Below are 51,085 nucleotides of genomic sequence, written 5' to 3'. Positions count from 1 at the left end.
CTGAACAGGAAAGGCTTGACAGATAAACTAGAGGTTCAGGAGAGGAAGATTCTGAGAAAAATTCTGGGACCGGTCCAAACAGATGGTGAGTGTAGATGACAATCAAACCAGGAGCTGTACAGTCATACTGAGAAAATCACAGATGTAGCCAGGAAGACACGTCTCGCTGTCTACGGACGTATCACAAGGATGGACCAAACAATACTAACTAACCGACTTCTCCACGACTGAGAGAGCAGAAAGACCGTGGCTGATAGAAGTCAAGAAAGACATCCGAGAACTGATCGTAACTGAAAGGGACATTAGAAACCGAGCACTTTTGGGAAGGATAGTAAAAGAAAAGAGGTTTTAGGACAGATCACCCTGTAAAAAGACCGGCGCCCTTTGGACAAGGGAGAGAAAGGAGAAACATAGCCATAGAATGCGGGATTACTGGGCAAAGTCCCTCTCAAGGCTGAAAAGATGAATATCGTGGTCCTTAGCTTACCCATTCGAAAGAAGAAGAAGAAATGAGGAAGTAGTAAATAAAACTGGTTAAAAAAGAGCTCATGGCACGACTTGGCTCAAACAGAGGATTGCTTGATAAGACGCATCGTGAGGCATCGAGGAATAGTCGACGTGATACTGGAAGGAAGTATGAGGGGCAGGGTGGGAGGAGAGGTGGCGAAAGCTGTAGAGGAAGAAGAGGCTTGAACAAATCAAGCAGGTTCAAATGGATGGTGTTGGCAGTTGTTATATGAGACCTGGACAGACTAGCCTAGTGCAGAAAGCTGCATCAGACCAGTATTGAGACTGTAGACCTCAACCACAGCAATCAACGGAAAGTCTGTGAGGACTCTAAGATATAAGAGAAGATTGAAAAGGTAACGTGGTGGTCTCTTGGGTGTTACAGCGCGTTTTCGGGTCCTCAGGTCTTCCCTTACAGATACAGCAGGTGGCCATGCCAACCACCGGCGTCGACGTCAGCAATGGCAGTGACGAGGTGTGTAGGTGCCAGGCGCTTGTGTCCAGCCAACTTAGTAATATAGGTCAGGTGGATGTGGAGTCGTGATAAGTTGGCAGTGCCTCTGACCCCACCGTGAATGAAGATGTCTACGCTGGTGTCAAAAATTAAAGCAACAAATCACTATTTCCCCGTCCTGTGTCTAATTCACAGTACAAAAAAAAAGTGGCTCTGAGCACTATGGGACTTAACATCTGTGGTCATCAGTCCCCTAGAACTTAGAACTACTTAAACCTAACTAACTTAAGGACATCACACACATCCATGCCCGAGGCAGGATTCGAACATGCGACCGTAGCAGTCGCGCGGTTCCGGACTGAGCGCCTAGAACCGCGAGACCACCGCGGCCGGCAATTCACGGTACAATCCTCATACAAACTGTCAACAGATCTCCATACAATCGTGTTCTGCACAGAACATGGCATTCCGATCAACAGACAGCCGCGCCAGCAGTGATGTTAGGGTTGTCGCAAATCCAAAATCGAGTGTGTACACAGTCATAGACTGTACTGTATGGCACAATGAAGAAGCCTTCCAGACTCTCTCCAGTGGAGGGACGTAGGAAGAAGAATGGAAGCAGAACAGTCGCAGATTGTTGTGGTCGAATGGCTTGCTCGTGGTCTCGCGGTAGCGTTCTCGCTTCCCGAGCACGGGGTCCCGGGTTCGATTCCCGGCGGGGTCAGGGATTTTCACCTGCCTCGAGATGACTGGGTGTTTGTGTTGTCCTCATCATTTCATCATCATCCAGGAAAGTGGCGAAATTGGACTGAGCAAAGATTGGGTAATTGTACGGGCGCTGATAACCACACAGTTGAGCGCCCCAGAAACCAAACATCATCATCACATCATCATCATCATCGAATGGCTTAATGTGAGACGTTTTGTTGTTTCTGATGAGGCGACATTTCATAGAGACTGTATCCTGAAGACGAGAGCAGGGCCGACCGAGAGAGAACCGCTATTTGGCTGTAAGGGCACCACAGTACTGCCTTAGCACCGGATGGCAACTGGAATCTGAGCTCGTAGCGTCCTCTGGACGTGCTGTATCGAGGAAAACGGTGTACAGAACGCTTCCGCAGAGTGGCCTTCATTGTCAGGGAAGGGAATGTCTAGAGCGGAGTCGTCAACATGCCACCTGGACGGTCGAACAGTGAGCCAATGTTCTTTTCACAGTTGAGTCGTGATTTGATCTGGAGAGTGATTCTCGACGGATTCGCATCTGGAGGGAACGTGGAGCACCATTTCTGGATCGAAACATTACAGAAAAAGACCAATATCTAGGACGCTTCCTAATGGTGTGAGCAGGGATTATGTTGACTACTTGAACACCTCCTCATCAACTTGTACAGTTCAATAGGCAAGGTTCAACAGTTTCCAGGTATTGTGAAGAGATATTGGGATCTCGTGTGGAGTTGCTGCAAGGTGCTCTGGGCCAAGACTTGGTACTGATGGAGGATAATGCTCGACCTTACAGAGCATGGCTGGTTAATATTTTCTTGTAAATGGAAGAATTCGCACTCATGGCGTGGTCTGCCCACTCTTCCGATTTGAGCCCGACAGAGCATGTCTGGGATGTGATTGATAGGGAGATGGGTTGCATCACGTCAGTATCCACCAATCACTCTCCGAAACTTGCGAGCAGCTCTGCAGGGAGAATGGTCATTATTGTCTCAACATGAGATTGGTGATAACATTTACAGCATGTCCCATCGTTGTCAGGCCTGTACTGTTACCATAGGTGGTTTTAAATACTTAAACTGGCGACGTTTTCCTTACTTGAACAGCGTGCAATCATTCGTTTTCTGAATTTGCGCGGTGTGAAACCAATTGAAATTTGTCGACAGTCGAAGGAGACATGTGGTGATGGAGTTATGGATGTGTCGAAAGTGCGTTGGAGGGTGTGACAGTTTAATGACAGCAGAACATCGTGTGACAACAAACCGAAACAACCTCGGGCTCGCACAAGCCGGTCTGACGACACGATCAAGAAAGTGGAGAGAATTGTTTTGGGGGATCGCCGAACGACTGTTGAACAGATCGCCTCCAGAGTTGGCATTTCTGTGGGTTCTGTGCACACAATCCAGCATGACGACCTGGAAATGCGAAAAGTGTCATCCAGGTGGGTGCCACAAATGCTGACGGACGACCACACGGCTGCCCGTGTGGCACGTTGCCGAGCAATGTTGACGTGCAATGACAGCACGAATGGGACTTTCTTTTCGTCGGTTGTGAGAATGGATGAGACGTGGATGCCATTTTACAATCCATAAACAAAGCGCCCGTCAGCTCAATGAAAGCTTTGGGCGCTAATGACCATAGATGTTTTGCGCCCTAAAACCACAAACAAAAAAATAAAAAAAAAAAGCTCAATGAAAGCACACAGATTCGCCGCCACCAAAAAAATTTCGGGTAACCGCCAGTGCTGAAAAAATGATGGTGTCCATGTTCTGGGACAGCGAGGGCGTAATTCTTACCCATTGCGTTTCAAAGGGCACTACGGTAACAGGTGCATCCTACTAAAATGTTTTGAAGAACAAATTCCTTCCTGCACTGCAACAAAAACGTCCGGGAAGGGCTGCGCGTGTGCTGTTTCACCGAGACAACGCACCCGCACATCGAGCTAACGTTACGTAACAGTTTCTTCGTGATAACAACTTTGAAGTGATTCCTCATGCTCCCTACTCGCCTGACCTGGTTCCTAGTGACTTTTGGCTTTTTCCAACAATGAAAGACACTCTCCGTGGCCGCACATTCACCAGCCGTGCTGCTATGGCCTCAGCGATTTTCCAGTGGTCAAAACAGACTCCTAAAGTAGCCTTCGCCGCTGCCATGGAATCATGGCGTCAGCGTTGTGAAAAATGTGTACGTCTGCAGGGCGATTACGTCGAGAAGTAACGCCAGTTTCATAGATTTCGGGTTAGTAGTTAATTAGAAAAAAAAATCGGTGACCTTAGAACTTGAATGCACCTCGTACGGCCGGGAGGGCGGTGTACTGACCACGTGCCCCTCCTTATCATCCTCCAGCGACGTCTGTGGTATGAGGATAACAAGGCGGCCGGTCGATACCGTTGGGCCTTCGTGGCCTGTTCGGGAGGAGTTCAGTTTTAGTGTATCTCAAGGGAAGGGACAGGAAGGACACCCGCGGTGGGCCAGTACGGGACCGCCATGGAATCTGACGGGCAGAGGCAGCGAGCTGAGAATGAGCAGGAGCGCGATCGTTATGGTTATCACGGGCCTGTGGCGTGAGGCGCTGCGCGGTGATACTTTGGACGCCAGATGTGTGCAGAGGTTATCGTTGCTGGCGTGGAGCAGAGGTGACTGGCTTAGGAGGAAAGGCAGCATTCGCGACCGCCACTGTGCTGCCTGCTACGGCGCGGAGCGGAACTTGGCGTCTTCGGTAAGTCTCTGCGTATTTCTTCCACCACCGAGCGGTGGCTAGTGCCCCTACTGTTGCTGCGGGTTGTTGTACGAGGTGCATTCAAGTTCTAAGGCCTCCCATTTATTTTCTGATTAACTACTCACCCGAAATCGATGAAACTGGCGTTACTTCTCGACGTAATCGCCCTGCAGACGTACACATTTTTTCACAACGCCGACGCCATGATTCCATGGCAGCGGCGGGGGCTTCTTTAGGAGTCTGTTTTGACCACTCACTGGAAAATCGCTGAGGCAATAGCAGCACGGCTGGTGAATGTGCGGCCACGGAGAGTGTCTTTCATTGTTGGAAAAAGCCAAAAGTCACTAGGAGCCAGGTCAGGTGAGTAGGGAGCACGAGGAATCACTTCAAAGTTGTTATCACGAAGAAACTGTTACGTAACGTTAGCTCGATGTGTGGGTGCGTTGTCTTGGTGAAACAGCACACGTGCAGCCTTCCCGGACGTTTTTGTTGCAGTGCAGAAAGGAATTTGTTCTTCAAAACATTTTCGTAGGATGCACCTGTTACCGTAGTGCCCTTTGAAACGCAATGGGTAAGGATTACGCCCTCGCTGTGCTAGAACATGGACACCGTCATTTTTTCAGTACTGGCGGTTACCCGAAATTTTTTTGGTGGCGGTGAATCCGTGTGCTTCCATTGAGCTGACTGGCGCTTTGTTTCTGGATTGAAAAATGGCATCCACGTCGCATCCATTGTCACAACCGACGAAAAGAAAGTCCCATTCGTGCTGTCGTTGCACGTCAACATTGCTCGGCAATGTGCCACACGGGCAGCCGTGTGGTCGTCCGTCACCATTCGTGGCACCCACCTGGATAACACTTTTCGCATTTTCAAGTCGTCATGCTGGATTGTGTGCACAGAACCCACAGAAATGCCAACTCTGGAGGCGATCTGTTCAACAGTCGTTCGGCGATCCCCCAAAACAATTCTCTCCACTTTCTCGATCGTGTCGTCAGACCGGCTTGTGCTAGCCCAAGGTTGTTTTAGTTTGTTGTCACATGATGTTCTGCCTTCATTAAACTGTCGCACCCACTAACGCACTGTCGAGACATCCATAACTCCAACACCACACGGCTCCTACAACTGTCGATGAATTTCAATTGGTTTCACACCGCGCAAATTCAGAAAACGAATGATTGCACGCTGTTCAAGTAAGGAAAACGTCGCCCTTTTAAGTATTTTAAACAGTTCTCATTCTCGCCGCTGGCGGTAAAATTCCATCTGCCGTACGGTGCTGCCATCTCTGGGACATATTGACAATGAACGCGGCCTCATTTTAAAACAATGCACATGTTTCTATCTCTTTGCAGTCCGGAGAAAAAAAATCGGAGGCCTTAGAACATGAATGCACCTCATAGTTTTCGGCAAGAGGACTGGTTGATGCAGCTCCCTACACTGCTCTGTCCTGTGCCGGCTTCCTCGTTTGCAGATAACTACTGCAATCTACACCCTTTTGAACCTGCTTACAGTGTTCATCCCTTAGTCTCTGTCTACAGTTCATACCCCCCCACCCCCCCCCCCCACCCCACCTTCTACTTCCCTCCAATACTAATACAATGCCCCAAAGTACGAGTGTTGATAAAGTATCGATATTTCGATATGTTGATATTCTTCCCGGAAATATACATGTATATCATGTAAAGTACCTGCAACAAATAAGAGCTATGTTCGTCTGTGAAAATGGACTCGACAAGCATTTTGAGGTATCACCACTCGGAATCTAACCTGCATAACACTGTGTGCGTGTAGTATGAGTGTCACTTTCACTGTCATTTAAGCCCTCAACATATCGTTACATGACAAACTTAAAAGTAACATTTGAATAAGCTATGTGACTGCATATTCGAATATGAATTTGCAACTGGTACAGAATCTCCCTTGTGGAACGGAATTTACTGGATTAGAGTACATAACATGTAGTGGTGTGTCAGTGTCTCTGATGTGGCCCTAACTGTTGCACTCACCTCTTTAGATGGCTGCCTTTTTCCGAGTGGTTTACAGAAATTCGCAGCAGCAGCAGCGGTTGAAGCTCATTGTTATTAAGAATGAACCTAATAAAAAGGAGTTTGCTTTGGTTTTGTCAACTACTAAATAACTTGTAAGAAATGATTTCATAAATTAAGTCTACTTAAAAGCTTCAGAAATCTTCATGACCAGTACTAGTTTAACAAGTATTAGTAATGGTGAAATGTCTGACAGTCACCTTGTAAGTATCAATAATGGCTGAGTGCCAGGTTAACAAATTATTTCAATTTCGAAGTTACGTTAACATTTAATAACCACAGCATATTTATGAATTAGATGCAGCACTCACTCCGTCCAAAAATGGTGCAAATGTCTCTGAGCACTATGGGACTTAACATCTATGGTCATCAGTCCTCTAGAACTTAGAACTACTTAAACCTAACTAACCTAAGGACATCATACAACACCCAGTCATCACGAGGCAGGGAAAATTCCTGACCCCGCCGGGAATCGAACCCGGGAACCCGGGCGCGGGAAGCGAGAACGCTACCGCACGACCACGAGCTGCGGACACTCACTCCGTCTTCAGGCCACGAGTGGCCTACCGGGACCATCCGACCGCCGTGTCATCCTCAGTGGAAGATGTGAATAGGAGGGGTGTGACGTCAGCACACCGCTCTCCCGGTCGTTATGTTGGTATTCTCGACCGAAGCCGCTACTATTCGGTCGAGTAGCTCCTCAATTGGCATCACGAGGCTGAGTGCATCCCGAAAAATTGCAACAGCGCATGGCAGACAGGATGGTCACCCATCCAAGTGCCGACTACGCCCGACAGCGCTTAACTTCGGTGATCTCACGGGAACCGGTGTATCCACTGCGGCAAGGCCGTTGCCGAATTAGATGTAGAGAATGATTATTATTATTTGAAGGATAAGGAGGCCTCTTTAACTGACAAGCAAAACATGGGATTGTTGCGGACTAACAATCACGAGCTTAACCCTGCAATTCCTTTTGCGCTATGCTTGCGGCTTTTACCTTGAATTACATTCTCAAGCGTAGTTAAGCCACGTAAATCTCTCCTGGCCATATAAATGAAATCAGGCCTTGAGTGTGATAAAATCTTCCATCACCGACGTGAGGGCAGCGTGACACGTCTTTTGTCTCCGAGCTCTCGACCAACACTACTGAAATTTTACTCTCGCAGACAGACCTCGTCTCACAACAATGCTTAGAATCGCGCTCCCATGTTTCGCCATCAGATTGTTACTATCGGCCGGCCGCGGTGGTGTAGCGGTTCTAGGCGCGCAGTCCGGAACCGGGCGACTGCTACGGTCGCAGGTCCGAATGCTGCCTCGGGCATGGATGTGTGTGATGTCCTTAGGTTAGTTAGGTTTAAATAGTTCTGAGTTCTAGGGGACTGATGACCTCAGATGTTAAGTCGCATAGTGCTCAGAGCCATTTGAACCATTTTTGTTACTATCGATATCTGAGTGCTTATTTATTTCCACAGAGAATCGCAGAATCTTACACAATGCAAAGAATAGCCTCAAGTTGGCTGTATTATTTTCGATACTCAGTGCAATATTTAATCAGTGTAATGGAGAGTTCTGACACACTCCTTACAATCAGCAATATTTTATTCCACGACATATCGATGTCGAAATGGAATATCGGGTACCGATATTTTTCGCAATTTTCAATAAATATTTGAAATTTTTCTTTAAAAATTGTAGTGAAATGTATGTTTACTCTCACTCTGTCTCACTAGTTTTTGAGCTTCCATCACTCCAGGCTTTCTCTCTGATTGTGTGAAGCAAGCTTACGTGGCAAAGAAGGAGGGGGGGAGTGGGGGTGGCGATTGAAAAGAGAGTAATAAGATTTCTGGGATTAAACAATATTTTTTTTATTTAATAAAATTGCAGCCAAATAGCCATATACAGTTACTTTGCTTAACATTTTACATTTACATTTCACACTTTTGCATATTCATTTATCGATTTCACTCTTTTACTGCACAGTTCTATGTGATATCGTTCACAGGCTTCGTTACACAGTTCACATACACAAGTTGCGATTGGATTGTGATGAGTTGTGTTCTTCCAGATTAGATGATGAAAGCCGTGAATAGAAAGTCTAGTTACGACATGTCGCTGTTAGAAGTTTGGTGCTGTCCATGAGCGGTTCGTCATTGCTTCCGTGCCATAAAACTGCAGCCATATTTTTTTCTCGTTTGTCCTCCATCATCTTCAGTTGCTTTCTGGAAGCCCTGGTGTGTGGCATCATATATCGAAGTCTGATGCCTTCAATTAGGAATGTCTCTCTCGCTAGCAGGTACACTAGTCTAGATCTTGTTGTCTTTGAGAGACGTAGTGCTCTTTTTAGATATGTCGATTTTACCTTTTCTAGTGTTTCTAGAATTTTTTCTGTCAGGTAGTCCCATATAACCTCCATCCCATAGGCCAGGATTGGCAAAAACAATAACACACTAGTTGCGTTAAAAAACCATTTATAAAGCAACTAATGTGCTGTTTCTTCATACCGGCATTCGTTAAACACAGCTGCTGAAAATTATGACCAAGAAAATGACAAGACTGGTCGTTGCGGTGGACAGAGACGTGTACGAGGAAATGCTGACGTAATCGGCGCCCGGCGCTGCCAACGAAAACTGCAACGTTTAACTCCACGACACAGTTTCGACTCTTCGATTGCCAGTTCGCTGGCGTTTAAGGAGATGAAAGAAACTGGGAAGTCGACCTGAATGGAACTTGTGTTTTTGAATTTCGTATTTTTTGCCACATCAGTGTGCTTCATTTCTACACTCCTCGAAATTGAAATAAGAACACCGTGAATTCATTGTCCCAGGAAGGGGAAACTTTATTGACACATTCCTGGGGTCAGATACATCGCATGATCACACTGACAGTACCACAGGCACATAGACACAGGCAACAGAGCATGCACAATGTCGGCACTAGTACAGTGTATATCCACCTTTCGCAGCAATGCAGGCTGCTATTCTCCCATGGAGACGATCGTAGAGATGCTGGATGTAGTCCTGTGGAACGGCTTGCCATGCCATTTCCAGCTGGCGTCTCAGTTGGACCAGCGTTCGTGCTGGACGTGCAGACCGCGTGAGACGACGCTGCATCCAGTCCCAAACATGCTCAATGGGGGACAGATCCGGAGATCTTGCTGGCCAGGGTAGTTGACTTACACCTTCTAGAGCACGTTGGGTGGCACGGGATATATGCGGACGTGCATTGTCCTGTTGGAACAGCAAGTTCCCTTGCCGGTCTAGGAATGGTAGAACGATGGGTTCGATGACGGTTTGGATGTACCGTGCACTATTCAGTGTCCCCTCGACGATCACCAGTGGTGTACGGCCAGTGTAGGAGATCGCTCCCCACACCATGATGCCGGGTGTTGGCCCTGTGTGCCTCGGTCGTATGCAGTCCTGATTGTGGCGCTCACCTGCACGGCGCCAAACACGCATACGACCATCATTGGCACCAAGGCAGAAGCGACTCTCATCGCTGAAGACGACACGTCTCCATTCGTCCCTCCATTCACGCCTGTCGCGACACCACTGGAGGCGGGCTGCACGATGTTGGGGCGTGAGCGGAAGACGGCCTAACGGTGTGCGGGACCGTAGCCCAGCTTCATGGAGACGGTTGCGAATGGTCCTCGCCGATACTCCAGGAGCAACAGTGTCCCTAATTTGCTGGGAAGTGGCGGTGCGGTCCCCTACGGCACTGCGTACGATCCTACGGTCTTGGCGTGCATCCGTGCGTCGCTGCGGTCCGGTCCCAGGTCGACGGGCACGTGCACCTTCCGCCGACCACTGGCGACAACATCGATGTACTGTGGAGACCTCACGCCCCACGTGTTGAGCAATTCGGCGGTACGTCCACCCGGCCTCCCGCATGCCCACTATACGCCCTCGCTCAAAGTCCGTCAACTGCACATACGGTTCACGTCCACGCTGTCGCGGCATGCTACCAGTGTTAAAGACTGCGATGGAGCTCCGTATGCCACGGCAAACTGGCTGACACTGACGGCGGCGGTGCACAAATGCTGCGCAGCTAGCGCCATTCGACGGCCAACACCGCGTTTCCTGGTGTGTCCGCTGTGCCGTGCGTGTGATCATTGCTTGTACAGCCCTCTCGCAGTGTCCGGAGCAAGTATGGTGGGTCTGACCCACCGGTGTCAATGTGTTCTTTTTTCCATTTCCAGGAGTGTATTTTTAGTGGTTTGTTGAGGAGCTACACATACCGCAACACTTATTTTGTTCAGATAGGCCTATCAGACTCGTCACTTGTTATGCTTTTAAGTCGGCGTAGCATGAATATTCGTCCACAGTTTTCATACACACTTTTCATTTTTGTTTTTTGGCTTATTGTTCTCAGTTTCCCTACGTCGAAATTTACGGTATCTTATTCTTACAGTACTACTTTTTATGTAATACGTGACGCTCAGGGCAACTCATTTCAAATTTTTATTCAAATAATCTTCCGAAGCGGCATTCCACTCGACATTTTTGTCTGTATTCATCTACAAACTTAAGCGCGCTTCCTTTGGAGTCAGCAAGCATTACTGCTCATAAATGGCCCTACACCATAACCTCAACACACTACACAAGCAAAGAAACACATATGGGCAACGGCTACCCGTCGTCTCCCAAAAAGCGCAAAGGTTCCCACCGAAGGCCGATAGCAAAGCGCTTGCATACTTGCGCTACCGGAAACTGATGCGCATGCGCAACCTTGAAGACAAAAAAGACATCCTGTGGAAGCAGGCAGGCTGCTGGATCGTTGATGTACAGAATTTTTAGTAATAAATCAATAATAATTATTATTTTTATTGCTAACCGATTTTCGGCTTACAAGGCCATCTTCAGGCATTCTACTAAGAACCGACGGTAGATTCTGTTAATATAATAAAGCAATACTTAAATGAACAACTCTAAAGCCGGCAACATTATTTACAATATGGAGGTGATATTTTAATAGACCGGCGCGTCGTTAATTTTTCCGTTGATATATCGATACATTTCTTTGATAAATCTAAGACCGATATTTTCGTTCTTTTTAAACATCGTATCCCCGATGTTTTAAAAAATATCAATTACATTCCCCAAAGTCAGGTTCTACTAGTTTTTCAATTCTTGTGTAACCGATTCGTTTTAGTAGTTCGCGAACATTACTTATTAAACAGATAGCTCGGTAATATTGACACCTGTCAGCCCCTAATTGGAATTATTATATTCTTCTTCAACAATGAGGAAACTTCTACTGTCTCACACATCTTGCACACCAGATAGAACATCTGTAGTTCTGTCGGAACATCGTCTACTCCAGGGGCCTAAATTCGATTTACCTCTTTCAGTGCTCATTCAAATTCATCTCGTAGTATCAAATCGCCCACCTCATTTTCGTCCGCCGCCTTTTCCCTTTATATAATACTGCATTTAAGTTCATTATGCATGTATAGAGCCTCTATACGTTCTTGGCGCCTTGTAGCTTTCCATTCTTTGCTCAGTACTGGTTTTCTGTGTGAGCTCTCGGTATTTATACAGCTCCTTTTCTTTTCTCTAAAGATCTCTTCAGTTTTCCTATAGCCGTATCCTTCTCTCATCTAGGGTTATAGATGCTTCCATATTCTTACGTTTGTCCTCTAACCTTCCCTGCTTGGCCATTGACATTTTCTTTCAATCTCGCCTTCATCATTTGTTGGTTTTTATATTTTCTCCTTTCATCAATTAAATTCAATATCTCCTGTCATAGTCCAGGATTTGTACTGGTCTTTTTACCGATCTGCTCCTTACTGCCTTCGCTAGTTCAGCTCTCAAAGCTACCTATTTGTCTTCTACCGTATTCCTTTCCCCTGTTTCAATCAATGCTCCATTTGACAGCCTCAACAACTTATGATTATTTCAACTTATCCAGCTCTCATCTCCTTAATTTCCTGCCTTTTTTGCTATGCCTTCCGTTTTATTCATAAACAATAAATTGTGGTCATAGTCCAGCTCTGACCTTGGAAGTATCTTACAGCTTAATATGTTGTTGCGAAATCTCTGTCTGACCATTACATAATGAATCCAAAACCTTCCGGTATCTCAAGGTCTCTTCCACGTACACAACCTCCTTTCATAATTCTTCAAAAACTGGTCAGCAGTGAGTAAATTTTGCTCTGAGCAAATTTCTACCACGCGGCTTCCTCTTTCATTCCTTTGCCTCAGTCCACATTCCTCTACTACATTCCCTTCATTTCCTTTCCTACTAATGAATTCCAGTCCCCCATCACAATTAAATTTTTCTTCTCTTATCTGAATGATTTATTTTATCTCATCATATATTTTTTGCAGTTTCTTCGTCATCTGCGGAGCTAGTTGGCATATAAACTAAACTTGTGGTGGAGTGATAAGTGTTGGCTTTACTCCGATCTTGGATGCAATAATGCGTTCACTATGCTGTTCGTAGTAACTTACCTATATATTTTATTTTCATTTTCATTATTAGACCTAATTCTGGATTGCCTCTACACTGGTATCATTGTCTATTTATAACCAAGTACTCACCTGGCGAGAAGTGCTGTTCATTCTGCCATAGAGCTTCACCAATCCCTCGCATATCTTACCTCAAACTATCCACTCCACATTTCACATTTTCTAACCCTCTGGCTCGCTTAAGTGATCTAACATTCTAGACACATAGACTGTGAGATCGGTTTTTCCTAATGACAACGTCCTCCTGAGTAGTCCCCGCCCGGAGATCGGAATGGGAAACTGTTTTTTCCTAGGAATATTTTACCCGACAAGATGCTATCGTCGTTTAACCATACTGCAGAGCTGCATGCCGTCGTGAAAAGTAACGGCTGCCGTTTCTCCACGATTTCAGCTGTTCGTAGTACCATCGCAGCACGGTCATATTCGTTGACGGTACAAAGTCAGAGGAGGCAATCACAGTGTAAGTAGGCTGTTTATGTTTCCTTATTGGCAACGTTACGCAGCGCTCTGTATGAAAATCACTGGCTGTGCTGTGTGCAGTCTGTGGCTAGTTATCATTGTTGTCTGCCATTGTAGTGTTGGGCAGCGGGATGTTAACAGCGCGTAGCGTTGGGCAGTTGGAGGTGAGCCGCCAGCAGTGGTGGATGTGAGGAGAGAAATGGCGCAGATTTGAAATTTGTAAGACTGGATGGCATTAACTGCTATATATATTATGATTATTAAGGTAAATACATTGTTTGTTCTCTATTAAAATCTTTCATTTGCTAACTATGCCTATCAGTAGTTAGTGCCTTCAGTAGTTTGAATCTTTTATTCAGCTGGCAGTAGTGGCGCTCGCTGTATTGCAGTAGTTCGAGTAACGAAGATTTTTGGTGAGGTAAGTGATTTGTGAAAGGTATAGGTTAATGTCAGTCAGGGCCATTCTTTTTTTAGGGATTTTTGAAAGTCAGATTGCGTTGCGCTAAAAAAAAAAAAATATTGTGTGTCAGTTTAAGCACAGTCTTGTATAATTGTTCTAAGGGGACGTTTCAACAGTTACTCATTATTTAAAGCGGTGGATGTAGAAATGAGGGAAAGTGAGGAAAAACCAAGTTTTTTTTCTCTTGGTGATCAAATGTTTGAGTGAAACGAAAACATAACTTCATATCAGTTACACAATGGATATTTGTGCGAATTTTCATAGCGAAACGAAGAGGAAGAAGTATACAAATGGGTTATCAAATCGACCAGCTGTTAATCTAGTGCGGCAAACAAATACTGGGTCTCCATACATTACCTTTACAACTTAAGACTTTAATTGCTTTGTAATAATCATATATATTAACAAATTGTTTTGAACGTGCGAAGCCGGCCGGAGTGGCCGAGCGGTTAAAGGCGCTACAGTCTGGAACCGCACGACCGCTACGGTCGCAGGTTCGAATCCTGCCTCGGGCATGGATGTGTGTGATGTCCTTAGGTTAGTTAGGTTTAAGTAGTTCTAAGTTCTAGGGGACTTATGACCACAGCAGTTGAGTCCCATAGTGCTCAGAGCCATTTGAACCATTTGAACGTGCGATGAGATAAACTCATGACGTTTTGTTTCGTCACTCCTACATAGGAGTCAGTGCATCGTTAATGGTACAGATAGTGTCTGGTCGTAATTCCATTTCTCTGCAGGTAGGACTGAAGACCTCCATGGTGACGTGTTAAAAAGCATTGAGAATGCGTGGCTTCAAGTCCTGTAGGTCTGTAACCAGGATTCTTGCACACCAGATCGCTTACAAAACCCCCACGGGAAGAAATCCTGCGGTGTGGGGGACAGGCGAACGACGTCTGCGTGAAGCAGGCCGCGCGCCGAGCGAGCTCCTGTGGCGTCCACATTTTATCAGATTTTCAGTTTCAGTTTTGAGTCAAAACTGCGTCACCTGGAAGCTAAAGAAAACTTTCTAAGTTATATTGTCACATGTTGAAAACCATTTGGTAATACCTAGTGTAGTTTTAAAGTATTTAAAGTCTTTAAACTCTTTAGTTATAAAGACAGTTTGTGGACACCTTGTCACTGATTTACTTGAAAATAATCACGATAATCGACAAAATCGTAATTAGTGATTCCTTCTCAGTCTGCTTAGTGTATTCATCTCTCGGTCTCCCTCTACGATTTTTACCCTCCACGCCGCCCTCAAATGCTAAATTGGTGACACCTTGATGCCTCAGAACATGTTCTACCAACCGATCCCTTCTTCTAGCCAAGTTGCGCCACAAATTCCTCCTCTCCGCAATTCTGTTCAGTACCTCCTCATTAGTTACGTGTTCTACCCATCTAATCTTCAGCATTCTTCTCTAGCACAACATTTCGAAAGCTTCTATTCTCTTCTTCTCTAAAGTATTTCTCGTCCATGTTTCACTTCCATACATGGCTACACTCCATACAAATACTTTCAAAAAAGACTTCCTGACACTTAAATCTATACTCAATGTTAACAAATTTCTCTTCTTCAGAAACCCTTTCCTTGCCATTGCCAGTCTAGATTTTATATCCTCTCTACTTCGACCATCATCAGTTATCTTGCTTCCTAAATAGCAAAACTCATCCACTACTTTAAGTGTCTCAATTCGTAATCTAATTCTCTCAGCGTCACCTGATTTAATTCGAGTACATTCCATTATAATCGTTTTGCTTTTGTTGATGTGCATCTTATATCCTCCTTTCAAGACAGTGCCCATTTCATTAAACTGCTCTTCCAGGTCCTTTGCTGTTTCTGACAGAATTACAATGTCATCGGCAAACCTCAAAGTTTTTATTTTTCTCAATGGACTTTAATTCCCGCTCCAAATTTTTCTTTTGTTTCCTGTACTGCTTGACAATATAGAGATTGAGAAACCCTCTCTCTCCCTTCTTAACCACTTCTTTCGTGCCGCTCGACTCTTATAACTGACATCTGCTTTCTGTACAAATTGTAAATAGTCTTTCGCTTCCTGTGTTTGACCCCTGCCACCTTCATAATTTGAAATATTCCATTTAACATTGTGGAAAGCTTTCTCTAAGTCTATAAATGCTAGAAACGTAGGTTTACCTCTCATTAATCTATCTTCTAAGATAAGTCGTAGGGTCATGTTCCAACATTTCTATAGAATCCAAACTGATCTTCCCCGACGTCGGCTTCCACCATTTTTTTTCATTCACCTGTAAAGAATTCGTGCAAGTATTCTGCAGCCGTGACTTATTAAACTGATAATTCGATAATTGTCACACCTGTAAAGACCTGCTTTCTTTGGGATTGGAATTATTATATTCTTCTTCAAGTCTGAGGGGATTTTCCCTGTCTCATGCATCTTGCTCACCAGATGGTAGAGTTTTGTCAGGGCTGGCTCTCCCGAGGCTGTCAGTAGTTCTAATGGAACGTTGTCTACTCCCGAGGCATTGTTTCGACTTAGGTCTATTATTATATTCTTCTTGAAGTCTGAGGGGATTTAACCCGTCTCACACATCTTGCTCACCAGATGGTAGTTTTGTCAGTTATGAACTGTTACAATGTGTTTGCCTCGCCGCCATGATTTTTATACTGACTTAGGTTTCATTGTAAAGTGTTTAGGAGATAGCAACAGCAGTATTAGAGTCAGCACTCGATAGTCCCCGTTATATTCCTAAGACCGTGGTTTCTGCCACTGCCCTTCAGGGAAGCTCCCCCTGGTCTGTTCTCGTCTACCTAAGGCTCGTTTAGCCGACAAATGCCGCTGCTGTAGGCTGGACACCAGCTCGTAATGTTACATTTTTGTTGCAGTTCCACGTGAGAAAGCAAAGCTTGTACCGATTTCACTGCAGATGATATGGGTATGACAAAAGACTATACACAGTTTGGAGAGGCCTTTCTCAAAATTAAAGTGATGGAAACGGAATCAAAATTTTTTGAAACGATTTTGGAAATAATAGAGGGAAATAGAGTAGCTGATCGGCCAGTATGGGTACTAGGTAGAACTCTTATAAAATGATGTAATCGAAGTTAAATTCGAAGATTAATTTACGGTAATTAATTTTCTGTAGATCTTGATGAAAGAAAGTTACCATTGCAACTATATTTATTCATAAAATTACAGGTTGTTCAACAGAGGTCAAATCTGACGAAGATATTTTGAGGGAACCGTTCTTTACTTGGCCCGACACATTTGTCCTTCATTATGTTCTGCAGAAGCATCACCTGGTTCACCTGTGTTTTTATGGCAGTAGTCATAGCTTCTCACAACAATGACACAGGTTTCATTACAGGTAAGCCTTTTTCTTTTTCCAGTTGACGTAAGTCTCGTTATAACAATAACAATTTTTCAATAAGTAATGAAATATACGTTCAGTTTTTTCATTGAGATTTGTATGAATTTCTTTTTCAGGATTCGATCCTGAAGTCACAGTTGATCAGTTAAGAACCAACAGTCCAGGTATGTATTTTTTCCCATTATTCCTAAAGACGTTTACTATCTTAATAAATTCTTTTGGTGCTAAATTATTATATTTTGGTAGTCTCAATACGAAATTTAATAGTGATAGTGCAATCATGTGACTATTATGAACGAACATTGTAACATCATGGCGTTTCCATGTATCATTGCATCTGGAACTGTTGATTATAGTAGTTGGAATGTTATTTATTTATCTGTCGCGCGTATGTTCCACAAATCATTAGACCGACAGTCATACCCTGACTTTGGAATGTGTCAGTAGCATTTTCCCAAAGATTTACTTGTACAATGTACATCACTTAAATACATGAACAAAGAACAGTTAAACAAGCTACTAATTATAAGAACACAGTAGCTGTGAGATTCCACAAAATTAGTAGGGTCTACTAATCAAATATGCAATGTATCACCTCTCCCAGAAGACTGATGGAGTGAGTTGCAAAAAAAAAAAAAAAAAAAAAAAAAAAAAACCCTTGTTTCTAAAACAAGTTGTTCCCCCTGTCATGATCTACCTGCCCTACATCTTTGTCTCCAAGACTTTGAAATGCCCTGTATAACCTACACAAGTACGAAGCTGATGAAGGCAATCTTTTTGTTTTTCTCATGTGTACTGTGGAGCTATCAAACAGAAACGGTAATGGTTGCACTGAGGAAAAAGGTTCTCTATTTCTTATGTATTAAGTTCAGTAGGCAGTGGATCCAAACTTATTAAACCATTGTTCATTCCTTTCATCAATGGAAGATATTTTTGATCTGCAGCTGATGCCACTATTATTTCATGCGAGTACTTGATGTCATATGCAGTTGACTTTCTTAAAAAAATCCCTATGAATTGTGAAGTAGTGACAAGTGTTCGCAACTGACTAGACAATTTGCAGCTAGAGGTTCCTGGACTTATTTTATGAATGTTCTAATTACTCTTTTCTGGATAATGAGGAGTTTTTGAGAAAGAAAAATATTCGCTTAATAGTTCTTATATAGCATATAATGGAAGGTGTGCAGGCAAATTAGGCGACATTATGACTCCATGGTGAATAACAGTAGAAAATAAAAACTGGTGAAGTTTCCTCTTAGTAACGTGTAGTATGGCACCTTTCCAGGTTATTTCGTAATCTGAATGAAGACCCTTGAATGTTGTGCTATCTAATTCTTGTATCAGTTCATTATTCTACATAGCTATAACTTCTAAATTTTTATTGCTAGAGCTGAATGCAGTTTATCTTACATGGGTATGTGGAAATGGAGTTTATGGTAAACAGGATGGCAAACAAGAAAAGGAAGTTATTTGTGTGTGTGTGTGAATGATAGATTTTTGTCATCCTGTTGGTGTCGTCTGTAAGCACCGATTTAATTCTCGTTGATCTAATGTTGCCGTGCAGGCTGTTACACTAAACTGGGAAGAAAAGGGGACACAGGACGGAACAGAGGTTGGAACACGGTGAGACAGGGTTTCAGCATGTCAGTAATAGTCACTAACCCTGTAGAGTTGATCAACACAAAGGCTCCAGACAAATCAAATAATGTACTTAATACCAAGTACATTTTGTTTGGGCGCTCTACGGTATCATTCAAAAATATAAAGTCCGAAAAATTTTTCTGAGAGCCCATTTAGCTTTGTTCATAAGTACATAGTCTTAAAGATATTTGCTTCTCCTTATACCAATTAATTATTCTAATAATTTTGAAAAGATAGGTAGAAATTAAACAAGTCAGTAATTTTAACATTTTTTATACCCAATTGGAGTCCCTCATGGTTGTGTATGGGTTGCCTATTATAGAACAGGTCATACAATGGCGCATTCTGTTGGAAAATATATGTTTATACTTTAAAGTAAATAATTGAAATATTAAGTTCAATTTGCTTAAGAAAATAGTACATAGTAACAATCAAAGCAAAATTACTTTCATGCAAGTTCAATTTTTGTGGCTTTCTCATTACCTGTGAAATAGCTAATTTAAGTAGCAACATTTGTACACTTTGGCACTGAACTTTGACACATTTAATGCAGAAACAAATCAACTCAGTCTCCTGCACGTTTAGGATGGGGCCCCGCATTGGTTTCATGATCAGGACAATTTTAAGGTTAACACACATGTTTATGTCACTGGAATTATTATTGAAAACCACTCACACAAACATACGGGTCCGTACTATGATACATATCTGAGTTCCTGAAGCAGGTGGGGCAGAGGCACAATAGTGATGGCAAGCACGTGGCGGCTATCTGGTCTCTCACTCTTGCTGTTGAATGCTCTTTATAAATTCTTCTTGGCGACGAATTATCCTTGTTCTAGAGCCATTCCATAATAACAAGAACACCATAAGACAGCCAAAACCACATCCGAGGCAACTTCAATAAAAAATTAGGCACCCTCAATGTAAACGGTGCAACGGTTAGCCACCGACTGCAGAACGTGCTCACCCAGTATCCGCCCAGATAGACCACCAAAACCACCTTTCAGCACGCGCCAGGCCACTTCCGTAGCAGAGGGGCTTCCCTTCACCTTCTATACAATACAAATTTCGTAAGCATGAACCAGCATTCAAAGTTCAATTTCTCTTTCTGAACTTACATATTTTATAAATAATACACATATTACAAACTTCAACTTTCTCTCTGGCGATACAATGACTTTCATTAGTAAAGAGCCGGCCGGGGTGAACGAGCGGTTCTAGGCGCTACACTCTGGAACCGCGCGACCGCTACGGTGGCAGGTTCGAATCCTGCCTCGGGCATTGATGTGTGTGATGTCCTTAGGTTAGTTAGGTTTAAGTAGTTCTAAGTTCTAGGGGACTGATGACCTCAGAAGTTAAGTCCCATAGTGCTCAGAGGCATTTGAACCATTAGTAAAGACCAAACACTTCATAGTCACATACACATAATTGTACAGTATAAATTACTTACAATCGATATTGGTGTTACAACCTGTGGAAGCATTTTGACAGAGCAGGAATATGTGTTTGCGAATCATGCACAATGGACGACATTTCTCATCAGTTACTTGGTACAGATATACCTGAGACTCATATAAGCACAAAGGTGCTGCGTAAAGGCAAAGGGCTGCTCAGCGACGCTGTGTTTCAGAGTTGTCTACAACAACAGAACGAGCTCAGGAGGTTGAGGGGAGCACAGCTGCGGACCTGGCCACCCTGCTCGACGCCGGTGATGGAGCCGTGGTGACGCTGGTGGCGGGTGACACGAGGCTGGTGGCGCACCGGGCCGTGCTGGCTGCCAGAAGTCCCGTGTTCCAGGAAATGTTCCAGCACGACACGCTGGAGGCCAGCGGCGGCCGGGTCGTCATCCCAGACGTGGAGGGCCCAGTGCTGCGCCACCTGCTGTCCTACATGTACACCCTGCAGGCCCCCCAGCTGCCCAGCGTGGCCCCCCAGGTGCTGGCGGCAGCTGACAGCTACGGCTTGCCCCACCTGAAGGCCGCGTTCGAGCAGCAGGTGGCCGCACAGCTGTCGGTGGAGAACGCGGTTGCCACGGCTCTGCTCGCGCTGAGGCACTCCTGCCCCGTCCTGAAGCAGGCCGCCGTCACCTTCATTAAGGCCCACACTCTCCAGGTGGTGATGACGCAGGGCTGGGCAGACGCTACAGTCAGCCACCCACACTATGTTGTAGAGTTAACTCGACTGATTGCAGAGCCACCTGCACAAACCAGGTATGCACATGTAAAGTGTTCACCTGTTCTCCCAGATCTGTGTATGTTTCTGCCTCTGAACCAGTAATCATCGTTACATCTTAATGTCCTGGCCACTAAATTACCTTTGTGGTGCCTGTGCTGAGAAACGTACCTTACTGGCAACTAAAAAAGCTGTATCACATATCTCTCAGTGCTTTGTGCACCTTCTCATATCAGGTTCATTAAAACCTCAAAACCGTGTTTACTAGCTGAGAAAGCAGCCAAAAATAAGTCGTGGTATGCCAACGTTTTTCACAATTTTACAAATTCACTCAAGCAGTGTTCCCTTATTTGTAATGATTAACTGTATTAAAGTGCTTGTGGACAAAAAATTGTTATTTAGCTTTTTGCACCAATTTCCTGAACAAAGGGCTCATTGACTGTAAGCAACATGAGACACTTTTGCTTTGGACTGAAATATGTGGTGCTGAAGGCAGTCAGATGCAGTGATGTTTGTAGGATGCACCCAGGGCTGTTGAGAGATTGGTCCTTGTTCTGTCCAATGTGCTAGAACTTCTAAAGCCGTTCACATACAGTAGAATTTCAAGTAGGTTGTGTCTCAGCTGATGTCTATGGGGAGACACCTATAAATGCCGTCATGCTGCATAAATACAAGGTGAAGATTACGAGCAAATATGTCGCTCAGGAAGACGGTAACATGCAGCAGTGCAGTTCCAGGACAACAAGGTATATACAATTTTCCGTTTTTCTATGTTCCCATGCGGTAAATATTGGTATGTACCAACTTTGTAACTGTAGTAAGCTTTGTGTCTTACATATATTTGTTTCACTCTGTCCACATGCTAAGCTGGGTGGTAATGTACTCGCCTCCTGTGCAAGTGGGCACGGGTGCGATTCCAGGCCCGGTTGGAGATTTTTCCGCTCGTGGACTGGGTGCTGTGTTGTCATTATCATCATTTCATCCTCATCACCGACATGGAAGTCGCCCAGTGTGGCGTCGACTGAAATAAGAGCCGGCCTAACTTCCCCATATGGGGGTCTGCTCGCCAACAATACCATATTCACTCTCTTGGTACATGTATGCAACACCACTGCAGTTCCCATAACTAAATTCTTTCAGTCTGCTGGCCACTGTGGCCGAGCGGTTCTAGGCGCTTCAGTCTGGAACTGCGCTGCTGCTACGGTTGCAGGTTCATGGATGTGTGTGATGTCCTTTGGTTAGTTAGGTTTAAGTAGTTCTCGGTCTAGGGGACTGATGACTTCAGATGTTAAGTCTTATAGTGCTCAGAGCCATTTGAACTACACTCCTGGAAATGGAAAAAAGAACACATTGACACCGGTGTGTCAGACCCACCATACTTGCTCCGGACACTGCGAGAGGGCTGTACAAGCAATGATCACACGCACGGCACAGCGGACACACCAGGAACCGCGGTGTTGGCCGTCGAATGGCGCTAGCTGCGCAGCATTTGTGCACCGCCGCCGTCAGTGTCAGCCAGTTTGCCGTGGCATACGGAGCTCTATCGCAGTCTTTAACACTGGTAGCATGCCACGACAGCGTGGACGTGAACCGTATGTGCAGTTGACGGACTTTGAGCGAGGGCGTATAGTGGGCATGCGGGAGGCCGGGTGGACGTACCGCGGAATTGCTCAACACGTGGGGCGTGAGGTCTCCACAGTACATCGATGTTGTCGCCAGTGGTCGGCGGAAGGTGCACGTGCCCGTCGACCTGGGACCGGACCGCAGCGACGCACGGATGCACGCCAAGACCGTAGGATCCTACGCAGTGCCGTAGGGGACCGCACCGCCACTTCCCAGAAAATTAGGGACACTGTTGCTCCTGGGGTATCGGCGAGGACCATTCGCAACCGTCTCCATGAAGCTGGGCTACGGTCCCGCACACCGTTAGGCCGTCTTCCGCTCACGCTCCAACATCGTGCAGCCCGCCTCCAGTGGTGTCGCGACAGGCGTGAATGGAGGGACGAATGGAGACGTGTCGTCTTCAGCGATGAGAGTCGCTTCTGCCTTGGTGCCAATGATGGTCGTATGCGTGTTTGGCGCCGTGCAGGTGAGCGCCACAATCAGGACTGCATACGACCGAGGCACACAGGGCCAACACCCGGCATCATGGTGTGGGGAGCGATCTCCTACACTGGCCGTACACCACTGGTGATCGTCGAGGGGACACTGAATAGTGCACGGTACATCCAAACCGTCATCGAACCCATCGTTCTACCATTCCTAGACCGGCAAGGGAACTTGCTGTTCCAACAGGACAATGCACGTCCGCATGTATCCCGTGCCACCCAACGTGCTCTAGAAGGTGTAAGTCAACTACCCTGGCCAGCAAGATCTCCGGATCTGTCCCCCATTGAGCATGTTTGGGACTGGATGAAGCGTCGTCTCACGCGGTCTGCACGTCCAGCACGAACGCTGGTCCAACTGAGGCGCCAGGTGGAAATGGCATGGCAAGCCTTTCCACAGGACTACATCCAGCATCTCTACGATCGTCTCCATGGGAGAATAGCAGCCTGCATTGCTGCGAAAGGTGGATATACACTGTACTAGTGCCGACATTGTGCATGCTCTGTTGCCTGTGTCTATGTGCCTGTGGTTTTGTCAGTGTGATCATGTGATGTATCTGACCCCAGGAATGTGTCAATAAAGTTTCCCCTTCCTGGGACAATGAATTCACGGTGTTCTTATTTCAATTTCCAGGAGTGTATTTGAATCTTTCAGTCTCTTGGATACCACAGGAATAAGGTATAACTTGTAAGAAATATATCTGTAGACATTCCATAACTGGTGGTGTAAGTAAATGCTAGTCCCCTGGCCCCCACATGTATACACCTGCCCATGCAGTGCCTCTCTGCGCAGTACCGCAGCCACTACAGAGAGCGGGTCAGCACCCATCACTCGCCCCCACGGCGACGATGGCCAGGCTGCTGTCACAGCCCCACCACACGTGTCAACCTGTCACACCCCTCCACCTGACGATGCCACTGTACGTCGGATGCGGTGAGTTGCGTCACTACATGTGCAGTACTTCTACAGTTGTAGTACTAACTATTGCGGCAATAACCAAGTTTCACACTAAAATAACTGAATTTTTTGATGAAGTAGGGGTTACAGCTGGACTCGAAGTTTTTGAGTTATTATATGATGAAATACTAAATGTCTTTTTCCAAAGTTGTTTCACAGAGGAAGATTGCACTGTAGTTCCTTCTCTAGATTGTCGCACAGATGACAAAATGGTAGATATCGAAATAGACGACAGAGGGATAGAGAAACAATTAAAATCGCTCAAAAGAGGAAAGGCCTCTGGACCTGATGGGATACCAGTTCAATTTTACACAGAGTACGCGAAGGAACTTGCCCCCCTTCTTGCAGCGGTGTACCGTAGGTCTCTAGAAGAGCGTAGCGTTCCAAAGGATTGGAAAAGGGCACAGGTCATCCCCGTTTTCAAGAAGGGACGTCGAACAGATGTGCAGAACTATAGACCTATATCTCTAACGTCGATCAGTTGCAGAATTTTGGAACACGTATTGTGTTCGAGTATAATGAGTTTTCTGGAGACTAGAAATCTACTCTGTAGGAATCAGCATGGGTTTCGAAAAAGACGGTCATGTGAAACCCAGCTCGCGCTATTCGTCCACGAGACTGAGAGGGCCATAGACACGGGTTCACAGGTAGATGCCGTGTTTCTTGACTTCCGCAAGGCGTTCGATACAGTTCCCCACAGTCGTTTATTGAACAAAGTAAGAGCATATGGACTATCAGACCAATTGTGTGATTGGATTGAGGAGTTCCTAGGTAACAGGACGCAGCATGTTATTCTCAATGGAGAGAAGTCTTCCGAAGTAAGAGTAATTTCAGGTGTGCCGCAGGGGACTGTCATAGGACCGTTGCTATTCACAATATACATAAATGACCTGGTGGATGACATCGGAAGTTCACTGAGGCTTTTTGCAGATGATGCTGTGGTGTATCGAGAGGTTGTAACAATGGAAAATTGTACTGAAATGCAGGAGGATCTGCAGCGAATTGACGCATGGTGCAGGGAATGGCAATTGAATCTCAATGTAGACAAGTGTAATGTGCTGCGAATACACAGAAAGATAGATCCTTTATCATTTAGCTACAAAATAGCAGGTCAGCAACTGGAAGCAGTTAATACCATAAATTATCTGGGAGTACGCATTAGGAGTGATTTAAAAAGGGAATGATCATATAATGTTGATTGTCGGTAAAGCAGATGCCAGACTGAGATTCATTGGAAGAATCCTAAGGAAATGCAATCCGAAAACAAAAGAAGTAGGTTACAGTACGCTTGTTCGCCCACTGCTTGAATACTGCTCAGCAGTGTGGGATCCGTACCAGATAGGGTTGATAGAAGAGATAGAGAAGATCCAACGGAGAGCAGCGCGCTTCGTTACAGGATCATTTAGTAATCGCGAAAGCGTTACGGAGATGATAGATAAACTCCAGTGGAAGACTCTGCAGGAGAGACGCTCAGTAGCTCGGTACGGGCTTTTATTGAAGTTTCGAGAACATACCTTCACCGAAGAGTCAAGCAGTATATTGCTCCCTCCTACGTATATCTCGCGAAGAGACCATGAGGATAAAATCAGAGAGATTAGAGTCCACACAGAGGCATACCGACAATCCTTCTTTCCACGAACAATACGAGACTGGAATAGAAGGGAGAACCGATAGAGGTACTGAAGGTACCCTCCGCCACACACCGTCAGGTGGCTTGCGGAGTATGGATGTAGATGTAGATGTAGATGAAATTTGAAGTTTGACTGGATGTGTGTAAGACAGATGTACATCGTTCTCAGGATTTATAGTGTTTATGTTCAGTTAAGAACCACTCTAATGCAATTGCATGGAAAATGTGCCATACAAACCACATCCTGTCTGTTAGTGCGTTTGATGCAGCTTCTGCATTCAGTGATTATGGATCTTACATATTAGTCCTAAAGGAAATGTACGTGTGTGTGGAAGCAGGGTTTTAGCGCATGCCATTCCACAAAACCTAGATTTTGTGCTTATGAATAACTGTAGATATAAATGTAAACAGGTTCCCTGAAAGAAATGATGAAGGAATAGTAATCAGACATGAAAGTAGGAGGGAAAAATGAATATTCAGTAGACTTGTTTTGAGTTTGTGTTTGAATAGAATTAGTATTTTCTTTAAATGACTTCTTTAGGCACCTATGTATCTAGTGATCTAAATATGGACATGAACAGTCACAACCGCAATAGGCTTTTCTTAATCTATTATGTTACTGGTTTCAGTCTGTTATACCATCTACAGAACCACACCACGATGGTAGGTGGTGACTGAAGAGAGCAGGTACTACGCGTCCACGAACGCTAACTGCGTAACACGTGCTCCATTCACAGCCAGCATCTACCATCATGGTGTGGTTCCGGAAGTGGTGTAAAACATACCCAAACCAGTAACTTTATACATTAAGGAAAAGCTTATTGTGGTTGTGACTGTTCATGTTGATATTTCAATAATATATAAACCGCTGTACTTTAGAGAGACATGTTCTCAAAAATTACTGAATGTCTAATGATTATTCAAAATTTGTGTCATACTGATACTTGAATTGGGATTTCCTGCTTACTTTAAGCATACTTTCAGACCTGACTCAAAATTTCATTGTCACTCCCGTTACCATTTTGGATTTCCAAACACTGGTATCAGAGTGTCTCCCATGGGATATGTGAGAATAGCAACACTGGGAGAACAGAGTTGATGAAGGACTGTCATGTCGCTTATCTTACTACAAAAGATGCGTATGAGAACCTCTGGTGGTAGTGTTTGCGAGTCACGGATGAAAACAACAGCTGCAACGGAAGTCGGAGTCTGGTCGGCAGGTGTCCTCAGGTGACCTACTTGCGACGAGTAGACAATCTTTCAGTTCTGTTGTGGGCGTGGGCGTGTGGAGATGTGTGTGACACTGTTACTGCCAGTTGTAAACAACCCTCTGCAGGTGAAACAGTTTTGCAGGTAATACGAGTACAATTCTGATTCATCTTGGAGCAGTTTTTGCGTAATTCCGTCCTAATGTTCACTTTTATTCAACGATCGTTGGTAGTGGATATAGACAGTTGACTTTATAGAAGTAACACGACTTCATTGCCAATACAATTAATTCAGAAGGCAAAAACACTAGAGTTTGCCTCTGAATAATTCTTAAACAGGCCTAACAACAGTGAGACTATTCAACATCCATTTTGAAATTAACGAAACAGAATGCAACAAGCTAGTCGTCTCTTAACTACCCAACGGGAAACATGAGAACCAAGCAAGTATTTTAATGTGATAACACTTAAGAAACGTATAAATAGACTTAAGGAAACACATTCCTTCCCATAGAGTGACTGAAGAACTTTATAGTTTGATTACCTATGATGGTCATGATGAGACACATGTGATCTTTATATCCACAGTACATTTCGAAGCTTCATGCAGCACAGGTTGTTGTTGTCATGGTCTTCAGTCCTGAGACTGGTTTGATGCTGCTCTCCATGTTACTCTATCCTGTGCAAGCTTCTTCATCTCCCAGTACCTCCTGCAACCTACATCCTTCTGAATCTGCTTGGTGTATTCATCTCTTGGTCTCCCTCTACGATTTTTACCCTCCACGCTGCCCTCCAATACTAAATTGGTGATCCCTTGATGCCTCAGAACATGCCCTACCAACCGATCCCTTCTTCTAGTCAAGTTGTGCCACAAACTTCTCTTCTCCCCAATCCTATTCAATACCTCCTCATTAGTTGTGTGATCTACCCATCTAATCTTCTATTCTCTTCTTGTCTAAACTATTTATCGTCCATGTTTCACTCCATACATGGCTACACTCCATACAAATACTATCAGAAACGACTTCCTGACATTTAAATCTATACTAGATGTTAACAAATTTCTCTTCTTCAGAAACGCTTTCCTTGCCATTGCCAGTCTACATTTATTTCCTCTCTGCTTCGACCATCATCAGTTGTTTTGCTCCTCAAATAGCAAAACTCATTTACTACTATAGGTGTCTCATTTCCTAATCTAATTCCCTCAGCATCACCCGACTTAATTCGACTACATTCCATTATCGTTGTTTTGCTTTTGTTGATGTTCATCTTATATCCTCCCTTCAAGACACTATCCATTCCGTGCAACTGCTCTTCCAAGTCCTTTGCTGTCTCTGACAGAATTACAATGTCATTGGCAGACCTCAAAGTTTTTATTTTTTATCCATGGATTTTAATTCCGTACAGGTAGAGAACGGAATTACACTCGTCTTGACTGACAATCATGGAAGACATGCTGAAATTTTATCATGAACCAACAGAAATTTGGCACATAGAGATAACATGAATCATTTCACACGACAAATGGTACATTCTAATAACCAATGAGAAGATAGTATCACGAAGAAGATTAAAGGAAGAACACAATGAGAATCATTTTGTGCGAAAAAAACAGAAACCTCTCAATGTGAAATTTTAAAGCAACAAGCATACTCAAAGCACAATGAGTAGTGCTAAACCATTTGCACATAGTGTTCAGGATAACACAATTAATTATCTAACACATACTAATATTGAAATAGGCAAGGCCTCTGTAAGCATCCAGGGTAATTGTTTGAAGCACAGTCAGAAGACGAGGAGGCGACAGACTGTTCGACGTCCACACCTCATCACAGAATTTGCTGGTCAGAGGCTTGCGTGCTCCACAAAGCAGGATAGGTTTCATTCAGTCTGTGGCAGATGTGAGGAGAGAGTACTGTTCTGGGGTAGACACTGGTGTTTCAGAGCACACAGTTCAGAGCAAGCCATTGAACGTGAGGTCCACCAGAAGACGAGTGTGATGCTGACTCCACAAAATCTTCAGTTACAACTGCAGCGGGCGCTGGATCACGGCGGCTGCACTACATGTCGACATACATGTGTCGTCTGGTCGAATGTAGGAAATCTTTGGGCACCATTTTTGGGGCTACAAGCCACCGACCCGTTCTTTCTGGGAATTCCACGGCCGTTGCATACATCTACACAGGAAATGTCGAACCCATGCCACACAGAATCGTAATTGCAACTGCTGTACTGCAAAGACTGACCAACAAGCAAGTATGCAGGTTTTCAAATCTATTTGCTAGTATATATATATATATATATATATATATATATATATATATATATATATATATATATATATATATATATATATATATGTGTGTGTGTGTGTGTGTGTGTGTGTGTGTGTGTGTGTGTGTGTGTGTGTGTGTGTAAGAGAGAGAGAGACAGAGAGAGAGAGAGAGAGAGAGAGAGAGAGAAAGGGAGACCGAGAGAGGCAAAGAGAGAGAGAATATAAATCAATGCAGATGAGTTACATGTTTAGCAGAGATGTGAGTGGTATGGGGAGGAGTACAAAATCATTATACAGAAAGAAACTGGGAGGAGATAGTGAATGGAAACTTCATAGATGAAAGTCAAAAGTGTGAAAAATGCTATTTAATTGCAATAAGATTAAGTTTGAGGAACTAATAATAGTTGATTATAATAGCTACTGTGGAAGATGACCATGCAGTGAAACTTATTATGTGGATTATGAATTATGGGATTCCAAGTAAACAAGAAACTAAAACTGCTGCTGTAACAGAAGCTAAGCCCTTGCCAAACAGTTCAGCTACAGTTATGAGCATGTCTGACTAACAGACATACAAAGATATTTTTTATCTCACGAATAAATCAAAGCTAGCAGTCAATTTGTGGAATTTGGCAATGTCTGTTTTTATTTCACCTGTAAAAAGGTGGTAAATATGATGTACAACAGTATAATGGATAACATCTCCACAATAAAAGCCAACTGACAGTAACAATTCTATTATCAATAAAAACCCCAATTCTATAGAGACTGCCACAGTGTGCCACGTTGTGCACAAGTGATGGAGAACGAATCTCGAAACATTACGAGGGCAACAGGTTTCAAGGATGAAAATGATGTGCTAGGAATATACACATGAAATCAGTTTGTATATTAACAGGAAAGAAGATTTGTGGAAAACCATACAAATTTTAATAATATATGTCAAAACGCCCCCCCCCCCCATGAACCATGGACCTTACTGTTGGTGGGGAGGCTTGTGTGCCTCAGCGATACAGATAGCCGTACCGTAGGTACAACCACAACGGAGGGGTATCTGTTGAGAGGCCAGACAAACGTGTGGTTCCTGAAGAGGGGCAGCAGCCTTTTCAGTAGTTGCAAGGGCAACAGTCTGGATGATTGACTGATCTGGCCTTGTAACAATAACCAAAACGGCCTTGCTGTGCTGGTACTGCGAACGGCTGAAAGCAAGGGGAAACTACGGCCGTAATTTTTCCCGAGGGCATGCAGCTTTACTGTATGATTAAATGATGATGGCGTCCTCTTGGGTAAAATATTCCGGAGGTAAAATAGTCCCCCATTCGGATCTCCGGGCGGGGACTACTCAAGAGGATGTCGTTATCAGGAGAAAGAAAACTGGCGTTCTACGAATCGGAGCGTGGAATGTCAGATCCCTTAATCGGGCAGGTAGGTTAGAAAATTTAAAAAGGGAAATGGATAGGTTAAAGTTAGATATAGTGGGAATTAGTGAAGTTCGGTGGCAGGAGGAACAAGACTTCTGGTCAAGTGACTACAGGGTTATAAACACAAAGTCAAATAGGGGTAATGCAGGAGTAGGTTTAATAATGAATAGGAAAATAGGAATGCGGGTAAGCTACTACAAACAGCATAGTGAACGCATTATTGTGGCCAAGATAGACATGAAGCCCACACCTACTACAGTAGTACAAGTTTATATGCCAACTAGCTCTGCAGATGACGAAGAAGTTGAAGAAATGTATGATGAAGTAAAAGAAATTATTCAGATAGTGGGTGACTGGAATTCGAGTGTAGGAAAAGGGAGAGAAGGAAGCGTAGTAGGTGAATATGGATTGGGGCTAAGAAATGAAAGAGGAAGCCGCCTGGTAGAATTTTGCACAGAGCACAACTTAATCATAGCTAACACTTGGTTTAAGAATCATGATAGAAGGTTGTATACATGGAAGAACCCTGGAGATACTAAAAGGTATCAGATAGATTATATAATGGTAAGACAGAGATTTAGGAACCAGGTTTTAAATTGTAAGACATTTCCAGGGGCAGATGTGGACTCTGACCACAATTTATTGGTTATGACCTGTAGATTAAAACTGAAGAAACTGCAAAAAGGTGGGAATTTAAGGAGATGGGACCTGGATAAACTGAAAGAACCAGAGGTTGTAGAGAGTTTCAGAGAGAGCATAAGGGAACAATTGACAGGAATGGGGGAAAGAAATACAGTAGAAGAAGAATGGGTAGCTTTGAGGGATGAAGTAGTGAAGGCAGCAGAGGATCAAGTAGGTAAAAAGAAGAGGGCTAGTAGAAATCCTTGGGTAACAGAAGAAATCTTGAATTTAATTGATGAAAGGAGAAAATATAAAACTGCAGTAAATGAAGCAGGCAAAAAGGAATACAAACGTCTCAAAAATGAGATCGACAGGAAGTGCAAAATGGCTAAGCAGGCATGGCTAGAGGACAAATGTAAGGATGTGGAGGCTTATCTCACTAGGGGTAAGATAGATACTGCCTACAGGAAAATTAAAGAGACCTTTGGAGATAAGAGAACCACTTGTATGAACATCAAGAGCTCAGATGGAAACCCAATTTTAAGCAAAGAAGGGAAAGCAGAAAGGTGGAAGGAGTATATAGAGGGTCTATACAAGGGCGATGCACTTGAGGACAATATTATGGAAATGGAAGAGGATGTAGATGAAGATGAAATGGGAGATACGATACTGCGTGAAGAGTTTGACAGAGCACTGAAAGACCTGAGTCGAAACAAGGCCCCCGGAGTAGACAACATTCCATTGGAACTACTGACGGCCTTGGGAGAGCCAGTCCTGACAAAACTCTACCATCTGGTGAGCAAGATGTATGAAACAGGCGAAATACCCTCAGACTTCAAGAAGAATATAATAATTCCAATCCCAAAGAAAGCAGGTGTGGACAGATGTGAAAATTACCGAACAATCAGTTTAATAAGTCACAGCTGCAAAATACTAACACAAATTCTTTACAGACGAATGGAAAAACTAGTAGAAGCCGACCTCGGGGAAGACCAGTTTGGATTCCGTAGAAATACTGGAACACGTGAGGCAATACTGACCTTACGACTTATCTTAGAAGAAAGATTAAGGAAAGGCAAACCTACGTTCCTAGCATTTGTAGACTTAGAGAAAGCTTTTGACAATGTTGACTGGAATACTCTCTTTCAAATTCTAAAGGTGGCAGGGGTAAAATACAGGGAGCGAAAGGCTATTTACAATTTGTATAGAAACCAGATGGCAGTTATAAGAGTCGAGGGGCATGAAAGAGAAGCAGTGATTGGGAAGGGAGTAAGACAGGGTTGTAGCCTCTCCCCGATGCTATTCAATTTGTATATTGAGCAAGCAGTAAAGGAAACAAAAGAAAAATTTGGAGTAGGTATTAAAATCCATGGAGAAGAAATAAAAACGTTGAGGTCCGCCGATGACATTGTAATTCTGTCAGAGACAGCAAAGGACCTGGAAGAGCAGTTGAACGGAATGGATAGTGTCTTGAAGGGAGGATATAAGATGAACATCAACAAAAGCAAAACGAGGCTAATGGAATGTAGTCGAATTAAGTCGGGTGATGTTGAGGGTATTAGATTAGGAAATGAGACACTTAAAGTAGTAAAGGAGTTTTGCTATTTGGGGAGCAAAATAACTGATGATGGTCGAAGTAGAGAGGATATAAAATGTAGACTGGCAATGGCAAGGAAAGCGTTTCTGAAGAAGAGAAATTTGTTAACATCGAGTATAGATTTAAGTGTCAGGAAGTCATTTCTGAAAGTATTTGTATGGAGTGTAGCCATGTATGGAAGTGAAACGTGGACGGTAAATAGTTTGGACAAGAAGAGAATAGAAGCTTTTGAAATGTGGTGCTACAGAAGAATGCTGAAGATTAAATGGGTAGATCACATAACTAATGAGGAAGTATTGAATAGGATTGGGGAGAAGAGAAGTTTGTGGCACAACTTGACCAGAAGAAGGGATCGGTTGGTAGAACATGTTCTGAGGCATCAAGGGATCACCAATTTAGTATTGGAGGGCAGCGCGGAGGGTAAAAATCGTAGGGGGAGACCAAGAGATGAATACACTAAGCAGATTCAGAAAGATGTAGGTTGCAGTAGGTACTGGGAGATGAAGAAGCTTGCACAGGATAGAGTAGCATGGAGAGCTGCATCAAACCAGTCTCAGGACTGAAGACCACAACAACAACAACATGTCAAAACGATAGAAGTGGAAATGAATCATGTAAAATTACAGGTCACGGAATTAAGTGTGCCTATTAATAGCCCAAAAGTAAACTGGTTTTTTGTAACCTGGAGTTTCAGCTATTTTGGAGCATAATTTAACCAATGTTTGTAGCGATAAAGCATCATCAGTCCTTCCACTGCCCACAACGTTCACTTACAAAACACAGGCAATACTGTGTTGATTAATATGTGTGGCAATGTCCCCAATACAAGAATGCTAATGTGTGCACAACAACCACATTTATATATGCAAATATCTATTTACAGCACTGGACAGGCGACACGTGTCGTTCAACGAAGGCTAATTAAATTACCAACTGTACAGGATGTGATTGCATTACGTGGACACCACTTATTAACAAGGAATACTATAAGGAACGCCAAGCTGACCACGCAAATAAAAGCCAGCAGGCAGGACACAATAAATGAAATAATCGCTATTAGAGACCAGCTGTAGAGAATCGTCGTGAGTCCACATCTCCAGCGCCCAAAATGACATTTAACGTGAACAGTGCTGTATGGAACTGGATAAGGGGAAAAGTAACTTTGACCACCAGAGCAATTGATATGCACATTGAATGTAAATACATCCTTCATCCAAACTGGATCAATCATCCTTACACTAAATCATGATGTTAAGGTCAAAAACATTCATAATACAGGAGTGAGGACAGCAGTTTGTTAAGTGCCCACACTCTACAGCAAATCGCGATTCTAGTGTTGGTGTAGCCCAACTTTCATCACCGGTTCACTACATTGCAGGTTCACCATATCTGACTCGTTTATGCTGTCGTATTTCATTTCAGTGCATCTTCATGTATTTAATCGTGAATGACCCATTCATTTCTTTCCAGCATACTTAATTCATATCACTTACATTACTGTTTATGTAAGGGACATTTCCTTAAACCTTGCCAATAGGGATACATTGTCGGTTCTGGATGAGATTTCGACCTTACCTTAAGCTTACTGATAATGACATCTGGTGCCTGGTTACACACTTGAGTTCCTAGCATCCCCAATTCCCTCCCACCCCTCTCCCTGGGAAAGCACTGGGAATTGTTCAAGGTCACCCAAGGGAATCACCTCCCTTCTGGGCCAATAAGGATCACGCACCCCCTCCACACCTTCATCTTTTATGTCTGAGACACTTGTGTGGGAGAGGTTACTCTGCAGCTGGACGGCATAGGGGGAGGATGTGTCTATTTGTTAATAACAAACTATGTCACTCTAGGTCTATTTGTTAATATCAACATTACATGACAACACACTGACAGATATGTAAGTAGTGTCATTTTTCGTCCGCAGCTCGTGGTCGTGCGGTAGCGTTCTCGCTTTCCACGCCCGGGTTCCCGGGTTCGATTCCCGGCGGGGTCAGGGATTTTCTCTGCCTCGTGATGACTGGGTGTTGTGTGCTGTCCTTAGGTTAGTTAGGTTTAAGTAGTTCTAAGTTCTAGGGGACTGATGACCATCGCTGTTAAGTCCCATAGTGCTCAGAGCCATTTTGTCATTTTTCTGTATTTTTTCATAGTCTCTCCAATTTTACGTAATTTTCACCATTCTCCTATTTTATAACAGGAACATGAACAAACACAAGTGCATGCAAATCGAAGTGAATGCAAACCGAATGCGACTGAATTCAGTTTGCCCACGCACATATAACGTTAGCACCAGAGCGAAATGTCATTCGCTGTTGCACATTTGCTTGCGCACATGGCAGTATAAAGGGGACATATTGTTAATAATGTGAATAGAACTGCAGGTTTATTTAAAAACAGAGTAAACTGTAAAACACCCACAGGTTTAAAATATGCGAGAGGCATAATGTCGCAGTTCAAAAGTATGTTTTCACTGAGTGATTTCGCGCTTTCCAGAACAGTTTCTTTAGGGAATACATAGTTAATTTGTGCTCTCATATTAAAAGGGCAGGGGGATGACTTTGATTATGTGAATTGTAAAGTGGACTAGAAATCAAATTTCAATTTTACTAAATAATTAACAACTTCTCTTAATGGATTTTACATGGCCATTGTGCTTAATATGAGCCCAAGGCAGGACTAGATCGGATAAGATATATACGTATACTGAGGAGCCAAAACACGACCTCTGTCCACCATTAGACTCTATGCCGCCTGGCTGTGTTGTGGGCGCATGACATGGTAGCGAAAGTATAAATAAGCAGAGCAGAGATGAGTGGGTAATCATTGTAGTGATGGTACGACCCAGAAATGGAGAGGGCCACTGATCTAAATGGCAAATGGCAGATGGTAATAGTCTGGCACATTGAAGGGGCAGTTCAGAAACGTTGGGGCTCATTAGCTGTTTGCGTGATTCTATCCTGAGCATCTATGGAAAGAATCTGAAGGATAGCGAAACCATGAATGGATAAAAAGTTGTTTGATGTCCCGGTCCCATCATAGAATATGGAGGTTGGAGGCTTATCCAATCTGACAAGTATGATCTCTGGCAGATCTGTTGAGTAGAGTACAATTTTGGGACAGGCACAAGTGTTTTGGAGCACACTGTTCAGTGAACATAGTTGAACAAGGGATTCAGTGTCAAAACTGACCAACTGAAGCCTTCAGCTAAAATTACATTGTGCACAGGTTTATAGAGGTCAGACAATAGATCAGTGTAAATATATCGCATGGGCGAATGGATCCCACTCCTAGTTACCACTTCATTGATGGTTGTGTCTGGATAAGCTGTTAGCCAGCAGACAGCTTCTGTAAACATGCATTGTACATGGATACAGTCATTGGGAGCAGTATGCAATGGGGGACATTTACCTGAGCTACTTATGGGACCTGTGGTGAACTTGGGTTGATATCCCAGGCACAGAACACATGTGATACACCAGCTCCATGCCCACAAACCACCGGCCTGTTACTTATGAGTGTTTTGTGACCTGTGAGTTGACAACCCTATACCTCCAGAAACCTACCATAGACATACTGAATCCATGCCATGCAGAATATTTGTTACATTTTATTCAGGAGATGAACCAACAAGCTGTTATGCAGATGGTCATAATGTTTTCGCTACTCTGTGTGTGTGTGTTGTGTGTATGTATGCAACATAGAGAAAGAACGAGAGAGAGAAAGAGAGGGGGGGAGAGGGAGAGAGAGAGAGAGAGAGAGAGAGAGAGGGAGAGGGAGAGAGAGAGAGAGAGAGAGAGAGAGAGAGAGAGTGAAAGTGTGTGTGGGAGTGAGAGTGAGAAGAGAGTGTGTGTGATAGTGTGTATTTCTTGTCTACAACAGAAAAGTGGCCAGGTACCTTCTCAGATCACTCTGCTTCACTAACGCTATTTGAGACAAGCTTTTGCATAAATATGAGCAACTTCTGACACAGCAACCACATTTCTAAATTTGGATACGTTGGTAGTCTAGACTATGAAAAACACAAAATCAGATGAACAGTGATGCAATACACAAATGAGTACCACAGCATGCCACAAAAAAAATGTTTTATCAGTCTCTGTGGCCATGATGTTTCCATCATGACAACAATATGTCAGGAATATGCAAATCAGTTTTCTGATCAACAAGAAGCAAGATCTGTGAAAAACCAAAGACATTTTAATAACATTTGTCCAAAAGAAAAGATCTAAAATGGATTGCAAAACATTTCACCCCATATTTTACGCATGATTGTTAGAGGCCTAAACATGAACCAGTTTAACATGACTGTGAGCCATGGTTTCAGTTACCTTGGAGCATAAACCTAAGGCAATGCTTGCGACAACGAAAGACCATGATACAAGAAATTTTGATGAGGTAAAAACGGTAGTCTTCATCGATGCATATGTCATGAGTAAAATAAATTATTTTTAACAGCAGTCATTCCACAATCAACCTCATTTTCTAATTGAACACAGGTTAGTGTGATGTGGCAACACATTCCGGTCTGCCTTTAGTACCACAACGCTACAGCACACAGAAATACTGCTGGTACTTGAGGCAGATATTGGAGCTCAAGAAATGACGCTGGACGTCACAGAAGACAAGAAAATACTTCACAACAACGACAATTCTATAGCCAAATGTCTCTTCATGACATTGTAGCCCCATATTAAAGACTTCCTGATCAACATAATTATTGATACGATCTCTGTCAGAGAAATTGCACAGCATTTTATGAAGTCCACATCTGCAATACAGGCAATGATGTTTAATAGACTAAACGCTGTACAGAGCTGAATGACGAAAAAATAACTGAGCAAGTGATATGCATGCGGAGTTGAGACACAATCTTGAACCAAATTGGAGCAGTCAATCTTAACTTACATAATGAACAAGAAAGTGGAAGACACTCGTGCTTCAGGAATGAAGGATCCTTGTTGTTATCTGTCAATGTGAATGATTTAAAGAAATGGGAATGTAAGTATTGGCACTAAATAGGAAATCAGGACTGTAGTGCTCGTCTGGCACCATTTTTCATTTGTTACCACAGTTTCTTTACATTGCTGGTTCAGTTTATCTGACCAGTTTGGACTGATATCATTTCATTGTATTCAATTAATTTCACTTTTTGTTTATGTAAGATACGTTTTCTTATGTTGAAAACATCATAATTGAAAGATATTTTGGCATTAGGCTCTTGGTGCTGCCAGATATGATATAATGAAACTTTCTCTAATTTCTTACACCAGTAGAGAGAGAGAAAGAAATGTTACAGTAAAAAATTAAAAGAGAAATTTCATCCAAACTCACAAGATTAAAAACTGTGAAGTGCAATTTTTTTAGTTACTGCCTTACAGTTCTTCTAACTAAATCGTAAATTTCATGCACTTTTCATAAACTGCACATACAGTACTTCAAATATGGCGGAGTATTATATATAAGCTGATAGTTGGTAAAACTGCAGTATTTGGACTAAGCTGTTATTGTCAGTAATGTTCAGTAATGTTGATATGTGTGTAGTTTATGAGAAAAATGATGATAAAATTGAGATATTGAAACGTGTTGGAACACAGGCCTTGAGAATGTATTCATATTCATACATGTGATTATTCGACAGCCAGGCCACAAATGTTTCACCATACCGAGTGCTGTCAGTGGGACGAATGCCTCTCACCAGGCAGTGTGGCACGCCTTGTCATGCCACAGCCCCTCAGAGACTCACACCTCCTCTTTACAGGCAATTAGACGCACTGAAATACATATACCAATGTCCCAGAATGCGAAACGTAGACTAAATATGCATCCTTCAAGAGCACGAGCTGAGCATGCGGTCCTTGCAATGGAAATGATGATGACGCAATGAGCTGCTAATTTAAGTTCTGGGCAAAGAAAATTCACAATGGTAGTGAGAGAACATGCAGGACATAGTGTGTACCATTGTCACTGATCCCAACCAGTTTGGGGCTGATTATAATTAGAACAGCACTGGTGGTAGACACAGCCATAGATTTCTGTACGTGAATCACCTTTGCTGCTCCATATGAGAGTGTCCGATCCCAAAGTTCACTGTTTGACCCACATTTGTAGGCTCAGCACACGTGGCATCGACATCTGTCACTTCTTTGTTAGCATTCCATGTCAGACAGCGCCTACATGTAAACTGCTGTACATTCCAGAACAGCCAAAGGTGCATCACCTCCACAGAGGCGGGGACTGTGGGTGTTAAAAGTGCTTCCAGGCATTGCCACTGTACGGTTCTTCAAAATTGACACTGTCTATCTCGCCATTTGATAAGAAAGAGCAAGAAGGGTTTCACATAATTCTCACAATACTAATATCCCTTATGAGTACGTGAACTGTATGAACTGATAATCAATTTCTTTGTTCTAACGCATTTCCAGGTGAATTAATCACATCGTCATCTGTATTTAGATGTGAAATTTATAGTAAAAGAAACTGAGTCTTTGGTTGACAGATGTTGGGTTTATCAACTGTAACATCCCTCACCCCCCCCCCCCCTCACCCCCTGGCAGAATGAGCAAACGACTTTGTTCTTAATTGCCTTTGATTCACAAATAATTTGCTGCACTTTACTTCTCACTACATGTAACACATTACTCGTGATATCAGAATGTTGATATTGTCTATCAGACCCATTGCAGTGAGGTATACAGTGATTTCAGGGTGATAAGGCTGGGTTATGGAGATCCATGAAATGTTGAGTTACTCTCACAGTTCACATGTTTTGCTGTTGCGATGGTGTACACAGCAACCAGAGGAACCTACTTAAAGTGTGTGCGTGTGTGTGGAGGAAGGAGGGGGGGGGGGGGGAGAGTGGGGCACATGTGCACTTTCCAGTTCCTACCCTGGTGTGAACTTGTCTGTGCTATTTTGCATGTATGACTGTCAAGGTGTGCATGAATCTTCCTTTCGTGACTGCTTTTTGGAGTTGAACATGTGCTAATTTGCATGTAGCAGGACATATATACTGTGTTTTTATGGGTGAACTGAGAGTTGACATACGGTCATTTTTATATATTAAATATTTTGGACTGGTTATTTAGAACAAAATTAATTTTCTTTAACTAGTGATGATGTATTGCTGCATTGTGAGGAAATTATCTGTAAGTACCTAAAGGCAAGACTAGTTTCGTGTACTTTCTTTTTTAGTGTCAGAATGGATTTCTGGACACACAGGGCTGGTGCTGGGTGTTTTTTGTGTACATTTCAGGAGTTAACAATAAAATCCTGAAACCAAATGAAATAACAGTTTGGAATTAATTATGAAAAAATGTGATAGCCGATTTAGTTGTGAGCAGAAATGTAGGAATTTTTAATGGAAAGTGGATGAGGTCTGCTTTATATACTGATTTTTGAATGCTCTATACTACAGAAGGAAGATTTGTAGATGTATAGTTTATTACTAGGGTCTCTGACAGCTCACAGTTTGACATCTCTAACTTTTTTTCATTTTGTTTGTGTGTGTACGTGTGTGGGTGGGTGGGTGGGTGTGTAATATTAAAGCGTAATGATCTCCATGACCTGTGCAGGATTCTTTCTCGAGAGGAGAAAGGCAGGAGGCTCATCGAGGCAGCTCAGGAGGGGAAAATGAAGGGGCTGAGGGCACTGCTAGCAGTGGGGGCAGACGTGGGAGCGATGGACGGGGACAGGAGGACCGCCCTGCACTGGGCAGCGTGGGAGGGACACCTGGAAGCTGCGAGGTGTCTGCTGGAGGGTGGAGCAGAGGTGGCTGCCCGGAACGTCAGGCAGAACACACCTCTGCACTCAGCTGCAACTGCTGGCCATACTACTGTGGTGCGACTGCTTATGAGGTCCTCTGCTGACGCCAACGCCAAGAACCTATGGGGGTGGACGCCGCTGCACTGGGCGGCATATAAAGGCCACTTACAGGTGGCAACTGTACTGCTAGAGTTTGGAGCCAACACAGAGGCTAGGGACGATGAGGGGAATACTCCCCGTCAGCATGCCAGGAAGAACAACCATCAGCGACTGGTACAGTTGCTAACATGAAGCTTTCAGTTCTACAGCCCTAGAGAGAGAGACAACTTAAAATAAGCAATACAAAAATATTAATTCTATTGTGATTCATTTGCACCTATCATTTCATAGCATATATAACTGCTCTAGTAACACAAGAGAGATGACAGGCGATTACTGCAAACTAATGTAAGTAACCTTTCTAGTGGAAACAGTCTGCAAAATATTTCTTGAGCTAGCTCTACAAAACCCAATAGGAATTGAAAAATACGCCATTCATTACCAATAGACGCCAGTTCCCTCTGTGAAACTCAAGGTTCTGTTGGTGCTTATGATGTTCAAATAACTTACACGAATGCAGTTATGTGATGTATTCATGAGGCACTGATATTTTGACAGAAGAACACAGTCATTCTTTTTTCAGTGGCCAATGGTAACATGGTGACTGTCAAAGATGTCACCTGGTTGAATCCCTGTAAATTGTTTGAAACAACGTCCGATATTATCTGATTAATAAAGTCTGCATCAACGCCGGAACTGATGGGGAAATGTTACAAACTTAAGCAAACATATCACAAAATTAAATACATCACAAGAGACATGAATGCTACTCCACTCAAAAAGAAAAAACCCCATAGCGCTTGTAATGTTTCATGGAATTGCTATGCAGAGAAAGGGAATAGATAATAAAACAATTTCAGCAGTCTTAGTTGCCAAGCAGGATTTCTCCTTACTACCAATTATTAACTACAACCTGTCTTACAGTTGCTGATATAATGGCAACGTACCATAAACCTGTTTAAAATTCAAAATTTAGTTGCCAAAGTTCCATTTTGCTTGTTGCAAAACAATTGAAGAAGTGACCAGAAGCGGTAATATAATCAATTTAGATTAACGTAATATTTTTGTGTGTACCTTTTGTCAATAAAATACAACTGTGCAAAGAACTTAAGTTGTAACTGAGGCAGGGGATAGAGTTCTACTGTCAACACAACCTAGAAGAAACGTATGTCAAACCTCGCAAACGAAATGTGACACACATAGGATCGTACAGGTGAAGCAGTGATGAAAGCGTGCAAATGGCGGATATCTGTCCGATCGTGTATAAATAACCGGGCTACAAGCGCAAACCTTGTACTCTTCATAGCTTTGTGTTCGCCTCGACAAACGGATCACGTGCTCTCTGTTGGCAACATGCTAATAATATTCCTGCAGCGTCTTACATCTCGAAATTACACCATAGTCTGTTTCACATTCTTGGTATATATTACAACAATTCCGCAATTTTTTTCAAATGACAACGAACACAAAAGTTGTAATTTTTAATTCCTCTTATTAAACTTGACTTTCGTGAAGCGTATCTGGTACCCAGTCCGTTTCTGTGAACGTCAAATAGTAGGACTGCTACTACATAGTACGTAGGGCAGTATTTGCAAACGGATCTGGCAGTAGCAGTTCCGTCTTATCACGCAAACATTGCGATATCGATCCTGGAAATGTGCTTATAGCCACAACCAGCCTCTCGCTTAGTGGCGAGGGCTACGGCAAACAGTGGCCGGTGACAAGACACCCCCTAACTCTGTGCACAGCGGTCTGAATGTGTCTTAATAGTCTTTGAGAAGTTTGGTCGCCGTCCCTAAACGCCTAATGCTCTTTGGTGAAATGTGTTTGCAACAGCGCCCACTCGCACTTCTTTCCACAAACTTAATTCGACTACATTCCATTATCCACGTTTTGCTTGTCTTTTTGTTCACCTTATATCCTCCTTTCAAGACCATGTCCATTCCGTTCAGCTGCTCTTCTAGGTCCTTTGCTGTCTCTGAGAGAATAACAATATCATCGGCGAACCTCAAAGTTTTTATTTCTCCTCCGTGGATTTTAATTCCTACTCCAAATTTTTCTTTTGTTTCCTTTACTTCTTGCTCAATATACAGATTGAATAACATTGGGGAAGGCTACAACCCTGTCACACTCCCTTCCCAATCACTGCTTCCATTTCATGTCCCTTGACTCTTATAACTGCTATCTGATTTCTGTACAAATCGTAAATAGCCTTTTGCTCCAAGTATTTTACTGCTGCCACATTCAGAATTTCAGAGTATTCCAGTCAATAACTTCAGTATTGATTAAAATCGGTACCTAGTGGCAAGACTAAACCAAAATCAATTAAAATTACACTAAACAATGAAAAATTAAATAGTATGGATCCTCAAAAAAAAGAGAAATAAAAAAATGGTGGAAATTTACTTATTGCATTAGGTATGACCATTGTGTGAAGTATTGTTGAATATATTTTGATAAAGAAAGAAGGTTCTGGACTAAGAAAACATGAAGGAGAAGTTTCGTCATTACTATCGGCTGCATTACCATACCTAGCAACTATTAGTTCACTAACTGTGGTCCTGCAGCCATTGCAAATGTAGTAGCAAATAAAAAGAAAACTGACAAAGAATTTGAAGAACAAAACAGACATAACAGAGTAACTGAAAAGAAATCTGGTGCTGGAATGAGAAAAGAGAAAAAAATTGCAAAACTGTAATCGATTTCTGTCGAAACCCCATTAAGTCAATTTAATATAGAAAATCTTGCTAGGGAATTAAATATGAAATACTTTCGTGGTATATTCATCACTGAAGAATTATCTACTAATTCAAAATTGCTAAATGTGGAATAGTTAATTTAGATACATATGATCATTTGTTATTATAAACCAGAAATATGAATTTTGTTTTTCATTCATTTGGTGGTAATATAGTGAAAGAATTAGTAAATTATTTGGGAAGAAATGACTTATAACACTGAAAGAATACAGAATTTAAACGAATTTACTTGTAATCATTGATGTTTATTTGTTTTAAAACTGATATTTTAAATTTAATGAATGGACATTTTTCGAAATAAGCTACTGCAGCCTGAAGGTTGTACAAATATTGGAAAAATAAATCTAGGAATCATAAAAAATGAACTAGAAGGAAAAATTTATCCAGAAGTAGAAAGTTTAACTAAGCAATTTCATATCGAAATATGTACTATTTTTTAAGTAACTACAGGTTACAGTAATTTTAAAGGTAAAAGATTAGTAGATTCAAAAGATCCTCTTACTCGATATGTTGCAGTTACAAAATAATATTTTGAAAATGAGTTAACCAATCTTGTTACAAAACCTGAATACACAAATATTCTAACACAGCTGTGTAACTATCTCACCACAACACATTTTAATGAAAAGATTACTCAGCTTAATGAAACCAATATAACCAATTACTTTACAAAAAAGAAGTAGAGAGTCTTTTTTCTGATTACTTCACAAAGGCAGATTTATCAGCATAATTAGTCAGTTAAGTAATCCTCAGAAAAAATGCAATATACATTTGAATATGATGTAAAAATGAAGGTAATTATAATTTTGGGGGCTAATATAGATTGTGATTTGATACCTACTGATTTTGAAAACAATGGTGAAAAGATGTAATGTTGATGAACCGAAAACTTTATATCCAACTCAGTTCAATAATCCATTACTTGAAATGAAAATGAAAGATAAAATATTTATAACTCTCAATCAGCCTGTTAAACCTGTACCTGTTTCAGGTGAATTACTCAATTTTGGTGAACGTATATTACAATCAAATTATGATGAAAGAATGGAACATTAATTTAGAGCTTATTAAATTTTTATCCATATAAATGGAAAATCCATCATAAATGGACACTCAGTCCTTCAGGACTATCACATCTACTGTTTGAAGTGTAAAAAATTTACTGAAAGACAATTCTCACAGACTAACAACTGAAAATGAAACACAAGAATTTTCTTTGAACAGTTTGTAGAAGTAAAATGAGTAAATTGCTGTGAAGCAATTATTAACGAATTACAAAACTTATGAGACATGCTGTATCTCTTGGATCTGATGATTTATGGCAAGCCGATTTAGTCTAAATTGATTCTAGTAATTTAAAAGAAATTTAAAGAACAAACACACGAAAGTAAAGGGAGCTCAGGGTAGAGTGCATGGTAGGCAACATGTCATCCAGTGTCATGGATCCAGTTTGCAGATGATTACCATTACAACAGCACTGCTGTCAGATGCAGATACAGATGTCTCTACATGAACCACCTTGGCTACTCCATACCAAAGTCGCTTATTCTACAGTTGAGGGTTTGATACGAATTTTTAGGATGTGTTGAACCAGTAGGTGTCACTTAGTCTTCTACGTGTTTTAAATGTACTGTTGCCATTATTAGTATTCCATGTCAAACTGGAGCACACTCTGGAGGCAGGCAAAGCTCAATGAATTCCATCAGACCCACCCCTATAAATGTGCCACAGTAGTCAAAATCTTGACTTCTACACATTCATTTCAGATCAACATTACTATTTCACCAATCTGTAGGGAAAATTAGGAAGTGTTTCTTATAAGTTTTGAGAACACTAAGATCCATTTTGAGTATATGAACTCTATAAGCTTATAGTCGTTCCATTTGTTTCTACAGGTTCACTTTTCATTGTAACAGTGATATTAGCATCTCCAAGTACATGTAATATTCACAGCATCTCCCATGGAAGAGTAGGAAAAGGAATTTTTAATTAACAGCCTTTGGTTTATAAAGAATTTACTGCATTTTACTCCTAATCACATGTAACACATAATTAGTGACATTATAATGTAGGTATCATATGTTAAGCTCATTATAGCGAGGTTGTAAGATTGCAATGACAAGCCATCATTTCTCAGTATTTACTTCAACAGTGAGATGTTCCCAATATGTTCAGGAAGGCAAGGTTGGCTTACAGGAATATGTCTAGTAGTAATGTACACAAGATCATGAATTATTAGTTTACTCTGAGAGTGTACAGTTATAGCTGCTGCACTCATACACATAACAGCCACAAGAATGTAGTTACAAGTGTGTTTGTGAGGGAGGGGATGTCCATTTGGGGTTGGGGACCATGTCCATAATGAACCAAATGACCAAGGTAGTGTTTGATAAGTATGAAGACAAGCAGTAGAAACTCTCATGGAATGTGGTTGGCCATTATCTTACTGAATTATAACCAAAGACGCGTATGCAGACACTCTGGCCAGTGGTATGATACCAGAACGACTGTCGCCCACCATATGGCCTCCTAGCCGGAAGTGATGGTCTGATGTGCCATATTTTTCCTAACAGTACCCATTTTGTTTTCATACATTGCACCCTTACAGCACAGCAGTATGTCAACGATATTCTACGCCCTGTTTTGCTGCCCTTCATATCAAGTCGTCCTGGTTACACATCTCAGTAACATAATGCCCGCCTGCACACGACGAGAGTCTTTACTGCTTGTCTTCATGGTTTTCAATTCCTACTTTGGCCGGTAAGACCGCCAGATCCCTCCACCATTGAGAATGTTTGGAGCATTATGGGCAGAGGCCTCAAACGACTCGGAATATTGATGGTCTTATGCGCCATTTGGACTGAATTCTGCAATATATCGTTCTGGAGGAACTCAACAAGTCTGTCATTCAATGGCAAGCCAAATAAATGCTCGCATAAAGAGCAGACACGGACTGACACGTTACTGACTTGCTCAATTTGTGGAGCTTTGTCTCTTGTGAATATCAATCAGTTTTTTGAAATTGTAATAATTTATTTGTCTATACATGTACATCACAATTACCCATTTCTATCCCATTCGAATAATTCCTTCGTGGTGCGTCGTTTTTGTGTCTTAGAGTATATTTTGACTTAAATGATTTCGTGCAAACCAATAAATTTCTCTATATGGTGACATTTTGTAGCAAAATTTAGGAGTAAGTCGACTAATTTTATTTGGTGCCATGTGAAAATACTGTAGAGAGTTAGTATTATCACTATTAAAGGTATGTTTCAGTTGAGCCCATCAATTGTTTAATAATAGCATCCCGACATCAAAGCGACTCACTGGTTGGAATGAATTATGACAAAGTGTAACAGCCGAATTAGTTACAATATAGGAACGTATACTAGAAAGTGGATGAAGATGTTGATGAGACGACACCGATTTCAGAGTGTTCTGTACCACAGAATGGTGATTTGTAATTCATTGCTGGAAGATGCTTACTCAGAACTGCTCAGAATTCACTTGCACAATAGTTCTCTTCATCTGGTGTATATGTTCATTATAAACTGTAAGAACGTTGATGCTCTGTGTAGGATACTTTCCCAAGAGGAGAGAGGCAGGTGGCTGATCCAGGCAGCTGAGGAGGGAGCAGTGGAGAAGCTGCAGGCACTGCTCGCCGCGGGGGCAGATGTGGGGGCGAGGGATGGGGACAGGAACACTGCTCTGCACTGGGCGGTAGCCGAGGGACACGTGGGTGCAGCGAGATGTCTCGTAGAGGCTGGGGCGGACGTGGCCGCCACGAACAACGAGAAGAACACACCTCTGCACACGGCTGCATACAGAGGACGTGAGGCCATGGTGCAGCTGCTCGTGGCATTCTTTGCTGATCCCAATGCTAGGAATGGGGTCGGGTGGACGCCGCTGCACAGGGCCGCATTCTATGGCAAAGAAGAGGCGGCGGCTGCACTGCTGGAGGCAGGATCCGACCGGTGGGCCAGGGATGACAGTGGGGCCGTCCCCCGACATCTCGCCAGGCAGAACAAACACCAGCAGCTGGTAGAGTTGCTAACATCAAGCTTTCCGTCCTACTGACTTCTGGTGTATAAAAAACAAAGCTTAACTGTATGACTCTTCATTATTTTTTAAATAAAAATTACAAGAAAGCAAAGAAGTCTTCATTCAAACTTCTCTAGTAACACTTCCGTAAGTGTGACAATGGGAGACATCCATAACGTAATATAGCTTTTCTTTTGAGAAAACTCTCAAAAAAACTTTTTGGAGCAACTTTTACAAAACTCAGTAACAACTGAAAAGTATTCCCTTCGTTACCAATAGACACCAGGCCTCTGTTTGAGACTTTATACAGAGAACAATATACACTACGTGATCAAAAGTGTCTGGACACCTGCCCGAAAATGACTTACAAGTTCATGGTGCCCTCCATCAGTAATGCTGGAATTCAATATTGTGTTGGCCCACTCTTAGCCTTAATGACAACTACCGCTCAATCAGGTGCTGGAAGGTTTCTTGGGGAGTGGGAGCCAATTATTCACCGAGTGCTGCACTCAGAAGAAGCATCGACGTTGGTCGGTGAGGCCTGACACGAAGTTGGGGTTCCAAAACATCCCAAAGGTGTTCTATAGGATTCAGGCCAGTCAATTACAGGGATGTTATTGTCGTGTAACCACTCCACCATTGGCCATGCATTATGAACAGGTGCTCGATCGTGTCGAAAGGTGCAGTCGGTCGCCATCCCCGAATTGCTCTTCAACAATGGGAAGCAAGAAGGTGCTTAAAACATCAATGTAGGCCTGTGCTGTGATAGTGCCATGCAAAACAACAAGAGGTGCAAGCCCTCACCATGAAAAACACGACCACATCATAACACCATCGCCTCCGAATTGTTGGCACTACACATGCTGGTAGATGACGTTTACGAACCATTCGACATACCCACACAATGCATCGGATCGCCACATTGTGTACCGTGATTCGTCACTCCACACAACGTTTTTCCACTGTTCAATTGTCCAATGTTTAGGCTCCTTACACCAAGCGAGGCGTCGTTTGGCATTTACCGGTGTGATGTGTGGCTTGTGAGCAGCCGCTCCACCATGAAATCCAAGTTTTCTCACCTCCCTCCCTCCTGTCATAGTAGTTCCAATTCGGAATTCCTGTGTGATGGTCTGGGTAGATGCCACCGTATTACTCATTAGGACCCTCTTCAACTGTTGGCGGTCTCTGCGAGTCAACAGACGAGTTCGGGCTGTACACTTTTGTGCTGCACGTGTCCCTTCACGTTTCTACTTCGCTATCACATCGGAAACAGTGGACCTAGAGATATTTAGCAGTGACACAAGTGACACCCAATCACCCAACCACCTTCGAAGTCCGTGAGTTCCACAGACCGCCCCATTCTGCTGTCTCACGATGCCTAATGACTACTGAGGTCGCTGATATGGAGTACCTGGCAATAGGTGGCAGTGCAGTATACCTAATATGAAAAACTTATGTTTTTGGGGGTGTCCAGATACTTATGATCACACGTGTATTTCAACAACTTACAGATAACGTCTTCGATAAAAGCCATTACTACAACAGATGAACATCCATGCTTTTTCAAGGCACAAATATCTAAATATCACCAGTTGTTGAAGATGACAAACAGGTGCATCCCTGCAAGTTGTTTGAACCAACCATTGGAATTATTTGCTTATTGAAAAGTTCTTGGTAGGAGCATGTATAGTGCTATGGTAAATTAGGACGAACTGACGTTAGCCTGGATATTACCACATAAGTCGCATGGATTGGATTCATCTTTAGTTTTGATCTCAGACTGAATTGATTTCTGTGCCTATGGTACAGGTGGGCAACGGCCTTGCCGCAGTGGATACACCGGTTCACGTGAGATCACCGAAGTTAAGCGCTGTCGGGCGTGGTCGGCACTTGGATGGGTGACCATCCAGCCGCCATGCGCTGTTGCCGTTTTTCGGGGTGCACTCAGCCTCGTGATGCCAATTGAGGAGCTACTCGACCGAATAGTAGCGGCTCCGGTCAAAGAAAACCGTCATAAAGTCCGGGAGAGCGGTGTGCTGACTACACGCCCCTCCTATCCGCATTCTCAACTGAGGATGACACGGCGGTCGGATGGTCCCGATGGGCCACTTGTGGCCTGAAGGCGGAGTGCTATCGTACAGGTGGCAGCTTGTGTGTTTCATTACAATGTGGTATTTGTAGCAACACTGACACTACAGTACAGGCCTAGGATTTACAGTAGTACTATCAGTTTGTAGTGGTTAATAAAAAAGAAAAAGAGAGGAGAAGAAAAGAAAAGATTGAAAATGTGGGAAGAAAAGGTAATTAAAAAGGGGGGTTTTAAAATCGTTAATGACCGTGAAAAAGGGAAAGAATGACATGCAAATCGGACTTCGTATTACAGAAAAGTTATCGGACTTCGTGATTCGGGTGGTCCTTGTGGCGTTTCTGAGCAGAAGTCAAACCAATTTCCACTAGAAAAATTATTTGAAGGAGAACAGAGAATAACAAAATGTGATTAACAGGGGGAAATGGCGTAGATAAGAGTCCATCCTTTACCATGTTAACATGTCTTCTTTCGTGCGGCGTCCAGGTCTTCAAAAATCTCCTACTTCCTTTCTGCATGAGAAGTAGTAGCTGCTCCGAAATCTTGCAATCGTCCAGGAATCACTAATTTATACAAATTAAAACCATCTTGGCATTAAATGCAATTTATTTTACGTTGCTACTTTCATCCTCCGATTTTCATACCAACTTCCACAATACATCTGCGCATCAATGAGTTTTATCGTCTTAATCCGACCACGACTAGCTAATACGTTTTTACGTCTGCATTATGCTTCAGCTCTCGAGAGACAATAGACGGATAGAAAACAAAAAGAGTTACATTTTTAGTAGTTTCTCTGCCGTCGAGCGCTCATACAGCTGCGACGGTATAATTTATATCTAAGGGAAGGAGTGTAGCGCAGCAAAATTCAAAGTCCCGCCACATCGCCCCCTCGACTGTCACTCTAAAACATTTAGCGTGGCAGGCTAGCAAACAATGTAATAGATATGCCTAAATGTCAATATATACATATTTTCATAGGAAAGGCCACGTGCATTCATAGGGGATAATCTTTGTCAATACTTACTTTCTAAATCTATATACTAAATACAATTGTTACAGTTTTGATCCTTTTTACACAATTAATATACATATATTTACATAGAGTGTTTGAGCAAGCTGCTCGCCAGCGCAGTTAATGTTGTGTGCTTCCAGCGTTGGTTTCCCAATGCATCTCTGGCAACACGTAGTCTTTGCGCATGCGCAATAGCATCACTGAATTTCGCGTGCGGCAGTTTCAAAGTCGCTGTGTTATGACAGTCTTGCACAGTATTCACTTTCACATAATGTTCATTACGAGTTATTATTCCAGCATAAATGGCATGTTTTAAGTCCGGTGACACCATAAGATTGAGCGTGTGCGTGACCTGTTACGACACAACACTCCACATCGCCTACGACAGGTGCTGAGTTTGTTGTCTCCAAAGCATCTGAAGGCCGACCAGGAACAACGGCGTCGAAGTTCGCAAAGGTAGGTGTTTTATCACGTTGTTTACACTCGCCAACAAAACGTTCAGTTGCAGTGTGAAAATCCTCATTATCGTCGAAGTAAATTGCAG

At 42.9% G+C, this 51,085-nt stretch overlaps 1 protein-coding gene across 3 annotated transcripts; it reads left to right on the top strand.

Annotated features, from left to right (window-relative positions):
• Nucleotides 1-4,350: 4,350 nt before the first annotated feature.
• Nucleotides 4,351-47,546, top strand: LOC126108516 (ankyrin-1-like). Of its 3 annotated transcripts, none has more exons than XM_049913785.1 (6): nucleotides 4,351-4,400; nucleotides 16,984-17,152; nucleotides 17,272-17,319; nucleotides 20,427-21,006; nucleotides 23,867-24,007; nucleotides 46,978-47,546. In XM_049913785.1, exons 2-6 carry the CDS (start codon nucleotides 17,065-17,067, stop codon nucleotides 47,474-47,476), a joined length of 1,356 nt encoding a protein of 451 aa, XP_049769742.1. In that variant the 5' UTR covers nucleotides 4,351-4,400; nucleotides 16,984-17,064; the 3' UTR covers nucleotides 47,477-47,546. The 3 variants fall into 3 exon arrangements, with proteins under 3 accessions (XP_049769742.1, XP_049769743.1, XP_049769744.1); XM_049913786.1 differs by lacking the exon at nucleotides 46,978-47,546 and adding an exon at nucleotides 40,352-42,145; XM_049913787.1 differs by lacking the exon at nucleotides 23,867-24,007.
• The last annotated feature ends 3,539 nt before the right edge of the window (nucleotides 47,547-51,085 follow it).

Source organism: Schistocerca cancellata, chromosome 11 (genome assembly GCF_023864275.1).
Source record: "Schistocerca cancellata isolate TAMUIC-IGC-003103 chromosome 11, iqSchCanc2.1, whole genome shotgun sequence".
Lineage (NCBI taxonomy): Eukaryota > Metazoa > Arthropoda > Insecta > Orthoptera > Acrididae > Schistocerca > Schistocerca cancellata.
This window is presented reverse-complemented; position numbering and strand designations above follow the sequence as displayed.

Bases quoted from the DNA above. Each gene is read 5' to 3' on its own strand.
- LOC126108516 (XM_049913785.1), top strand. From the start codon at position 17,065: ATGTTCTGCAGAAGCATCACCTGGTTCACCTGTGTTTTTATGGCAGTA. The intron at 17,153-17,271 runs GTAAGCCTTTTT...TTTCTTTTTCAG, and splicing joins TGACACAGGTTTCATTACAG to GATTCGATCCTGAAGTCACA. The intron at 17,320-20,426 runs GTATGTATTTTT...GCTGTGTTTCAG, and splicing joins GTTAAGAACCAACAGTCCAG to AGTTGTCTACAACAACAGAA.